The 60948-nt window shown below is 55.5% G+C and overlaps 1 protein-coding gene across 1 annotated transcript; it reads left to right on the top strand.

Annotated features, from left to right (window-relative positions):
- The first annotated feature begins 1917 nt into the window (after positions 1-1917).
- On the top strand, positions 1918-35614 carry LOC120759645 (ATP-sensitive inward rectifier potassium channel 12). Its single transcript, XM_040079133.2, has 2 exons — positions 1918-2512; positions 29674-35614. Exon 2 carries the CDS (start codon positions 29832-29834, stop codon positions 31119-31121), a length of 1290 nt encoding a protein of 429 aa, XP_039935067.1. The 5' UTR covers positions 1918-2512; positions 29674-29831; the 3' UTR covers positions 31122-35614.
- The last annotated feature ends 25334 nt before the right edge of the window (positions 35615-60948 follow it).

The following is a 60948-nucleotide window of genomic DNA, read 5'->3' as shown; positions in this document are numbered from 1 at the left end:
CAGCCCCAGTCCAGGACTGGGGAGCCTGAAGCTGCTCACCCTCACCCCAGAGGGTGCCCCTGGCCCACGGCCAGTCTCCCAGCCCAGCTCTGCAGCCAATCTTTGGGTGCATTAATGGGGTCTGTTTTTGGAGGGAGTGTGAGGAACTTTGGTCTGGCACCTCTGGCTGGGCATCGGGGCAGGGAGGTGTTTGGGAAGCTTTCCATGAGCATGGAGAGCTGACAGGAGACGAGGCATCAGGGAGCAGCAAGCTGGCATGTGGGGGGCTGCCTGGTCAGAAAGGAGCAGTGTTTTGGGGTCAGGTTGTCCCTGGGTGGTCTTGCAGGAGACCACCGTGCCCAGTGTGTGAGCCGGCGTCCCCTCTGATGTGCAAATCCCAAATCCCTGCAGTATCCTCGGTATCCATCAGGGCTGGGGCAAGGCCCTGCAGTGCTTTCCATCCTGGGGTTTTGGTGTCGGTTAAAATTCAGTGTTTCCGAGGTTTGTGGGATGAGAGGGGTGAGAGGGGACAAGCTGATGTGGAGAGGGGAGTGGAGGCAGCGCTGGGGGCACTGCCCTGAGGTGCTCTGATGTCTGGGGTGTTTGGGAGCTGGGAGGGAACAGAGCTCCATCTCGGGAGAGTCGCTGCTCCAGGATGCTGCCGAAGGGGAGAGGGAGGAATTACTGGTCCCAAACTTGTGCTGGGAGACAAGGAAAAGTGAGGGAGAGGCTGCCAAAGGGCAGGTGGGGAGGCAGCCTCTTCATCTGCTGTGTTCTGGGGGGTTTTCAGTTCCTCTGTGACCTGCCAGCTCGTGACAGCCGCGCTGAGCAGCGCCGAGCATCGCTGCCGAGGCTGGAGGTCTCCTGGCTGTGATCTCTTTTTTTTTTTTTTTTTTTAACAAAGCCCGTGAATCCCCAAAAAAGGAGCAGGCAGCAGCAGCCCTGGGATCTCGCGGGTGACCGAGTGTGGAGGAAGTGTAGCAAAAATTACAGACGGTGGCTGGTTTGCATCTCCCTCTGGCTGGGAGCCAGCCGAGGTTGTGAGCCCACTGCAGCATCCCTGTGCCTCCCGCTCCCCTCCGCGGGGGAAAGAGGCTGCCGGAGCAAGGTTTCACTTTGACCCTCCTCAAGAAGGCCTCGCTGTTATAAGGATAGCGTGACCTGGAGACACCCAAAGCCTCCCAAATGGTTTAAAGTAATGCTCCTCGCTGAAGAAACAAACTTGGACTCCAGTCAACCTTTTAAAAAAAAAAATAAATAAAATAAAAATAATCCCTGCCCACAATAAAAAAGAAGTGGTTCCAATTCTCAGCCCTCCCTCTGCCCCTGGCTTCTCTCCATACTCGCAGCCCCCTGCCCCTTAAAGCAGCCCAAAGTGAAGCCTTCAGGGACGCTGAATCGCTGAATCCCCACCAGTGATTTTTCCTGGAAGGTGCCCGGGAAGGTCGGCGATGGAGTGCGGGGCCGCTGCCCCTCGGCCGCGGGGGAGCTGAGATGGATCCATCGGGAGAGGATTGTTGCTTCCCCCTTCTGTGGTTGCCGGAACCAGGCTAGAAAAAAACAAGCGGAAGCCATCGAGGTAGAGGAGAGGAAGCGAAGAAGAAGAAGAAGAAGAAGAAGAAGAAGAAGAAGAAGAAGAAGAAGAAGAAGAAGGGCAGAAGGGCTGGGGCGAAGCAGCCATTAGGAAAGTGCTGATGCAGAGGTTCCCTCCTGTCTATGGGCAGAGTTGGAGGAGTTGCTGTTCGCGGACAAAGGCAGCAGGAGGGAGTGGAGCTTTGTAGAAGCCGGAGCCTGTCTCACTGGGTGTCTGTGTTTCATTCCCTGTCAAAAGCCTGGGAGCTGGGAGGGGGGGGAAGCAGGGAAGCGGCGAGCTGCAGCGCTCGCTCAGGATCAGATAGCAAGAAAACCAATAGCGGCGAGAAAAAAAAAAAAAAAAAAAAGAAAAAGAAAACCAGCCCACATCAACCAACCAACCCACCCACCCTCCACGCTGAGGCTGGAACAGGCAGGTCCCTGCCAACTCCACAGCACGCAGCAAGCAGGGAAGAAGGGAAGAAGTCCACCCTCCCCGGGCAGGAGCGGAGTTGAGCCCGAAGGATATTTGATGGCACTTTGGCAACGATGGGTCCCCCAGCATCTTCCAGAGCCCATTTGAGGGTGAAGGCTCTGAAAGCGCAGAGGGAGTTTGAAGCTAAATTCACCTGAGTCTGGATCTCTTGGTCGCTGGGATTTATCTATTTTTCTTTTTGTTTTTTTTTCCTCCACGGGGAAACCGAACCAAGAAAAAAACAAAAAACAACAACGTGTTGGCTTTTTTTTTTTTTTTTTAATCTCCCTCCTTTTTTTTTTTTTCTTTTTATTTTTTTTAATATTTTTTTCCCCCTGTGGTCGGAATGGAGGGGTTGGGTCTGTGCCTAAGAAGCAGCAGACGAACATCGGTCCTGGGAGAAACCCGAGTGGATGTGGGGTCCCCTGCCAGCTAACTCTCCGGGAGCTGCAGCCCCACGGCCGGAGGGGCTGGATGCAGTGAGAGGTAAGTGCCGGCTCCGGTGCCTGCCGACGACGGCTCCTCCAGCTCCTCCAGCTCCTTCTTAATCCCAAGTCAGAGGCAAAAACAGCAGTCTCATAGTGAGTCAATCACTTCCACCTATTGCAGCCCTAATGGAGAAATAAGACGGGGAAGTTTCGCAGCGGCGGCTCCACGGGGAAAGTTCCCCCTCACCCCTGTGCCCCAAATGCCAGCTCGGGGAGGACGGGGGGGGGATGTTTTGCCAAGCGGCGTCACCGTGCCCGTGCCGTGGGCCCCCTCCCTGCCCAGCCAGCACCGAGGCTTTGCTGCTGCTTTTTCGGCTCCCTCTCCGTGCTCCTGCTCCCCTCTGCTCGCTTCCCCCGGCCAGCTCTCTTCCTCACCCAAAACTTTTGCACGCCGGTCGTTTTGGGCAATGCCCACGCGGGGTTACGGCCCTGGATGCCCGCGCAGGGATATTCACATGTGGCTGTGACACACACCCCTTGTGTGACCCTCTTATCCCCAGCTCCCCGGGCCCTGCTGGCAGGGACAAGCTTGGGGTGAGGCCGGGAGCTGCTGGGCTGGGGGGGCTTCGAAGGGAAACTGCAAAGCGCAGGGAAAAAGCCGAGCGAGCCGACCACGGCAGCAGCAGCGGCAGCAGCAGCAGCAGCAGCAGCAGCAGCAGCATAATTGCATCACTGTAATAGTATCGGCGCTGAGCACGAGCCAGGCGAGTAAAATTGTCCAGAAAATGAGCTGTACTAAAGTGCCTCCAGTTAGCAGCACCTGCACGCCTTCACTGGGTGCTCGAGGCCGTTCGTATTTTTAGAAGTCTCTCTTAATTATAGAGCGAAGAGTGTGAGGAGGGAAAATGGTGTGTATTTAGCAGCATTCCCGGACAGTTTTTGCAGTGAATATGTGCACAAAATCACCAAATAGGGTTGGTTTTTTTCCTCCCCCCCCCCCACTTGCACTTGTGATTTTGAACCACCTGTTTTGCTGTGGTGTCAGCAAACGAGGGCTGGGTTGTTGTGGGGTTTTTTTTTTTCTTTCCTGTTCTTAGAAAGCGTGGCGTGACTTTGCCCGTGAAAAAGATGGGAAGCGGTCCCGCTGCCTTCCCTCCGCACCCCAAATCAGCCCCAGCCTCTGAGACCTTCCCATTCCCATCCCAGGGGTGACACTGGTGGGGACAGGGGACTCACATGTCGGTGCCAGGTCTTCTGCAAGAGGCAAAGAGCTGGGGATGTTTTACAGGTCACTGTGGAAAAACAAAAAAGAATCCACAACAAGCCCTGCAATAGCTCATTTTGCTTCTACAAACCTTCTTCCCCCCATCCCCTTCTCTGCGAAACTTTCCAGGGCCTTTTGTTTGGAACAGCAGGTGAAATTCCCTTTGTGAGAGCACAAAGCAATGAAGCCACCAGAAAATAATGAAAACAAGACCAAAAAAAGAAAAAAAAAAAAATTAAAAAAGAAAAATCCTTGCCTGCTCTTTTCAGGCCTGGAAAAACAGCGAACATTCACACCCATGCCAGATAAGCTTAATAAAGCTCCGGCTTTGCTGGGGAAGGCTCCGTAAAGGCCACTTTACTTCTTGCCTCTGATCCAAAACACACTTTGAAATCCTGTGTTGCCTCTGCTGCTCTTTACCCAAGAGTTGCTTCACCTGGGAAGTCAAAGCAGTTTTTTCCTTAGCCCCGGAATGACCAGGCAAGTCCCTTGGGACCAGCTGGGCTGGGATTTTGGTGTCTCCCCGACTCTGGTGCCGTGGTGCTCCGTGGTTTTTCCGTGGTGCTCCCGGTGGGGTTTTCCTGTCCCCGCTGGCTGGGGCGGCTTCGCCGGCAGCGCAGCAGAAACCGTTCCTGCTGCGGATAAACTTCGGAGGAGCTGTCGGGGGAACAGCACCGCCAGCTGAAACCCGGCATTTCCACCCCGATTCCTGACAGCTTTTAGGGGTTTTTAGGGTGTGAATGTGCTTGAGGGACACGGGAGCCTCGCCCAGGCTCTGTGCAGGGGCAAGGAGGCCGGGTTGGCAGTTTTGGGGGTGCTGTCTCCAGAAGGAGTGGGAGCGCTGTCCCCGTGAGGGGTTGCTGGAGGGACAGTTCCATCCTGCTCTCCTGTCACCACTCGCGTGCGTGGCACTCGGAGGGGGCACCTTATGTAAGCAGCGATGGCAGCGCCGTGCCCCGGCCGTGCCACCCTGCCCTGCCACTGCCAGGCCCTGCGTGGCCTCGGCCGCCTCAGCCCCCGTTCTGAGGGGCTCCTCTGGGTGCAGGTGCTGCTGGATCACGGTGGGAAGGAGCATAATCCCCCTGCCAGGGCAAACAGCTCCAAGGCTTTGCCTGTGGTTTCTGCAGAGTTCACGGTCGCACCCTTCCCCGTGCTGCCTCTGGCATCCCTGGCCCGGGGAGGGTGGCACAGGGCTCAAGTCCCTTTCTGGGCTCTTTTGCACCCCTTGGTTAAAGTCCAGCCCCGTTTGGGTTTGGCAGTGCAGGGCAAGGGCTGGCTCACATGGATGAGGAGGGAGAAATTGTCCAAGTGTGGGGACAGTGGTTGGCAAAGGAGCTGTGTCCCTGTCCCGGATCATGAGCCTGTCCCTCCATTCCCCCGTGGGCACCCGAGTGCCCAGTGCACACCCGGCCACCTGCGCCTGAACCCAGTGTGCCCGAAATGGAGGAGAGGAGGGGAAAAAAAGAGCATTAAGGGTCTCAGGAAGCCCCTGTGCCCTAGGCAGTGTGTCTTGTCACTCCAGCTCCACTCCAGCTTCTGAGTTGGGGTGGAAGGGAGAGAGGTGGGATGTGCTGGCAGGTGGCAGGGGAGTCCCAGCGCTGCTCACGGCTCTGGGTGACTGTGGGCTTGTCACCTCACAGGGATGTGCCCCTCTTTCACCATTCCTGGCTCGTTCCTAGCTTGTTGCCTGGTTCCAGCTTGATCCTCCAGTCCCAGCTTGATCCCAGTTCCCAGCTCACTCCCTCATTCCCAGCTCGCAGCGAGGCAGGACTGCCGGTGGGCGATGGATTTCTTGCAAAGCTCTTTCAGATTCCCCCATTGGACTTTTGAAGCATCTGGTATCACTATCTCAGCGTCATTATGAATTAATTAACATTAATTTCCTGCTCTGGTATCTCCCACTGCTGGGACCTTTAGCCTGGGCTTTTTTTCCCCCTGACAGAAACGGCCGGATCCAGACCGTGCCTGACAGAAAGCCAGAGAGAAATCACATAACTCTGGGGCCGTGGGCTCCCCACCCCTGTGCCCATGGAGGCAGGGGAGGCCGCCGGGATCCCCACGGTCCGTTAGCCAGGATGAGGCTGATCCCGGTGCTGCCGGCACTGCCTGCCCACTCGCCGTGCCCCCGCCACGGGGGATGGGTGTTTTGGGGATGGGGGATGCGGGTGATGCCGGCCGTGCCGTCCCTCCCCTCCCTTTCCCCGCAGGGATGCAGGGCCGGTGATGCCGGGGCTGTCCCGCAGGGGAAGGATCTTCCCTGCAGCTCTGGGAAACCCAGATCGTGCCTCCCCAGCTTGTGCCGGAGGCACCAGGGATGTTCTTCTCTGGGGTGCTGTTCCAGGGACGCTGATCCCAAGGAGGCCGGTCGGATGCTGGCCCCAGGAATGCTGTCCTTAGGGATGCTGACCCTCCAGGTTTGTGAGGAGGGATGGGGATGTAGAGGAAGCAGGCTGGGATCAGGGCTGGATCCTTTGCCCTGGCCATGTTCTTGCTGCTCCGTGAGTCACCCCGAGGGAGGCGCAGCCCGGGGGTCACAGCCTGAGCATCCTTCCCCGAGCTCTCACCCGCACGGCCGAGCCCTGGAGAGCCCAGCAGGACCCAGCGGGGTGCGGCTGCAGCACCCTCTGCCTCCCAGCCCCATCCCACCCCACCGCTCGCCCCATTCCCTGCCCCGCAGCCGCACAACCCTCCCGTCCCCTCACTGCCACCCCGGTGCCACCACCCCGTGCCCCATGGCAGGGCCACAGCAGCCCAAGGGCCGCCCCAGCCCCGCTGCAGCCCTCGCAGCGTGGGTTCGGCTGGTGGGGTTTTCCCCCAAACCCCGCAAGCCCCGTGGCTGGGGCGGGGTGGGGGTGGCAGCCCCGGGGGGGCGGGGGGTCCGGGGGATAACCCCGGTGTCCTACATCCCCAGAGCTGGCTCGGGCTTACGTAACAGCCGTGCTGCAGTGTCTGCTCTGCTCAGCGCCAGTGCCACCGGCAGAGCTGCAGCGCGGAGCCCATCTCCCTGGATATTTGCTTTTTGGGGACGGCGGGGGAGGGAGGGGGACACCTGAGGGGTAGCTGAGCTCCAGGGAGCGGCCAGCACCTGGACGGGGTGGTTTGGTAGGGCTGGCTGGGCGTGAGGCTGAGGTGGCTGCCACCAGCCCCTTCGGTCAGTGACCTTGGGGGTCAGAATTCCCCCTGGGTGGCAGTGCCCTGTGGAAGGAGGGGTTGGGGACGGGGACAGCAGAGAGGGTCCTGACCTGCTCCTAAGGCAGAGGTCAGGTTGGAGACCCTGCTGCACCCCCTGCCACCCACGGCCCTGCCTCTACCCTCTCGGAGAGCACTGTGCAGGCGGGGAAACTGAGGCAGGAGGCTGTGACATCTCGTGGGAAGCCAGTACCAGGGACCCTCTGGATGGGGAGGGGACGGGGAATTACCAGCTCCTCAGGGAACCCTGGGCTGGAGATGCCCCAGTTCAGCCCAAGCTCTGCCCCGAGAGCTCATGTCCCCGTTCGGGGCTGGCACAGGGGCACAGGGACCTGCTGGCACTGGGAGCAGCCTGACAGGGGGGTGCAGCTCTGGAGTGTGTGTGACACGACAATGGGGCATGGGGGGACATCAGGCTGGCTGCAGGACCCTTCGTGTCCCCAGCCTGAGCTCCCAGGGAGCCACAGGGTGCTGGAGCAGGGAGCTGTGGGGACAGACCTCACTGCCAGGTTGTGCCAAGGCTGTGGTCTGGCAGGGAACCAGCGTGTCACCAGCGTGTCACCAGCGTGTCACCAGCGTGTCACCGTTCCTGACCCCTGCCAAGTGTCAGAGTGCACCGGGGATCTGACCCAGCCCCGGGAGCCTGAGGGCTGTGGGTGGGCTCAGGGTGCTGATAGCACCCAGAGGCTCAGGGTGGGACCTGCTGGAGCTGAAATGTCATCACAGTCCTGCTCCGGCACAGCTCTCTGGAAGCAGGAGCAGAGTTTGTGTCCCATTGGTCACTCGGTGTTTTGGGATGCTGGGGGGTCCGAGGCCCACCCTGCTCATGCAGGACCATCCAGCTGGGCTGTGCCTCTGTGCTGCCTCACGGCCAGTGCTGCCACGGGGGCAATGCCACCACCCGTGAGTGCCACCTGCCCACAGGGCGCCTGGCAGGGCAGCACGGATGTCACTGCAGGGCTGTGGGAACACCCAGTGTGATCCCAGCGTGGAACATGGGGCGTCACCCATCAGTGAGAGCCGGGGTGCTCCCAGGGAGTGAGTCAGTGAGGCCACCCTTTTGAGTCCCCGTTTGCCCCTCGTTCCCAGGCTCAGCTGGCGTTTCTCCCAGGGTTTGGTGGGATGGAGCCCAGCCTCCCCCCGCATTCTGCTGAGGCCGCTGCTCTCCCGGGCACCCCGAGGAGCCGCGGTGCTCGCTGTGCTCGGCACAGGGACCCCGCACCCCGAAGCCGGGGGAGCCAAGGGCACCACTGAGCTCATCCTTCCTGCCCGGGCTGGGAAAAGCATTGCATTGTGCTCCCTGCAAGAGGCTCAAAGGCCTTTGGTTCCCTTTTAGGACACGGCTGGAAAGGAGCCACCAAGACAAATGCCAGGAAAAATATGCCTCCGGTAGTGGCTACTTTCTCCTTGGGATCTGAGTGTGGATCCCTCACCTTAGGGAGCCCTTTGGGGAACCCCCAGCGCTTGGGCTGTAGGGATAAAACTCACCCCAACACAGGCCCTTCGTTTCTGCCAATTTCAGACCTGTTGGATGATTCAAATGTTCGGGAAAAGTCTCTGGCTCGTGCTGCCCTTTGTCCCCGCAGCAGCGTGGCGCAGCCGTGGCACAATCCCCTGGAGGGTTGGGGCACCTGGCACGGTGGGATCCTGCTGCCCAGCCAGGGTGGGATCTCAGCTGGGCTGAGAACAGCCTCCAACTCGTTACACACATGGGCCAGCTAATCTCCATCTGACAGCGAGTCATCCTTCCCACCGTGCTGAAGGCAGGAGTGACAGTGTGGTTAAAGGGGCTGATGAATTAAGTGCATCTTATAAATACATCAGATATTAAAATTCCCGTGTAATTACAGTGCCATGGATTATGTGTGGTGCTGAAGGGGAAGCAATTCAGTGGAGCAGAGGAATTACAGTGAGAGAGGAGAGGCAGTGAAGCGTAATTGCACCCAGCTCTGCTCTGTTGGGGGGTAGAGCAGGGGCTGCTTTGGAGCTGCAGTGGGAGCGAGGCCGAGCGGCCCCGGAGCTCTGCTGGCATCCAGGGCTTGTCCAGGACACTGCAGGGATTGGGGAAATTGAGTTGGACCTGCAGAGTTTTTGCTCTGTTTCGTGCCTTGCTCTCTCTGGCCACACAGATCCACAAGCTTTGGCCATTGCTCACTTCAGCATCCCCCTGCTCCCAGTGTTCCCGTGAGTGACCAGCAGTCAGTGCTTGAGCAGATCTAAGATAAGAGAACTGATTTTCTTTCCCGTTCCCTTTCCTTTCCTTTCCTTTCCTTTCCTTTCCTTTCCTTTCCTTTCCTTTCCTTTCCTTTCCTTTCCTTTCCTTTCCTTTCCTTTCCTTTCCTTTCCTTTCCTTTCCTTTCCTTTCCTTTCCTTTCCTTTCCTTTCCTTTCCTTTCCTTTCCTTTCCTTTCCTTTTTCATTTCTTTTTTTCTGTCTCCCCCTGTCATCTTTTTTCCCCTTCTGTTTTTTTTGTTTGTTTGTTTGTTTGTTTTTTTCTGCTTTTCCTTTTCTCTCTCCTTTTCCCCTTTCCCCTTCCTTTCATGCTCCATGTTCCCAGCTCCCCAGGCAGCTGCAGGAGTGCGAGGTCCAGGCAGAGGCTGGGTCCCGGTGACCAAACTGGCCACCGCATCGTTCACATCCTCACTCCTCGTTTTCCAGGATTGCTGGCACGGGGGGAATTTTTTGGTGCTTTCAGCCGCCCCGCCCCGGGGAGGGGGGAGGCCACCTGCGAGGGACCTTGTGGTCAGAGCGTCCCCAGAACGATTCGGCTGCGGAGCTGCCGGAGTAAAGGCTTCGCCTTAATGAGCTGGTGCTGCTTTGCTCGTTAATGATGCGGAGCGGCGCCATCGCCAGACAATTAAGGAGTGTTGTCCCAAGCTCTAATGAGGGCCGGCCGTGGGATGCTGTGGATGCCACGTGTGCGGGCACAGAGCGGGGCCGCGCCGAGGCACCCACTTGGGAGCACCGGTGATCCACCCGCAGCGCTGCCTCCTCCTCCTCTTCCTCCTCTTCCTCCTCTTCCTCCTCCTCCTCCTCTTCCTCCTCTTCCTCCTCTTCCTCCTCTTCCTCCTCCCCGAGAGTCGCACAAGACGTTGTCCCCGTCTTGTCCCCACGCTTGGTGAGGACACGGGGCCGTGTGGCTCCTGCCTCCGCTTGTGCATCGGCGTTTGTTCTCTAATCAGCACAATCTGGCGGCCCACACCGTTCTCCCAGTCATTAATTATTATTAATTATTCGTTATGCAAATAGGGTTGAGGAGCAGAGCGCTGAAGGCAGCACAAACACAAACAGTCCCGGGCCCGGCGTTTATGTAAATGCTGCGAGGGGACACTGCAGGAGGGCCTGGAGCCACCGGGGCTCCGTGTGCCGGCCCCTGCCTAGGGTCCCCCGGGAGGTGGGGACCTGGTGACGGCATCAGTGACAATCGGTGTCGCAGGGACTGCGGGAGGGATGGATGTGGGCTGTAATGGTGAAAATGGTACTTTTTGGGTTCCTGGGGGATGAAGGTGATGGGATGACCCAAGGGTGGAGGGCGGTGTGTTGGTGATAGGTGGCTGAGGAAGGTGCTGCTGGCAGAGCAGTGTTTTGTGGGTGCTGAGGGTGTCCTGTCCCGCTCTTTTCCCTGCTGTGCATCCCTAGGAATGGTGTCTGGGATGTTTCACCAACGCTGATTCGATAAGTGGCAGTTTCCTGTCTCCATCCCCCCAGCTGGATGGCGGATGGGGCTGGGACCCACCCGTGCATCCCCTCCCAGTTCACTGCCTGGTGCTGATGGGGCATTATTTTGTTGCTCCCCACCTTCCCCTTCCCCTCCATCTGGGGCTCTCTGCTCCATCCATGGCTCCTTTCCCTTTGTAGGCCTCTGATCTCACCATCGACCCCAAATGCAGCCACCCATCACATCCCTGTGCCACAGAGCAATAGCACCAGTGGCACCGTGCCACAGGGACACAGGCCGGCTCAGCCCTGCTCGAGCAGTGGGAGAGGGAACTGAGAAAAATTGGAAATTAAAGAGAGGAAAGAATTAATAAGGATCCTGCCTCAACCACAATGGCTTTGTTTCAGGAGAGCTGATACCGCACGCTGGCGAACGCTGCTCCTCAGAGGGTTTTGGGAAGCACAGAGGTTTTGGCCATGCCCAGGTGCAGACCTGGTGTGCTGTGACTGTGGTCTTGGTCCCTGCCCAGACACTGATATTCCCTGCTGCTGTCCCCAGCCAAGCGCTGCACCATGAAGCCGCTGCTGGCATAAAGCAGAACTCCGGCAGAGCGGAGATTTGGGGGAAGAAATAAGAAATGTGTCCTCACAAGGCAGTGCCCATCCTGCTGGGTGCTGCTGTGGAGCCATGCCCTGGGACATGGGACACCCTGGAAGCTGGAATCACCCCACAGTCTGTGTACAGCTCCCCCTGACTACCCCGAGCACAGAACAACCTGGGTGTTCCGAACAATTCCCTTCCAAACACCAAGCTCCATGTGGATCACCGTGTACATCCCTCCCCAGCCCCGGTGTTATTTGCTTTTTGCACTTCCTACATCCCCCAGTCACCACCCCACAAAGCTCCTTCCTGTATTTCCTCCATCCCGGGGTACTTGCCCTTTAGGGGGACATTTCTTTAGAGATACTGCCGGCAGGGATAGGAGAGGAGCAGGAGAGCACAAGCTGTGCTCAGAGCTGCAGCGATGTCCCGACAAAGCTCTCCCGTTATTCCCGTGCCTGATGTCCGTGGGGAGCTCAGCCTCTTTTCTTCCTTCTCCGCTGCAGGAATCAGCTCTTGCTGCTGCCGGGGTTATCTCCATCCTCCAGCTTGCGGCACGCTCTGCTGCTTCCCCGTCCCTCCGAGGGCCGGGGCTCGATCCCGGCCGGGCAGCGCTTGCTCCCGCAGCGGAGCACCGGGGCTTTATTCTCCCATCGCCAGCAATAAGCTCGGAGATAAAATCAGGAGAAAAACCGGGGGACTTGTGGAAGTTCCCCGCCTGCCGCCTGGGCACTCGTGCGTGCTCTCTGCCCCATCCTGATCCCAACCTGAGCCGGGGGCTGCAGGGAGGGCTAAAGCCAGATGCCTGTTCCTAATAAAGCTCGGCTCCCGCCGTGAGCCGCGCTCAGCCTCGCCCGCTCCAGATGATAACGGCGGGGAAGCCGCCGCCGGACGGACCTGGCGGTACGTGCGAAAAGCAGCTGAAGGTGAAAGCGTCTCGCATCCGTGCGCTGATTTGCGGCATAAGGATGCTCTAAGGAGCACCTCGCCCCGGGCCTGTCCCCCGTGGGGGTTCAGGAGGCTGCGGGGGGCCGGGGGCGCAGGCGGAGGCCGGGGCGCTGCGTGGAGCGCAGCAGGAAGGAAGCGCTCGGCGAGGACACAGCCAGCGCTGCGTGCACGTCCTTACATGTGCGCTATTTTCAGCTTGACGGGGAGCAGGCCAAGTTCTCCAACAGATTGAGTTGGGAGCTGAAAGCCTCCTCTCCTCCTCCCCGCTGCCCAGCACCCACTGCCTGCAGGCACGGCGGGTCCGAGTGCGCCCCGGGCACCTCGCTCTGCTCCGCGCAGTCCGCGCTCCCATCCGCGGCTGAACGCACCTCGTAGGAAGGCCGCAGGATGTCACCCTGCCCAGGGGACAGCGGGTGCAGCTTCCCCCTTCCCCGCTTTGGGCTGGTCCAGACACCGCCACCAGCGTCCTCCCAAACCCAGCCCCATCACGAATCTTCAGCCTCACCTGCCTTTGGCTTCACTCACGCACATTCCCGAAAGTATCCCTCCTCCCCTCCTTCCTCCACTTCCCAAACTGCCCCTTCCTCACCCCCATCACCGTGAAGCCCCTCCAGAAGTGCAGCCATGTCCTCGCCCTGTTTGAAATGCAGGAAAGAAGCACATGTGCAACTTACTCTCTCGGCACCCTGTAATCATTTTGTCAGCCAAAAAGCACTTTTGTCAAATCTCCACGGGCAAACTGGGAGGGGATGGATTGGGGAGAGGTGTCTGACATGACTCCCAGCTTTTTTCCCCACTTTTCCCATCCGAGGTTTTGCTTTACTGGTGGGACAAGCACTGAGTATTTCTCTCCTCTCCCTCTCCACCTGTTTCAGCAACTGTCCAGAGAGAGCAAAAGGAATAAGGGAAATGTTTCAGGAGAGCAGCAAAGCTGGAGCAAATGTATTGCCAGAGGCTGGATCTGCTCAACAAAGTGCAATTACGCAATGGGAGGAGAAAGCTGTTTGGCCAGAGTGGGGTTTCCAACCAGGGCTAATGGAGCCCCAGGCTTGGTCACCTGGGATGGCCCCAAAATGTCCCTGGCCCCTTTCAGGTGCTGGAGGGACATTAAATGGCTCCTTCGGTCCAGCACATGAGCTGCTCTGAGGGGTTTTCCAGCGGGAGCTCTATGGCATTGGTTTATCCTGAAAGCAGCAAACTGAGTGACAGCGGCTGCCTGGCCCTATCCCGGGAGCCCAAAACCTTCTCTGGGGCCAAGCCCCTAAAGGAGACAGGGTTGTCTTCAATGTCAGCCCTTCCACTGCGGCTTCAGCAGGGGTGTCCCTTTCTCAGCCCCTTCAGCTTCTCTGATGAGCGTCTGGGGTCACAGCAGCAGCTGACAACAGCCCTTTCCTCCAGGAAAAGGGTGGAGGTGCTTGGAGTCAGCGTTTCAGACGGCCTTGAGGACAGATGGGGCTTCCCTGGGACAGGCAGACGGTGTGGGGGGGACAGGCTCTGCTCCAGCTATGGGGACCTCTGATTTGGGTTCCTCAGCCTGGGAATGTGGCTCTCCATTCCCTGCTTTTCCTTCGGCTGGCGCTTGCCCGAGCACTGGGGCGAGCTGCCTTTGGCAGCCTGTGTCACATGAGCACCACGGGGAGTTTGCACAGAGCCGATCCCTTCTCCCTAACCTTTCCATTAATGAGGAAGCAAATTCCTGGGATGGCTGCAGCTCTGGAAGGTCAGAGCCATCGCCTCTCAACAGCCCCATGGTTCTGCCCATGGCCCCATCCTTCTTTCCCACATTCTCAGTGCTTTGGGGTGTACAGAGGAGCTGGAAATGGGATGCTCCAAGGAAATCTCACGTCCAGGATGGGCACCATTGACTGGAAAAACGATGCACCACAAAGCAGAGGGCTCGTCGAGCCCTGCCTAACGAACAGGCGGTCATTAACGCTGCATGAAGTGTTTGCAGGTCTCCAACACAGAAAAGAAAAAAAAAAAAAAAATCCCCAGAACCCACTTGCAAATGCTGCTCATCTAATTAGGGTACCAGGAAAGGCTCATCCATCCTTATGTGTCCGGCGTGTCCTCAAACATGCACGTGAAATCCGGGCCATCAAACACTGGGAGCCGGCGTCGCAGCGAGACGCTCCCGTCCGGAGACAGGTCTTTAAATCATCCCCGAGCTCTGGGAAAACTGCAGACAGCTCGAGAGCGGAAAATGAAAAGGCAAAACGCTGCTCCTGGAGCTCCTGCCCTGAATTATTTGCTCAGCTTTAATAATGAGTTACACACAAGCCAAACCGAAGCTGCTCAGGTGGTTTTTTGGGGAAAACCAGTCCGGTGGATGCTGCGGAGCAGTGCCTGGTCCCTTGGTCCTGCAGCACCTTTGGGAAATTATACACTCTGGGAAGAGGGACTGGGAAAAGAGGGGAAAAAAATCCCTCTTTGATGGGTTTTTGTGCAGTATGCAGGTGTGGGAGCTGGGGTTGAAGCTTTTCATTGATTGTTCTGGAGCTGGAGGGGGCAGCGGTGGTGGGAATTGATGTTGCTCTGTCTCCTCTTCGCTGGCCCTGTTGCTCCCATGGGTGAATAACTGACAGGCACCAGCAGGGAAAGCTCTGGGCTGCTTCCCTGCCTTTTTCTAGGCTAGTTTGACTAAATCTGGCTCGTTTAGGATGAATCACTCCAGCACTGCTGGTTGTGACCTGCTGGCCACTGCGCTTGCTGAGCTTCTGCAATTCCTCTTTTATTGGTGAAAATGAGAAGTTGCTTTTTCTGCCCTTTTCTCTGGGATCACAGATTGCAAATAATGATTGCCTTAAACACAGGCTATTTCCCATCTTGCTGGGGATGGGACTGCTGGGTGTTCAGTGCCGGTGGCACCAGGAGCCAGGCCAGCTCTGTGTTAATGTGGCCCGACAAGCATCTTAATTTAACTTTCTGTAATTTAACTCTCCTTAATTTAACTCTCCCCTCTCTCAACTTTATCTTTTCTAGTGGAGCAGAGTGGATGAGGTCTTGCCACGAGCCATGTGTTGCATCCTGCACAGGGCTCTGGGTTGGTTTCCATGTGTTTCTCATGGAAAGGTGATGTCTGGGCTGGATCCTGCTCTGTGGAGCTGCAATGGATCCCATTTTCTCTCGTGCCTGGTTCTATGGGATCACACGGAGCACAAGGAGCTGTTCACAATGAGTGCCTGTAGCTGAACACATCTCCCTGGATTTATTGGTTTCTGTTTGCTGCTTTTCCTCCCATTTCCTTTCCCTGGGATTATTTATAGCCAGGCCAACTCTGCTCCCGCCCTCCTCTCCCTCCGACATCCCCAGGTGTTGCCTTGAGGAGGCAGGCAGCTTGTTCCCACTGAAGGATGCTGTCAAGGCTTAGCCCAAGGGCACAGGTATAAAACTTCCCGCAGGAACAACACGCTGCAGGAGTTGTGCTGAACCAGCCAAACTGGGTGGTTTCACGGGATCAACCAGGGCTGCGCTGAGATGATCTCACCCGCTTGCTTCCCGGCCTGATCCCACTGCTTGTGTAACTCAAACGTGTTTTGTAAGGAAAATCTAACCTGATGATCCCTCTCCCTCTGGACTAATCCAGGACCTGATTTTGGGTGTTCCTGGCAATAGCAAAATATATTTTTTTCCCAACAGCCTCTTCTTTTTGTGACTCCCACAAGAGCCCTGAGGATTCTGCTGATGCCAAGTCATGTCCCTGAGACAGCAGCAGGTCTGGGCAGATGGTTAAAGGTGTAGATGAAGCATTTGGGGACATGGATTAGTGTGGCCATGGCAGTGCTAGGATAACAGTTGGACTGGGTGATCTTAGAGCCCTTTTCCAACTCTAGTGATTCTGTGTGGTGCAGAGAGGCAGGGAGGTCTCCAGGAACCCAAAGAGTGTCTCCACATCCGCCTCGGGTCTGTCAGGACCAAGAAACCTTTCCCCCAAATGAAAAATGTGCTTTGGGGATAAAAACCCCCAACAAAACACATGAAAAAAAATCAGTAGCTGTGAAGCCATCTGCGTCTGCAGTGTGGCACAGCGGGGACAAGCTGTGCCCAGACTGCTGAGCACCTATGCCAGAGAGCTGAAAGAGGTGGCACGAGCCTTCCTCCTCATTTTCTCCCCCTGGGAGAGGAATGTCCTGTTTCTCTCGGGAACAACGTATCTCCTCTCCATCTCTCTCTTTAGGAGCTTTGATTTCTTTTCCAACTGCATCTCTCCAACCTCAACAGCATGTCTTAGATATTTTTTTCTCCCACCGGTCCCCCTCCCGTTGATCCCAGGGGGAAGGTTGGTTGGAAACCTCTCCAGCAGCCCTGGCCAGAGGCGATGGAGGGCTGGGGGCAGAGAGCTGCCAGTTCATTTGTTTTCCTCGATGGGGTTTCAAAAAAAAGTGATGGGCTGATGAGTTTGGAGTCTCAGGGGGGCAATTTCCCTGGCAGCATCCAACTTGTGTCACCTCTCTGCTTGGCTCTGTGACGACAGTGTTGATTTGAATTCTTCCAACTTAAGACTGATTTAAATGATGGTGAAGTTGGGGGGTGGCGTGTGGGAGTAGAGCACGGAGTAGAGCTATTCTTTTTCGGTTGTCATATGCCTCCATAAAGACTTCTGCCTTGGGGATTTGCATAGATCCATGGTCCAGATTGTGCTGCGAAACCCACCGGTGGTCCTCAGAGCTATGGCAACGCTCCTGTGCTGGCTCCCGAGGCAGATGAAGCCGGGAAGTTTAGGTGTGTTTGCAAGTCTTGTGCCATGATTGCTCCTTTTTGGGTTTGGGGGATGCAGACAGGGCTCGGAGTGCAGCTGGGAAACCCCACTCCCCTCCTGACCGACAGTGCTCCCCCTCCTCTGCAGCCCCCATTCCCTGGGGAATGTCTGGCTGCATCTCCTATTCTATTCTATTCTATTCTATTCTATTCTATTCTATTCTATTCTACTCTGTTCTCCTCAGCGTGTTCTGCTTTGCTGAGCGCTCCCAGCCTCGCACTCCAAACCACTCTAATTTGACAGCAAGATGGTGAGGTCAGGGAAAAAAAATCCCCAACATTCTCAATGTTTTCGTGAAAAATAGGTGTTTGGGTAATGACCTCATGGGGAGGGAGGCTGCAGAGTGAGCCAGTCTCCTACCAGTGAAACCGCAGGAGGCGAACGAGTGGGATTGTGCAAATGTCCCAGCCACAGGGAAAGCTTAATTCGGTGGTTGTAATAGCTGAGGACACGCACATCTGTAGGGAAGCAGGCTCCCTTCCTCGCGCTGCTCCCAGAAGGGCTTGTTTGTTTAATTTTATCTCGCCGGGAAAATTATAAAAGGAAAAAAAAAAAAAAAAAAAAAAAAAAAAAAAAAAAAAAAAAAAAAAAACAACCACCACTCTGTGGTTTGTTACTCAGCTGCAGCACAAAACCACCCCAGCGGAGCCTGGAGAGCGCCGGGAGCAAAGCCCTCGCCTGAGCCCAGGTATTTCCGTGGGGAAGAGGGGCAGCCAGGGGCCGTGTGACGGCGGCAGCCCCCGCGCTCTGCCAGGACCCCGCTGCCTGCTGGCGCAGGGCCAGGCAGGATGGAGCCGGCTGTAGGAATCGTCAGAGCTGGAGAAATCCGGACATCGCACCCGCTGCTCCGCTCTCCCACTTCCACCCCGTGCCCCGGATAAACCCCCAGTGCCCAGGGCAGCGGTGCCCTGGAAAAGAGGGAGGTGTTTGCCCTTTGAGAGGCTGGAGGAGGATGGGGGTCTCTGGGCACCCCCCAGCACAGCAGCCTGGCTTGCTGTGCACCTTCTGGCCGAGCAGAGCGGGCAAGGTTGGATTTTGGGGCAGAAAGCCGAGGTCTTTGCGGTGCTTGGCGCTTTGCAAGCTGCCATGTAAACCCCGCCACGGAGATGGCTGGTGCGGCTGGATAACGTGGGAGCGCCCGTGCTCTGGTTTCAGCTCATTTTCCTCGCTGTCATTAGTTTAAATTTCCGAGGGAGCCTGGGCTCGGCATCAGACGCTGTCATCCTTTAATTTAACAAATGTAAAAACGGGACCGTTTCCAAGCGGAGCGATTAGAAGCGTCCCGCTCCGTCCCGCGGTGCCGGGCGCTGGCCGGGCGCTGTCACCGCCGCCCCGGGTGGGTGTCACCGCTCCCCCCGCCGGCGGGGCTGCGGCTGAGACCTCCCACACTCGTCACACGCGTGTGACATCCCATCACCGCCGTCCCTGCCCGCTGCTCAGCGCTGCCGGGAGCCGCCGATGGGCCCCGGCTGGCGAGGAGCAACAGGGGGGACGGATGCGGGAGCGCGGCTGGCCGAGGGGAGAGCCGGGGCCGTGCCCCCCGTGCAGCCCCCGCCGAGATCCCGTCACCCCTTCGCCCTGGCAAGGGCCCTCTGCGCCTCGGGGTTTGCGTAGGATGGCGCGTGTCCCCCCCCCCGCTTAAGCTGCTTAATGAGGGTTAAGAAGCTAACGGGCTTATTTCCAACAACGATTTCCACAGCTCTGCAGGTGTCCCTGGAAACGGAGCTGCCCTGCTCCCACCCGGGAGCATCCTGCTGGTGTTCCCAGCAGCCAGCCTGTGCTGCCACGAGCCTCTCTGTGCTCAGCCGGCAGCCCGAGTCCAACCCGTGGCTGTTCTCGGGGTGTTTTAACACCCCGGTACAAAGATCCAGGCTGTGGTTTGGGTAGGGAAGGGGAGTAAGGGGGTGGCATCCCTATGGATACATCCCCCACCGCCCTGGTCGCTCTGGCTCTGCCTCCAGAGCATCTCTGCAGCATCCCTGGGCGGTCGCCTGGAGACGGCCGCCGCGGGTTGCCACAGCGACGGAGCCTTCGTTCAGCATCCCTCCAACTCCGCAGCCTTGGCCGAAGTTGGGCGAGAGGGAAAAAATATCCCCGGGAAGGGACTCCGTCCTCCCCTGGGGTGCCAAGCACAGGACTGAGGAAACTGAGGCACGGCTGGTGGAGCTGGAGGCAGCTGTGAGGCGATGGAGAAGGGTTTGGAAGGGTTTGGAAGTGGCCTGTGGGGTGTAATGGGGGTAAAGAGTGGTGGAAATGGAGTTGGTGGGGGGCAGGGGGTACCTGCAGTCTCTGGGGTGGGGGTCAGCACTTTGGGGGGCAGGTGCTGGTGCAGCACCTCCACACGAGTCCTCCCAGCAGCAGCCATCGATTGTCACCGTGGCAATGCCAGCTGTGCTCAGGCTGTCATCTGCTGTGCCATCCAGCGCGTGCTGGGATGGGTGTGCACACCCTGGAGGGATCAGACACCCAGAACCCAGACAAAAACTTGGGGTTCCCCTGCGTAGGATGAGGAGACCACAAAACCATCAGGGATGGGGTTCCACAGGGTGACACGGTGGCACGGGCTGGTGCCTGGCCCTGGGGACTGTCTGCAGTGAGGGAGAGGAGGGTGAAGCCCTTTGGGGTGGCCGTGGCGGTGGTGCCCCCACCAGCCCCACCACGGAGGGCTCCCCCCCATCCCAAGCCTATAATTAAAGACGATGTCCATGGAGGGCGAGGAGAGGTTACGTAACTTCGGCGTTTGGAAAATTCTTTCTGCTCCCTTATCGGCTTTATAAATATCTCGACCTGGGGCCAGGCCAGGCAGGGGGGAAGGCGATGACAAGGGCTGCTGCCAGTCCCCACACAGGCTCCTCCAGCCACCGTGCCTCAGTTTCCCCCTCTCTATGGACAAGAGCATCCCTGCTTCTCCCGCTGCTGTGCTGAGGGAACTGCCTTGCTGCCTATGGGAGCAGTGAGTGGTTTTCCCCACCAACAGAAAAAGAGGGGGATTTTTCTTCCTCTCCTGGAAAAGACTTGAGGGTAGTTTTGGGTCACAGACCTCCTTAAGTGGCAAAACCAAAGAACCAAGGTCCTGCCTGCAGCACTTGCTGCCTCGCCCTAATCTGTTATCACATCCCCCAAGTTTGGATTTGTTGCATCCTTCTTGCTGATCTTGGACATCCTAAAAGTCCCCGGGTGGGTGCCTGCCCTGCTCCCCTGCACCATCCCAGCCCTCCTGAGCCCCTGCCACGGCACAGCCGAGCCAGGGGACAGCGGGACGCTGCTGCAGGGCTGGTGACCACTGCAGGATGTCCAGGCTTCGAGGGGGGGGCTGGAGCAGGTCCCCTGCTCACGTGCGCTCGCATTTACGCCACTCGCAGGGTTCTGTGCCCGCGGGGATGTGGGGGAGCGGCCCGGGCCGTGTCGATAGCAGCGCGCACGGCGCACACGGCCAAGGGCGGCCGGGCCGGCGTTGTGTAACTCTCCGTGAGGCTCTTCCCCAGGGGCACGTCACCGTGTCCCAATGCCACCGGGCTTGTCATCCTCCCCGGTGCCACCACACTTGGCCCCTGCCCCAGCCATGGGCTCCTTTCGCTCTGTGCCCTCCCGTTGCCGTCACGGCCACCCAGCCACGCCAGGATGCTGTGTGATGTTTATTTTTACGGCTCAAGGGATGCTGGTGGGCAGGGCCAGGACCCCAGGGGTTCTGCAGGCCGTTGTGGGTGGCAGCAGTATGACACCGCCTTTACCTCCCCAAATATTCCCGTGACAGGATTTTGGGTTTGCCTGCTGGTGCCCTTCTCCTTGACAGCCCGTGTGTGCACACGCAGCAGCACCTGGGCTTTGCACTCGCCTTGTTCATTGCAGGGTTGCCCAAGGACACACGTGGGGGTTGTAATTTAAGGGCTGGCCAAAAAAAAAATTAAAATAGGGATCCCTTCATTGCTGTTGTGATCCTGCAGTGTGTGCCTGAGCCAGACACCCACCAGTGACCTGCTCTGTGCAGAGGAGCAGAGGGGGAACACAGGCAGATGTGCACCAAACCTTGATGGTTTAAAAATGACCTTTTAAATGCCTGAAATTCCCAGATTTCCTCCACAGGCTCTGTGTCTGCTGAGTCCCTAAACAACAGAAGCCCAGGTTGGGGCACAGAGATATTGAGTCATTTTAGGGACCTCGGTGTCTGTCTGGCTCCTTCACTCCCACCTCGGTTTGAACAGGGCTTTCCAAGCAAGGTGCGTGTCCTGGGAGGAGCAGTGGGTGCCCTGGCTGGTGGCAGTGGGTGCCCTGGGATGTGGCAGTGGAGTGTCCCACAGCGCCTCACCCCCAGGCTGTGGGCTACCAACATCAGTGGGTGCTGACGCTGGGCAGAGATTTGACTTCTTGCCGCCAGGGCCGGGCTGGGAGGGCACCCATGGCTGGTCCCCGTGGGCAGGGAATGAGGGAGGATTAATTGAGTCTCTGATCTCTGACGGCAAGAGGGGATAGGAGCAGTGACCCCCCCAGCGTTACGCAACGCCTGAGCTAAATCTTCATGCAGCAGCTAAAGACGGTCCCCAAAATACCCTGCCCTGCCTTTGCTGCCCTTCAGCTGCTTGGGTTTGGGGTCATGCCTGAAGTTTGGGGGTGTTCAGCTCTCTGGTGACAGCAAAGAAGGGTTGAAAGGGCAGAAACATTGGGACGGAAACCTGTTACCCCCTGGGAACGGGAGCTTTAAAGGGAGCCCTCACAGGATTTTGAAGACACTGAAACTCAATGAACCGTTGTGGGCAGAGCCATGAGCTGGAGGAAAACAAATAGCTGCAAAAACAGTGCAAGGGCCTTTTTTGTTCTGAAGATGCTGGACAGCATCATGAGTGTGCCAGGGGAGTTGCATGGCCCCGGCAGAAAAGGAGGGGGATTTTTCTTCCTCTCCTGAGAAGATGGGGTTTGTGTCATGGCCATCATTAAGCAGCGAGAACAAAGTGGTCTTGCCTTGGAACACCGACTGCCGGGCACCACTGGCTGATCCACCAGTTTGCAATGTGTCTCATCCTTCTGGCTGGTCCTTCACTTCCCAAAAATCCCTGAAATCCCCTCCAAGCCTCTTCCATTCCAACGCCCCTGGGACCACTAAGGCATCTTGCGCTTCTCGCCATCGTCACCCCGCGATTCCCCTCCCTGCCCCTTGGAAATGCCGCTGGAGGTGCGCATCCCCCTCGCTGCCGGTGACTGCCCGGGGCTGCGGCCGAGGTGCCGGCTCCTGTACATGTAGGGAAGAAGCGAGGCTGTAATCTGAGCTCGGGAGCAATTAGGCAGGACATCGGCGGAGTCCCCGCCGCCCGCCCGCTCCCTCGGCCGCCGGCACCGCGCTCAGCATCTGCGGCTCTCGCTGCCATCGCGGGGTAAGTAGAGGCAGGAGGGCGGCTCTCCCCGAGCCTGGCGTGTCCTTCCTCCCCGTTTCCTTCCTCCTGGCGCTAACAGTCACGTTTAGGGCTCCGCTGACACCTTAACCCACGGCAGTGTCAAAGAGCACTGGGAACACAGCGCTTCAGGGGTGGAAATGCCAGCTTTACCCCGGCACGGCCATGGAGCCAGGAAAACTGCCTGGGATAGTGGGACACGGGTGTATTTCTCACCGAGAATCGAGCAGTTGTTAATGTTTTGATGGAGCAGGAATGATGGAGGGTTTAAGGTCCGAAAAAGGGTGGAAGTTGCTGATGAGCAGTCGGTGGCTCAGCCTTGCTTAGATCCCAGCTCTCCTGGCTGGAAGGGATGTGTGGATCCCGAGCTGCTTCTCGCGGTCATCCCGCTCCTTCCCGTGCAGATTCCCAGCTGGAATGTCACCAGAGGGAGATGCCATCGCTGTCCCCACGGCTCTGGCTCTGGCTGGCAGCTCCATCGCTCCCAACCTGCTGTGTGCTCAGGATAAACATTTCCTGGGCGCGGGCTCTGCCCACACACACGATTTCCCTGGAGCGGGAGGCACGGCTCCTGGAGTGGGGGGGTTTGTGTTAGGTGAGAACAAGTGAAAACCTGCCTTGGGAGTGATGGGATTTGGGAAAGAGGCTTCAGTTGGAATGGGGCAAGCAGGAGGTACAGGACGAGTCCTGCTGAACGAGGAGGAATGGATCCAGGCCCGTCACCTCCTGCCTCTGACCCTGAGGTGTGAGAGGGCTCTAGAATTAATCCATGCCTGTGATATCGCATGGATGCTTCCTGGGACTGGTGTTACCAGTCACTGGTGTTACCTTCAGGATAGGAGGCCCTCAGCACTGCGGCCCTCAGCTCGTTTCCGTCTGGTCGGTGATGAAATCCACTTGGAGACATTTGCCCTTTCTGCCTCGCTTTTCCCTTTCTTCCCACGGTGCTTTTTAGCAGCTGGATGCTCTCCCCTTGGTCAGGGCCAGCGCTGGGGCAGGGCTGTTGCCTCTCCCCTGAGCCTCTTGGCATGTGCTGGATGGGAACCTGCCATTCCCAAAGGAAATCCGTGTCCCTGCAGAGGCCCCAGCTATGGCAGGCGGGAGCGTGGCCGACCGATTCCTGCTCTGCCATCATCTGCCTCAGCCCCACCTCAGCCGGGAGGTTTGGGGCTGCAGCTGGAGCCCAGCAGGTATCCGGATTTGGGAACATGGAGGAGGGACCAGGGCCATGTGATGGAGACACCCCAAGGTCACTGACCCACCCAAGAACATCCTCAGGCCCACACGACCCAAGGATGGATTTTTTGCCCACCACAGCCTGGGCAGGGAACGGGACTTGCTTGGGGACTTGTACAACCCACTGGCACCTCGGGCACGGCTGGGCTAGGTGGCATTTCAGTTCTAAGCCCTGAACACCTCCCAGCCACGAGTCCCTCCTCTTCACCCTTCAAAGACCCTGCTGATCCAGCACCACCCATCTCCATCACCAGAGTCCCAACCCTATTAGCTCCTGAGGCTCCTGGGACACTGTTACCATGGCAGGACATGGGGACAGGGCATTGCTGCTGCAGAACTTTAATTTGTGGGGCCCCGGGACTGCTGGGAGCAGATCTCTGACGTCCTGTGGGTCAAATCCTGCTGGCTGCAAGGCCTGGAGCATCAGCAGGCTGGGAAACCTCCCCCTCCCCCTCGCTAAATCCCTTCCCCGGCGCAGGACAGTAGGTTACGGGACTCGACCAGAGGTTGGATTTAAGGAGATTACAATTCCTCCCCCAGGATAATCTAGAAATTCAATTAAAACTCTCTGTCTCCTGCCCGGGCTGCAGCAGGGCCCCGGGGCACCCTGTGCCCTGCAGCCATGCCCGGGGAGCGCCGGGGTGGCCCCGGGCACACACCAGGTAAGGGCCGACCCCTCCTCCCTGGGGAGCAGCTGGGGCTCTGCCCCTTCCCAGGGATTTTCTGGGATATTCACACCCATCCTCTGAGCTGGGGGGGCTGTGGGGCTCTGCAGAGGGCTGTGTGGAGGGCTAAGGGGGTACCCCAGAGGTTTGGGTGGGTGTGGTGCGGGCAGGGCGGTCTGGCTGCGTCTCCTGGGGTTTTGGGGCATCCCTTGGCAGCCCCTGGTGCAGGTGGTCTCTGCCAAGGCCTGCAACCCCCTTGCCCTCGTCCTTCCCCCCAGCCACGTCCCGCTCTCCGGGTGTACGGATGTGAGAGGATGGAAAAACAGCCTGTGCTTTCCAGGAGAAGGGATTGCAGGACCCGGGGGGTGGCAGGGCTGGCTGTGGGTGTTGTGGCGTTCCCAGATCCCTCTGACACTCCTGCAGCCGGGCAGGGGGACAGCACCCAGGGGCACTGGGAGGCAGCAGGGGTGGATGTCAGTGCGGGGTGAGGGTGCTGGAACAGGGATGGGTGCTGGAGCTGGAACAGACACGGACACAGCTGGACTGGGATGCTCAGTCCCCACATCACACCACGGAGTTTGGGGCCGAAGAAATGCTGAGTGCAGCCTCTGAAAGGCTCTTTCCCAGGATCTCTTTGATCCAGGGCTCATTTAGGAGGAGTTTTAGGGTGCTTAAGCACAAGCCCGTCACCCCACAGAGGCCACCTGGCCCCAGTGGTGACGAACGCTGCGTGTGGCCTTGTTTTCTCCTCCCCTACCCGTGGCATCCACACGTGGCTCGGGGCACAGGGATGAGCCAGCATCTCTCCGGGCACCCTGTCACCTCCAGTCCTGCCACCAAGGGCCTTCCTTGGCCCACGTGCCTCAGTTTCCCTTCTGTATGTGCCAACAAGTCTTGCAGACCGCAATTTCTCGACTGCTTGCTGCAAACAGGGGAGTGCATGGGGGTCCTGGGGAGGACTGTGTGCCCGTGGCTGTTTCCTTCCCGTGTCCCTGCCAAAATGGAGCAGTTTTTTTTTCTCCTTAACGATGCACTGTGGTGGGAACCCCTTTCCTGTCCTCCCTGGCAGTGGAGGGGAAACAGGGGCCCATTTATCCTCATTTATTCTCTCTATGTCCTGGCCTGGCCTGCCTCGTGCTGACCCTTAATTTTTCGGCAGCGCTCAAAGACAGGGCGTTATAGGGGGGATTTATTCAGGCGTTGCTGCTTCCCCCGCACGTCTCGGGGAGCCTCCAGCCCCTGAGCTGCCTCCCCTCGGTCTGTGGGTGCCGGGTGAGAGCTGGCTTTGTCAGGAGCGGGAGATATTTGGGCTCTCTGGGCTGTGCCGCACACAGAGCTCCCTCCTCGGCGCTGACATTGCTGTCCCGCTGCCAGGGCATGAAGGGCATCGCCGCGGGAGATAGCAGCGTTATCTCCCGGCGCAGGGCAGCGTTATCTCCGGCGCAGGGCAGGCAGCGGCCCCGAGCGTGACCCGCTCACGCCGTCCCCTCCCGGCCCGTCACCTCTCCTGCCCCGGGCACAGGAGACCTGCGAACTCATCATCCCCAAACTCAGCTCCTCCGAGCCGCCACCCGAGCACAGCGCACTTCCATGGGGAAATCCGCGCTGGGAGGGTGCGAGAAGGGGCTGGCAGCCGAAACGCGTCCCCTCCAGGGGTGCGGGGAAAGGTGTGATGATAAATGGCATTGACACATCCAGCCGGCTCTAACTAATGACTTCCCCGGCGCCCAACGCATTTTCCCAGCGTGCTGCCTTGCTCCGAATATTGTCTCAAGGTTTAACATCCCCTTTTAAGAAAAACAACCAAAAAAAAAACCCAAAAAAACCACCCAAAACCCCAAAATAAAATAATTAAAATTAACTGTGCACTTGGCAGATTGCTGGAGGCACCGGGGCTCTCCGCGGTGGGAGCTGGGTTGCTGCAGTTTCGTGGCAGGAGTTGTTGCCTCTGTTGTCGGCTCATTAGCTGGGGCAGTCCGCGGCGTCGCTGCCTCGGGAGCCGCGGGGAGCTCATTCCCGAAATTCACATGACGAGCGTGTTTTGTTCCCTGCGCGTTAACGCTGTTAGCTCTGCACGGGGCGCGCGGCACCGGCAGCAGGGGATGGTCCCGGTCCTGCCCCACACCCGGCGCGGGTTTGTCCGCGCCGGAGCTGGGATTGACGGGCAGTGATTGCCAGGGGAAGTTTTGATTTTGTTCCTGTGAGGGAAAATTGCGATGGGCAGGTTTGTGGACCTGCTGGGAAGCAGGGGAAAAGGGGGATGTACCTCCAGGAACACCCTGGGGCAGTTCTGGCTGTGGGGAGGTGCCAGGGTGGTGCTGGAGGATGCACTCCTGAGCCGAGGAGATGTAGGGTGACCACGGCGATTTTGTTCCCCGTCAGAGCCCGTCCAGCCAGCGGTTTTCTCGTGTTTGCATGAGCCCCGTCCCAGCCTGAGCCTCCCGCAGCGGCAGCGTGGGGCTCCAGCCTTCAAATTTAAACCAAACCAGAAATTTCAGCTTTCAGCGAACTCGAGAAAGTGTATTTCCAAACAAAACCGTGCTAAATAAAGGACGAGCCGCAGGCGGCCGCCTGCTCCGGCACATCCACTTTGCTGCCTTTATTTAGCTGCCGTCTCCCCAGGCTGGGACGGGGGGGTTCTGTCCCCCCAGGAGCGTCGGGAAGGACGCGGTCCGGGAATGTGGGGTCCCAGATGGGAAAGGGGCTGTGTCACACGAACTTCCTTGTACCCAAAACGGAGTCGGGTCCTTGGGTCTGTCCTGGCATCACCCTGCAGCAGAGGGGTCCCTGAAACTCGGTGTGATATGGGAGGAAAGGGAAGGGAAAAAGGAAAAGAAAAAGAAAAAGAAAAAGAAAAAGAAAAAGAAAAAGAAAAAGAAAAAGAAAAAGAAAAAGAAAAAGAAAAAGAAAAAGAAAAAGAAAAAGAAAAAGAGAAAGGGAGGAAGGGAGGAAGGGAGGAAGGGAGGAAGGGAGGAAGGGAGGAAGGGAGGAAGGGAGGAAGGGAGGAAGGGAGGAAGGGAGGAAGGGAGGAAGGGAGGAAGGGAGGAAGGAAGGAAGGAAGGAAGGAAGGAAGGAAGGAAGGAAGGAAGGAAGGAAGGAAGGAAGGAAGGAAGGAAGGAAGGAAGGAAGGAGGAAGGAAGGAAGGAAGGAAGGAAGGAAGGAAGGAAGGAAGGAAGGAAGGAAGGAAGGAAGGAAGGAAGGAAGGAAGGAAGGAAGGAAGGAAGGAAGGAAGGAAGGAAGGAAGGAAGGAAGGAAGGAAGGAAGGAAGGAAGGAAGGAAGGAAGGAAGGAAGGAAGGAAGGAAGGAAGGAAGGAAGGAAGGAAGGAAGGAACAGAGGGAACAAGAGTGGAGAGAAGGAAGAAGAGATGGGGAAAGGGGTGCAGGCAGGGGGGAGCAGTGATGGTGATGGTCCTGAGGGTCCCTGGAAACTCCACCCCAGGTGAGGACAGCGCTGCTGCCTCCACACTCAGCCAGGCACAGCTCCCCTTCCAGCACAGTTAATCCAGACCACAGCTAATCCTCTCACAGGTCACTGGGGGCTCATTGCATTTTGTTCACTTCTCAAATGCATCTAGAATTAATTAAAAAAAACCCAACTCTAAATTCCTCCTGAGGCAAAAGCATTTGGTGCATTGCCCTGGGGTGAGCCAGAGGGTGATAGAGGAGCAACATTTTCTGGCCCAAAATGCTCAGATCTCATTTGAAAAAAGACGAGAAACATTAATGGATGCAGCCAGGATGGACAGGATGAAGGCTCGGGGTGGGAGACCAGGTTGGTTTTGGGCAGCTGGCCTGACAGATCAGCTCTGCAAGGCCACTGTGGTCCTGCTCGAATTACAGGGACTATAAGATTGAAAATATTTACTATTAAGTGTTTGTGCCTATTTTACTCTCCCCTGTGGCTCCTAGGAGGGAGAGGCTCTCATTCTGTGTTTGAGCAATCCCTTGGTCTGCTGAGATGCTGACAAACCACTGTGGCTCTCAAAAAAATCAACTTCGGGGATAAAAATTGTTGTGCTTGGATTGCGGCAGGGGGAAATGTGTTGTTTGGTGCGAGGTGGTGGCACACGTGGGTCTGTGTCCAGCACCTGGGAGGTTTGGGCCGGGTTTAGTGCTCCTGCTTGTGGTGCAATGCTTCTGGAGGGTTTCCTGATTCCCAGGCTGGATTTGGGGAGCGTTTCAGTGGAAGGCAGTGCAGGGTACCATTGCGAGCCGGGATGATGCAGCTCCAGGCAGGTTGTGCCTGGCAATGCTCCCTGGCATTGGCTGGCCCTGGACACCGTGTAATGGAAAGGGTGTGTTTGTCCCAGCATGTCCCCAGGCATTGGAGCTGATTGCAGGAATCGACCGCATCGATCGGGCCGGCAGATCCGGCACAGCGTGTCCAGCCCGGTGCTCCAGGCATGATCTGGGGTATCATGGGGGGCTCTGCTCCACTCCCTCACCACGCTGCTGCCCTGTGCAGGTCTCACTACCAGCAAGGCGGTTCCATCCTCAGCGGCACGTCCCATGGCGCTAAATAATAGGGTGACCTGTGGCAGGGGGTGGTGTGTGGAGAGTTCCTGTGGTGTCGTCTCTTTGAAGCGCTTGGGATGTGCCACACGGCTTCTCCACAATCCTGTCCACTCCCTGATTCAGCCCCACAAGGGGCTGAGGGGGTCCAGCAGCCTGGCAGACTACCACTGGGTTCCCCCACCACTTGCTCATCTCCATCAGGGAGCCCACCAGGCTTGAGCCACCTCTCCCATGTCCATGTCATCTTCCTCCCAAGCAAAACTGAGTGTAGGTCCTTGACCCTGCAGCTGAGCCTTCAAGAAGGGACCAAAACAGCTCCCCATTCCCCAGTGGCAGTTGTTCCTTCATGAGACTTGGCCAGCTGAACCCATCAGTGACCGTGGATGGCTCCACGTCCCGATGGATACGTTGGGAAAGTTGCTCCTCAGGACATCTGCCCTGAGCAAGTACCTTCCCGAGGCCTTCTCCAAACAGATGCACGTTGGCTGTGTCCTCTCCCATCCCCGGGCAGGGGGACAAAGGTTAAATTCACATCTTCCTGTGCTTTCCCTCGAGCCCAGAAGAGCTGGTGCTCTGAGGTCGATGCTGGGCTGGGCGCCGATCCATCTGGCACGGGCAATGTGAACTGATGGAGCCGCTTCCAGGAGTACCTTTATTGGTATCTGTGTCCCAAGGAGAACAGCTCGGCCTCTCTGCTTTCCTCTCTGGTGGCAGAGCTCGTGGGAAAAGTGAAGTGGAGAAACTCTAGGTTTTTCATCTGCCGGAGTTGTTGAGTGTCCCACAAAGGCAGTAAGATTTGTTCACTCCGTTTGTATCATGAAAGAGCAAACTCTAACACCTTCGACCTTTCCTCTGTGTGTTTCTGGGGAGCAGCCCAGCCAAGGAAGGGAGAATCAGAGCAGTGTAGGAGGTTGTCACTCAACATGCAGCCCATTGGCCAAGCAGCCCCTCGGGTCCTGTGCCGTGAGTGGTAATGGCCCTGTCTTTATTTTCTCATTGCAGAGCCTCTCACGGGATCCGCGTGGTGACGTGGCAGCCAAGACGTGGAAGTTTGGGACTTCTCTTCCACCGCAGCAGAATTTGGGGGGTGGGCAGGGGTGGGTCAGGGGGACACTGGGCGTCGCAAGACCCTTCACTTTCACTGTGGGCTTGGCTCAGGGATGACTACGGGCAGAGTCAACCCTTACAGCATCGTGTCCTCCGAGGAAGACGGGCTGAGGTTGACCACCATGCCTGGTATCAACGGCTTTGGCAATGGCAAAATCCACACCAGGAGGAAATGCAGGAACAGGTTTGTAAAGAAGAACGGTCAGTGCAACGTGGAGTTCACCAACATGGATGACAAGCCACAGAGGTACATTGCAGACATGTTCACCACGTGCGTTGACATCCGCTGGAGGTATATGCTCTTGCTCTTTTCCCTGGCATTTCTGGTGTCCTGGTTATTGTTTGGGCTGATTTTCTGGCTAATTGCACTCATTCATGGAGACCTAGAAAACCCGGGTGGGGATGACACTTTCAAGCCTTGCGTTCTGCAGGTCAATGGCTTTGTGGCTGCTTTTCTGTTCTCCATCGAGACCCAAACGACGATCGGGTACGGCTTCCGCTGCGTGACCGAGGAGTGTCCGCTCGCCGTCTTCATGGTGGTGGTTCAGTCCATCGTGGGCTGTATAATCGACTCTTTCATGATTGGTGCAATAATGGCAAAAATGGCCAGGCCCAAAAAACGGGCCCAGACATTACTTTTCAGCCATAACGCTGTAGTGGCGATGAGAGATGGAAAACTCTGCCTGATGTGGAGAGTTGGGAACCTACGGAAAAGCCACATAGTGGAAGCCCACGTACGAGCTCAGCTAATTAAGCCGAGGATCACGGAGGAAGGGGAGTACATCCCGCTCGACCAAATAGACATTGACGTGGGTTTTGATAAAGGCTTGGACCGTATTTTCTTGGTGTCTCCCATCACCATTCTCCACGAGATCAACGAAGACAGCCCCTTGTTCGGGATCAGCCGCCAGGACTTGGAGACAGATGACTTTGAGATCGTCGTCATCCTGGAGGGCATGGTAGAGGCCACAGCCATGACGACGCAAGCTCGGAGCTCCTACCTGGCCAGTGAGATACTGTGGGGCCACCGCTTCGAGCCCGTCTTGTTCGAGGAGAAAAACCAGTACAAAGTAGACTATTCCCACTTCCACAAAACCTACGAGGTCCCGTCCACCCCCCGGTGCAGCGCCAAGGACTTGGTGGAGAACAAATTCCTGCTGCCCAGCACCAACTCCTTCTGCTACGAGAACGAGCTGGCCTTCATGAGCCGCGACGAGGAAGAGGAAGACGATGACAGCCGGGGCCTGGAGGACCTCAGCCCGGACAACAGGCACGAGTTCGACAGGCTTCAAGCCACAATAGCGTTGGATCAGCGGTCGTACAGGAGGGAGTCGGAAATATGACTCTTGGTCCTTCCGTTGACTTTTCCAAGGGTATTTTTTTTCCTCCTCTAATCTCTTCCCCTACAACCCGCTCAAATTATGCAGAACAATGCAAGTGCCATAGGAATGCTTGAGAAATTAGTATCGTTCATAGTTTTCAGTTTCATCGCAATAACCACTGAGCGGTCTGCAGGAGGGGACGGTGGCAGGCCACGGCGCGTCCCCCGCGCCCGGCGCCCGCGGGAGGGCCCACGGCTCTGGGGGATGGATGGACAGATGGATGGATGGATAGATGGATGGATGGACAGAAGGAAGGATGAGGAGAGGAGGGTCTGTGGGGCGTGGGCAGGTGCTCGCCCCGCGTGGCCCTGTGGGGCTTTGCTCTCCCCGCGGGGAAAATGTCAGTGTTTTCCTGGAGCTGAGCACTGCGAGATCCAAAAAGAGGAAATATCAGGAAACAAATCTCACTCTCCCTCTCTTTCTTTTCTTTTCTTTTTTTTTTTTTTTTCCTTTTATTTTTTGACTGAGCAGCAACAACAAAACAATTGCTCCTTCGGCAGGCGGTCTGGTTCAGTTGCACAAGAACAACACTTGAAATAACATGCAACATTAACGTACTTCTTTTTAATTTGGGAAAAAAGTGGGGGAGGGAGGTGAGAGGGTTTTTAATTTTTACACCGCACCGTTTGGGAGACTGTTTACCAAAATAATAATAATAATTATTATTATAATTATAACAATAATAATAATATTAAATCTGAAAGAAGTCATTCAGTATTTTTTAAAAATGAGCAAGGGAATGAAGAAGCCACCGGGGTCCTTTGAGGGCGTGACTTGCTGGGTAAATGCAAGAGCTATAAATTAACATTGCATCCAGTTTTGGGGTTTTTTTTTACCACTGGCATGGCTTCATGGGCAGAAAACAGATGTAAGTGACTGTAGGTCCGTGGCAGTGAAAGAAAGTAGTGGAATTATTGACAAAGGATGTAATAAGGATAAGCAGGGCTGTGAGAGGAAAAAAAGCATTGTAAGCACAGTAATTAGCCAATTTCTGGAAATGTTGGATTTCAGGGTGGAAATAGGTTCTGGAACATCAGCTGCTGAAGTGTTGGGTCTCCCCCAACATCTCTGATGGGGAATTCATAAGGTTCACCATAACTGGGACAAAACAGTGAAAAGCACAAAAATGAGAGTGGACCGCTCTCAAAATTGGGTATTTCCCCACTTTTCTGGCCAATTTGGTATTTTTCTTCCTTGAAGAATATTTTCAAACATGGAAATCAATGGGAAAGCCATCTCATTGGGCTGCACTTCTAGTCCTGGAGCTGTGTCCGTTCCAGGCTGGGCTTTATGAATTCCCACCAGAAAGTCCTGCTTCAGAGACGGATGTTTTCCCCAAAACAACAGATGCCAGTCGAGGAAATCACCCCATCTTGTGCTTCAGCCCATCCCCGTGTCCCAGCCTCAAGGTGGATTGTGCCTTAGAGATGCAAACTCATCCCGTGTCCCCGCCCTTCTCCACAGCCCCCATCCTGCATCCTCCCCTGGGGGTGACGCTCCCTTCGCTCTGCAGCACCCACATCCCGTCATCCACCGCCTTTCAGGCTGGCCTTGGTGACAACCTGGTTTAGCTTTAGCTCTGGCACAAGGCAAAGCACCCCACGCACGGGAAGCCTCCGCTGCTGCCCTGCTCCCCGCAGAGGGAAGGAGTCAGGAAGGTGCAGGTTTGTGGGTCCCTTCACCTGGCTGTGCTGCTCGTTGGTGCTCCGGGAGCCAAAATCTGGCTCCCTGCTCCCTGTGGCCATGAGAAGGGCTTTGTACCCATGGGCATCCCTCATCTGACCCTGGGCATGGAGCTGTTGGGGAGAGGGCTCAACAGCGGGGTCCTCCACAGCATTTTGGCTGCGATGGGCTCCCGGTGCTTTTCCCCCCACAGCCCACACCAGGGAAGCTCTGTCCTGGGGTCAGGACTTGCTGTGGCGTGTCCAAACGTGGGCGGCAGAAGCAGGATTTGTCCTGTGTCCCCATCCCCACCTTCTTCTTGCCAAGAGCTCTGGGGAACGGCTGCCCTGAGTGTCCCACTGCCCTGTGCCACCGAGCACCGTGCTGGGGACAGGGACATCATCCCTGCAGAGTTTCTGCCCACCAGTGTCTGTCACCATCACCCCACGCTGCCCACCAAGGGGCTGCTCTGTTTTTGGCTTCCACTAAAAACCACTGGGAGAAAACCTTCTCCAGGGGCAGCACTGGGGGACAGGTTTTCAGCACTGAGTGCCCCAAACGCGTTGTCCCCGAAAGTGGGGACGCGTAGGGACGTGCCATTGAGCTCCAGCTGTGACATTTATGTTTCTAAGGCAGCAAAGGTGGATGTGCTGTCCCATCACCAATCCCTTTGCTCCTGGGGGATGCTTTTACCCCCTGCTTTTTGCACCACAGCGTCTGGGGGGGTGGGAAGGATGGAGGGGAGGGACGGAGAGATTTTGTGTGAGCACTACTTATTTATTTTTTTAAAACAAATGCTTTTAAGTGGTTTTAGGTTCTTTTGAATAAATAATAATTATTAAAAAAAAATAAAAGGTGCACATCTTGCTGCTGTAGAGTTCTCAGAGGGTTAACTTCTTTATAAATATATATATATATATATATCACAGTAAATATTTGTATAAAAACAAAAGAGAAATAGAGATGTCTTTAAGTAAATTATTGCTTTTAAAGAAACTTCTATGATTGTACAGTGTTACCCGGGAGAATAGAATAATATATACACATGTATTTTTAAACTGCTGTGTAGGAGGATGTGAACTGGGACAGGGAGCACCTGTGGCTGACACGGTGAGGGGATTTCGGACCTTCCCTGGCCCCTGTTCACGCACCCCCTGCCCCAAATCCCGCTAGTGAGGGTCTAGCTCTGGTGAGATGTCCTATATCTACTGTATAGTCCTTGTCCTGACCATGGACCACGCCGGTACATAGGGTATAAATATTATTTTTGCCTACCTGTGAGAGCTCAGAGCTACTGTTTTTCTGTTTTGTTTTGTTTTGTTCTTCCTGCCACCGGGGAGCATCGGGAATTCTGCCCAGCCATAGTTTAAATCCCATCAATTGTCAAAGAAAAGGGGAAAAAAGAAAAGAAGGGGGAAAAGCAAAAAAAAAAAAGAAGTGGAAAAAGCCCAAGTTCAGCACTTGGATTTTCTTAGGGGGCTGGGAAGGCACAGGGATGCTCTGGGTTTTTGTGGAGTGGAATCCCTGTGGGAAGGGGTTTGGAGACGAGCAAGGTGAAATGTTCCCCCCCACCAAAAATCAGCCGCCGGCCATTTCCTGGAGCAAGCCAGCTCCATCCCTGGAGTTTACTCCGACGTTACACTTGATCCTTGGAGGATGGCAGGAGTCCGAGAAAGGAGAGAGCCGCTAAATCCTCTTGGCCAGCATCCCGTAGGGATTGCCCTGGCCCGGGGCTCGTGGCAGCCTCCGGCAGCAGCAGCTCCCCAAGCTGGGGGTCGGGGCTGGACCTGCTGCTGCTCCCACCTGGCTTCACCCTAAAAACCTCCCCAGGGAGAGCAGAAAGCAGATGCAACCCCACGCCTCAAATCCACCTCTGGGAAGAGCATCCTGTGCCCTGGGGGCTCCTCACTCGGCCGGGGCCATCGGGACGAGCCTTAGCTTCTCATCACCGAATTTAGTGCACTTTGTCTTTCAGGGCTGGGACAATCACTTAGCGCTCAACCTTCCGCGATTCGGTGCCTGCTTGACCTTCAAACCTTTTGTAGGAGATGATTTCAGAGCCACCTTTTCTATCTTTAATAAGGCAGAACAAATACGTTTATTTTTAAACCCTCCTGCTCTTTCCCTTCCTCTCGTGCTGACAAACCCAAAGAGCCCCCTCGGTGTGCGTGTTCCCCCCACTTCCTCCCCATTCCTTGCGCACAGAAACGAGCGTGTGGCAGCACTCCGGCCGCATCCTGCCCTGCCACCCCCCAATTCAGGAATGCTGCCACGGGGGGGTTGGCACGGGGCAGGGTCCAGATGCGTCACGGGCAGGGACAGGACGTGGGGCAGTGCCCGGACCCGCTGCCGCCCGTCCCCTCGCCCAGCAGCTGCGCACATCTGTCCTGCTGCCCGCTCCCAGGGCACCGCTCCCGTCACTCCCAGGGCACCATCTCCCCTCCATCTCCCCCCCAAACACGCCCCAGTGCTCCCCTAAGCTTGGCCCCACGTGGTTTAGGGACAGAGGCCCGGCACCAGTTCACACGGGCGGGTTGGCAACTGGGAGCACTGGTTTCCCAGGGGTAGAATGCTGAGTGTGTTCGTCGAGGCAGTGGTGGTAGAGAAGCTGAGGGATGCAATGAAGTATCTGTACCTTTTCCACCTCCGGTGTTTCTCTGTCTCATTGCACATATATTTGAGATATATGTGACAATGTATATATATATTTGTAAAATGTATTTCAGATGACGAAACTGGCCAATTTTATGTTATTTTAAATATATTATATATATTATATATAAGAGTCTCCAAAAGATATAAATAGACTAGAGAAAATAATATAAATATGTAATAAATGTATTTTGATCTATTTAAAATATCTCGCGTCATGCTGTATATTTTAAAGATCATAGTGAAGTGTCTGCCTGTAGCCAACTCCCGACGTGTTTCCAAGTCTGTCAGTTGTCACACATACAGGATATGTGGAGCAAACTTTGAGCAAGACTGGGGCCAGCACGACAAACAGAGATTATTTTTAAGAGCCTTTTAGCAAATATCCATCCCGCTGCCTCCGGGCAGGAGCAGAAAACACACAGCTGAATTTTCCTTGGGAGGATAATTTTCCTCCCTGCTGCAGGAATGCTCAGCATCACAGGGGGGGGCTCTGCAGAGGCCCCCCAAACACAGCCCCTCCCTGGGTTCCGCTCGCTCCAGTGCCCTGCCCTGATGGGCTCTGCCCACGGGACCGGAGCGCGGCGGCTCAGCCGTGCAGGGAGCCCGGAGATGGGAAAATGTGTCTGCAGCCCAGGCAGAACGAGCCCAGTCATCCAAGACCGACCCAACAAATCTTCCCAGAGCGACCTTGGTCCCCTTGGGCCCTGCCAGGGTCTGTTTCCTACGGGCATTGCCTCCTGTGGGGACCTCAGGGGACATCACGCCACGTGCAAGTGAATTTAAATGTCTTTAATTGCAAGTCACGGCTGAAGGAAAGCGGGGGCAGCGTGTGAGATGTTATTTACAGAGGGGTTAATGGCCTGGTGGAGGCACAGCCCCTGGATTTGCCATCCTGGATTTTCCTCCTGGCTTTCACACCTGGCTGCCGCAGGGAACGGGGCTCGTGGACTGAGATAACCTGGGGAAATCATCCATCATCATTCCCCAGGCTGGGCACCAGTTCAGGTGACCGGTGGCTGATAATTTCCACCCACCACTAAAGGTCTGTTGAGTCCTGTCGGCTCCATCCTTTTTTGCCATAAGGAAGTTTTTTTTTTTTTTTAAACTCATTAAAAAAAAAAAAAAAAAAAAAAAAAAAAAAAAAAAAAAAAAAAATCCCTGCCAGCCACTCACTCTAATCATCAGAAGAGAAGGCTGGGGCTAAGCAAGATTGCAAGATTTAAGACCAAAGCCCGTTTAATTCAGCAAAGGGGGAGACTGAGAGGTGACTTGATTACAGCATTTGTCAGGGGGAGGATACACTGGTACAAAGAGGTAACTTAATCTAGCAGGGAGAGGCATAATAACCACCTCTTCCTGGAAGCTGAAGCCAGACAAATCTATCTTGGAAATAAGGAGGGATCTTTTAATAATGATTAGCTATTAGAACAAGCCACCAATCTCTGTCTCTTAATGCCTTTAAATCGGGACCAGATGCTTTTCTGGAAGCTTTTCTCTTGCTGAGGAGGGGAGCGGGGGGTTCTTGGGGACGGTAATGGCCTGTTACAGGCAGGCAGGAGAGGAGATGGGGGGAAAAACTCTACTCCAAACCACGGGCTGGATCTCGGGAAGGAAAATGCCAGGGAGGAGGCGGGGGATGCTCTGGCAGGGCCCTGGCAGCATCTCTCCTGGGGACACGCAGAGGCCCGTGCAGCAGCTTCCCACGGCTCCCGTGCCTCCGCTCTCAGGGTTTGCTTTGCCATGCGGCAGTGACTCCTCGCACAGCCGTTTGCACTACAAACCCCAGAGCTTCATTTGTGGAAGCATTTAATGATTCAGGAGCCGGCAGCTCCCCGGGGACGGTTCCCACTGCCTCCAGAATTCCTCCCTCGGTGGCTGCTTGTACAGAAATCCCCAGGGAGCCCAGCTGATGCTGGCAGCACGGGAAATGCGCTGCCGGGGTGTTTGGCCCTTGCTTTATTTCCAGTCCAACCATGCTCGTCTTCGAGAGCTGAACTAAGGGCTGGGAGCAGCAGGGATGGGAAGGCAGTGGGTGACTCTGAGGGGGGTGACCTTCCTTACACCTCACAGGCCTGGCTGGGAAGTTTCCAGCAGGGATGGGCACCAGTGTAATGAGTCTGGGGCTGTTTCTTAGCTGGCAACCTCCACTTCTAATATTCAAGATCTCTTTAAGGGCTAAAACCCTCTCTGAACTCAGCATTGCACCAGCCCTCACTGACTGCCCTCCTGCCTCTTTCCCTTCGGGTTCAAGGGATCAGAGCGTCTCTCTGTGCCCTTGCAGAGGGTTTTTGGCCTCCCCAAAAGCAGGGTGTCTCTTCATCAGCTTGGGTGAAAAATCTGGCTGAGAGTGGGCAGAGGGGCTGGGAACTCTGGATTCCCACCAGGACCTCATCTCAGAGGGAGGAAGGCAAGGAACTTTGCCCTGGCCCCACTGGAGATGCTGCTTCTCCATTGCAGCCTGGATTCATCCTCTCTCCAGGCTGCTCCAAGGGCCTCAGACCCCTACAGACCCCTCCAAACGTGGTCCCTTGCCCACCCGAGTTGCCCCAGTCCCATTCCAGGTGTCTGGAGGAGCTGGGGTACCTCGGGGCGATACCCAGGGATGCTCGGGGTGCCGCAGGGCCATACCCAGCGATGCTGGGTTGTCTCTGGGGGTAACCATAGTAACGGAGCAGCATCTCTGCTCTCCTGCTGGCAATTTGCTTTTTCATCCTACATTAAGGTGGACCCTCTCCAGCTCCTTTCACCCCTCCATAAAGGCAATACCAAGAGCTCTCCCAGTGGGGCCAGCTCTTCCACTCCATCCCACACCAGGTTTCATCCCACTGAAAAACAGGATCCTGCCAGGGAACCAGCCTCCAGCATCCTGCAGGGAGTCCAGGAAGGCGGCGGCTGGAGTTTCTCCTTAACACAGATTTATAATTGTGAGTGGGACAAAATTAGGGGTTTCCTTACACTTGTTGTTAACAGGTCACTGTCAAGGTTAAACACCTCAAACACTTTAATTTTTTTTTTTTAATTGTAAAATGCCTCAAATAGCAATAACACTCCGGCTTATTAATATAGATTGATTTTTTTTTTTTTTTTTTTCAGTGCAGAATGTAATTATCATCCGTTAAGTACTTTGCTCACCTTTCACATTTCTCCTCGCTCGGGGAAGGCAAACACATTAGTCAGCGTCCCTTTTTCTGTCACTTTTAGGCAGTTTTGTGTTTGGGTTTTTTTTTTTTTTTTGTGACAAGCCATTGTGAATCAGCATAACACTGCGAACTTCAGGTCACAAACGCTCCTGCGATGCTGCTCGCAGGGAAAACCAGCGATTTTTAAGAAGGAGGTGAAGGACACCTCCTGTCTTGACCCCGGGCTTTGGGGAGAAACCCCAGGTGAATAAATTTGGAATCAACCCGGGCTTGGTGGTGCTGATTTAAGGGGAGAAGCGAGAAGGGTTTCCCCTGGGATATCAGGACAGATCCTCACCCCTTCCCCAGCCAGGCGACACCCCCTCTCCTCTTCCCCCGCAGCTGGCGCGTTTATTTTGGAAACACCTCATCAGTACGCAATTAAACCTTCCCCTCTCTGCCTGACCACCCCGAGCATCACTCCCGCGCTGTTCCTCGCTGTCCCCTCCCTGCCGGACATCTAGGGGTGACACCAGCGGCGGGGGATGGCCCCAAAATCCCATCATCCGTGGGTCGGCATCCCCTCCTCGGGGGTTTGCTGTCCGTTTGGGTTCGCGGCTGACTCAGCCCCAGATGGTTCTGCCAGCGTTTATATAACGCGCGTTTTGGCGGGGGCCGGGACGCGGAGCGCGGCGCGGAGGTGGGCGCGGGGGCGAGGGAGGGAACAGAGCTAAAGATAAGCTTGGCAGCTCTGACAGAGCTTCGCCAGGCCCCGCCGGGAGCCGGCAGGGGAAAGGCTGCTGGGGATCGGGCACCGAGCTCGCAGTGCCGTCGCCACCCCTGGTGTCACCTCCCCCGGCCCCACAGCCAGCCCTTCCCAGGACACCTCCCTCTGCCTCTCACGAACAGACCCAGAACCGCCCCTGTTTTTGCACAAGGGAGGTGTTTTTGTTGCAGGACTGAACCAAGCTGTGTAAAGATTTCCCAGACCCTTCATCCCCATCCCTCCCTCTCTTCTGCTTCACTGGTGACTGCTGACCAGCACTGGAGCTCACAGCGGGAGCAGAGAACTGATGATATTTCTCTCGAAGGGATGTTTGGGGTGAGCTTGGACCTCTGTAGAAGTCTTCCTCTTTTTCTCAGTTTACGATCTCAATGTACACGCAAAGATGACCCTTGTTTTACGGACGTTTTATTTTAGTCCTCTGGAGATTTGCTAAATAAAAACCACTCTAACACACAGGATGTTCTGGATGTGATGGCTCTCCTCAGGTGGGGCAGCTGCAGGGTTTGGGGCAGGTAATTCATCGCCTGAGACATTGCTGCAGGTCCCTCAGCCAAGGGTTAACCACGAGCCCCCAGACATGGCATTTATTTGTCTGGAACTGCCCTCAGAGGAGCCTTCCCCAACCCCAACAGCGCTGAGCGTGGATTTCATTCCCAAATCCCTTCTTTCTCTGACTACTGGGCAACCCCAGAGGCTCCTGAGGGTGGGGTCCCTTAGCCCTGGAGGGATCCCTGGGTGGCTGAGGGTCCCTGCTGCAGGAGGGATGGAGAAGGCCCTTGGCCATGTCCTGGTGGGCAGGATGTCACCTCCGAGCGCTCCACGCTGACACCGGCTGCGGGGGTGACAGCAGCAACAGGCTCCGTCGGGAGAAGGAGCACCAGCACCCGCCCTCAGATGGTGGCAGGAAGTCCACAGCTCCTGATAATTAGGGGAAAAACGAAACAAATCCCTCTGCAAAAGACAGTGTTGTGGGGAGAGGCTCAGGCCTGGGCTCCTGCCAGCGGTGGATTTGCAGAGACGGGAGCAGAGAGGGGGATCGTCCCCCCAAGGTCGGGGGGATCGTCCCCCCAAGGTCGGGGGGACCAGGCTGCGGTGGCAGCGGTGACACCCGGCACGTGCAGGGCCGGAGGTGCCCGTGGTGGTGGCAGGGTTGGTGGCTGCCAGCCCAGGTGGGGAGGGTCTGGGTGCCCCCTTGCATTGCAGGGCCCTGAGGCCCCCTCCCAGGGCAGGTCTCCATCCCACAGCCCCCAGCGCAGAGAGGACTGGATTTACGGGAGCGGGAATCTGGGGATTACGCCGCCAGGGTCTGACCAGCCAAAAATTGTTAAAAATCAGAATATCCGTAGCTCAAATCCAGCTTAAAAGTCAAACCAATCATCCAAACCATCTGCCTCACCATTGAAGATAATACTACTTTCATTGTTTCCATAAGCTGTTAAGCAGCTTTTCAACAAGAAAAACCCTCTCTGCTGGGACATTTGTGGCCGTGGGACAGCACGGTGGCCTGCTCGGTGGCAGCCAGGTCAGGATGTGGTGACCTCGGGGACACGGGGCAGGGAGTGGTGCCGGGGGTTAAATTCTCTGTGCCGTGGTGCCATCTGCCTGGAAATCCACCAGTGGAGGAGGGGTGGCACTGCCAGCTCTCCTCCAAGACATCCCCAAATTTTCTGGAGGCTGAGGGTGATGCATGACAGCCTGTAGTAATGGGAGCTGCCGGTGCTGCCCACCTGACCTTCTCCCAGGGGTGTTATTAGCCCATCTGGAGCAGCCAGGCCCTGCCACGAGTTTTCCATCTGCGAGTCCTCCCTGGCTGTGGGCCAGAGAAGGGAGCTGGGCACGATCCTCCCTCTTTCTCCAGGGAGATTTGGGTTGGAAGGGACCTCAATGCTCATCTCATTCCAACCCCCTGCCATGGGCAGGGACACCTTGCACTAGACCTGCCCCATCCAGCCTGGCCTTGGACACTTCCAGGACACTCTGGGCAACCTGTGCCGGGGCCTCACAGCTGAGGATTTCTTCCCAATATCCCAACTAACCCTGCCCATTGTTAGTTTGAAGCCATTCCCCCTTGTCCTGTCATTGCAGGTCCATGTCCAAAATCCCTCTCCAGCTCTGTTGTAGACCTCCACACTGAAGGTTTCCAGCCACTCTCCAAAGTCTGCTCACCAGTTCCTGGAAGATGTCCATGCCCAGCAGAGAGATCAGAGTGTCCTGCCTCTCCTAGACCCTCCCTGTTTCATCTCCTTGAAGTGGCTGCCCTGCACTTCACCCTCTCCCAAGACCTCACTTGAGCAGCTTCTAAGGCAAAATGAGCTGATGTCTCTATTCCCACCTACAGCTTCTCTGGGTAACAAAGGCATCACCTGTCCTGTCCTTATCTGACAGACAGACAGACACCCCCTTCACCCATGGGTTTCCAAACAGGGCATGTATAAGTACGAAAAGGCCAGGTTGGACAGAGCTTGGAGCAGCCTGGAACAGTGGAAGGGGACTGGAACATTCACCGTTGTTTGAGAGTCTGTACTGATGCTGTGAGAGCACAAGAACTCAGTGAAACCACCTTGGAGTCGCTGACATTGTACATTCGTGCTAGTGACTGAGTGCTCCTCCCGCCTTCCCTCAGGGTGAGTTTGCTTGGAGACATTATTATCCCATGGGAAGACACCTGAAACAAAACCCATTTCCTCACGTGGAAATAAAGGAAAATGAGCCGACAGATCAGCAACCAACAAGCCAAGAGGAAGCTGCACTTCTGTAGATCATCCAGCTTTTATTTGGTCTGATTTTAAGTGCCTGGCAGTGAGTTGGCCCTTCCTGTCCCCTGGGAGAGGCAGGAGCGTTGCCAGCTCACCAGAGCGTCCTGGGATTTGCTGCCTCCGCTGCAGAGCCCCGGCTCCCAGCTCCATGTGGTTACTGGAGCCACCACTGCCACCTGGAAAGGGCCCAGGACACCCTGGGGTGCCCCACGTCTCTGGCAAGGTGGGCTCTGGTTTTGTTCTTCCTCTGGAGGACTCTCCTGGATGTTTGGCCCCTCTGCAGCACCCGAGCAAGGCAGGGAATGAACCAGGCTCCAGGGATGGCTCCATCCTCCTCCACCTCCCAGCCTCTGCCCCGGGCTCGCCTGCGGGTCCTGATTTGCAGCTGCCAAAGCCACATCGCTGATTTTTAATTAGGGAGAGCTGCAATTAGTGAAACACAGCAGAGTGAGAGGAGAAGCCCTGGCCTGTCAGTCTTGGCTGCGAGGTCCCTGACACTTTCCCTAATCAGCCCAGAAAGACACATTGCCTTCACTGTGACAGTCCAGAGAGTGGGGAACGCATCAGATCTCACTACAAATCCCAGCTGGATTTAGCTCCTGTTGGCTGAATGTCTGCAGAATATCACCCAGCAGAGCAGTCTGGAAGTCTTCCCCCTCAGGAAAAAAGATAGGTGATATCCAGAGCTTTACTCTCCTGCGTGTTTTTGTGTGTGTCTTTTGTCCACAGAGCAAGGTAAGGGTTGTGCTGAGAGTGCAGAAGAGGGCGGTGCTCGGTGCCTCCATCCCTTCCAGGGCGTGTTTCCAGCCCTGTGGACGAACACAGGGCTCTTTGATCTCAACATCAGAGATGTCCAGACACAGGGATCCAGGGAAACACAGCCGGGGGGCACCGGCAGGGCCAGATCCTTGCAAGCTGAGTTAGGCTCGGTGCATCCCTTGCCAGATTTCCAGATGCTCCCACCTCATCCATCCTTCCCCTCCTGCAGCAAGAGGGATTTGGTGCTCCGAGCTGCAGAGAGCAGGTCCTTGACTGACAGTGCTGTGCCGGGGCTGCAATCCCACCGGTGCCATTTCCGAGATGCTGGCAAACATCCCCTGGAGAGGAAAGAGGCTCAGCCAAGCCTGAACTGACCTGCTGGGGCAGGGCAGGCTCCTTCCACCCTCGCATCCTGTGCTGGGACTTATATGAAAGGGGATCCTTTGCAGGATGGCCTGATCTGTGGAGGGGGATGTTCGCAGTGTGTGGCTCCTGGAGCGCAGCTGGAACACCCCTGGGATCAGGGACAGCCCCAGCCTCTGCCACAGAGCTCTTGGGTGGACTTGTGCGTTGGGTCACAGCACAGGGCTCTGGGCTGTGTGATGTTGCTCAGGCCTCTGAACAGTGATCACACGTGTGATGCCACACATACCTGCACCCCCGGCCAGGCCACAGCACCCTGGCCCCTCTTCCTCATCACACACCTGAGAAATTGATGTCCTGTTCCTGCGTTCCCACAGTGCCACTCTGAACAGACCCCGTCCCTCTGCTCCCCGTGTCCCCAGACCCCAGAGCAGCTCTGCTCCCTCTCCAGCACAGAGCCTGTGAGCTTCCTCCCATCACAGCTGCTTCCATACACTTCCCAGACTTTGATCCACTCCAGGCTCCTCTCTTTTCTCAGCCCCCTAGGAAATAAAACTCTCCAGCGCTGCAGATTGTTTTCAGGCGCTGGAGAAAGCAGGGGCTGAACCCTCTGGCAGTGCCACACTCACCTCTGCCGGGGCTGGGGATGGATCCAGGATGGATTCTTGTTGGGAAGGTGTTCCTGTGTGGCCAAGGACATTGGCAGATTTGACAAGCTTGCTAAATTGCCAAATAAACTCAAAATTTATCCCAGCCACATCTGCCAGGCTGACAGTTCTGGGACAGCATGGGGGCACCAGGGATGAACTGGGGTCTCTGGTACTGCTCACTCACAACCCAGTATGGAAACCATATGGAAAAGGAGGCAAGCTCAGAGATGGAAACACTGCAGCGGTTCTTGGGAAGCTGGGCTTCCCTGGCTCCACCACGGTCCTTTCTGTGTCCCCTTGGTCACCTCCTGTACACCCAGGACTCAATTCTACCAGGAACTGGTTTCCATCTCCTAATCCCGCTACCGAAGCACAGTCACTGCCCTTATTCCCCAGAATGGACTGCAAAGCTCTAAGCCAGGTCAGGTGGGAGCATCAGTGGTTCCCAAACTGAGAGAGGATCCCTGTTGCTATATTCTCTTATCCTTCTGAATTGTTTCCATTTCTGTAGTGGAGTCTTCTCACACTTGTAACGTAAACGTAGTGATTGTTTTTGCATTCCTCTCTGATGAGGGACAATTGATGAACTCCTAGTCTGGCCAGTGGAGTGGAGAGGTGGCAAATTCCCCAATCCCATTGTCCAGAATCTATATAAGCGAGGTCAAGTAAATAAACTTCCCTTCCTTTGGCCATGAATTTAGGTGCGTAAGTATCATTCTTTTCGTGTCCTCTAGCGACAGATCCCCTCTCCCCCCGGGGTCTCCAGGGCAGGCCGATCCGAGGGGAAGGATCCCGAGAGGAGCAGCAGCCCCCTGCCCGCCAGCCCCGCTCCCTCCTCCCCGCAGCTCGCCGCTCCCACGGCGGTGGGCGCGCACGGCGGCAGGACGGGCGATGCCAAGCGCTCCTGGGGCGCCGTCACCTGATCTCTGCCACCCCCGCTCCAAGCCCGGACAGAAATAAACCCGGGAGCGCTGCGGTGGAGCCGCCCTGGCACGGCCGGCCCGGGCTGAGCCCGTTGTTCCTGTGATAATGCCGGTTCCAGTGACGGATCCCAGAGAAATGCAGATATTCCCCTCGTGCCTCTCCAGCCTCCCGCTGCAAACCGTGGCTCAGGAGCAGGTGGAAGAGCAAAGAACATGGGTTTTTATCCCCCACCATGTGAATTTTCTCGTTGATAGAAGGTTCCTTCCTTGGGAGAGGCTAAACTTTCCCCAGGATTTTTTTTTTTTCTCCTTGAAAGTTTTGATTCCTGTAAGAAGAAGGGCAAAAATAAAACGCCTCACGTTATATCCTGAAAATATAAAGCCTGAAGCTCCAGCTTTCCCTGGTCCTGGCAGGGCCCGGTGTTCCTGCTGGGCAGCAGCTTTTTTGCTATGTAAAATTGGCATCTCCTTGCAGCTTCCATGGCGCTTCCAAGCATGTGCAGAAATACCTGTGGAAGGGCGTGCTGGGGCCAGCCAAACTCGTTTCAGTCGTGACCTAAGCAGGTGCTTGGTTGGAAAGGTCCAAAGCTGGGGCAGTGGCTTTGGCAGGACAGCACTGGAGCTGTGTGGTGACAGAGGGGACACCACAGTCAGCGATCTGGGGTCTTCTTCAGCACCCACCTGAGACAAAGCCGGCCTACAGAGGGACTCAGCATTCCTGGGCTGGAAAGTGTGGCTGGAAAGTTGCCCTCACATCCCTGATTTGGCCTGTGGTGCAGAAATACCAGAGACTGCCCCAAAGGATCTTTATTTGCAGCCATCCCAGCCCCGAGCCTGATTGAGCTCAGGATGTGCCCCAGCTCTGCATAAGCAGCCCCAGAAGGTTTTGCCACAGGAGACCCTACCAGCAGAACCAAAATACGGGCACCAGCTGCATCTCCTCGTGCTCCAGGTGTCCAGGTGGCTCCCATGGCCCCTGCCCTGAGCAGGAGACATCAAAGTCTCTCCCAGGCACACTCATTCCAAGGAGCTCAGCGTGCTCTCAGCCTGGCAAGGCGATCAAACGGGAGGAACAGACAGATCTGAGCAGAAAACTAAGCGAGAGGGCAGCAGCAATATGGTCCTGGAGAAAGCAGGAGCACAACCCCTTGGCTTCCATCCCCTGCTGCCTCCCCTTGCTTCCCAGAGTGCCTCCAGCTCCAAACACCTCGGCTTTGCACACAGATGATCTCCTGGTGTTCTCTGGGCACCTTGAACTCTGCAGCATCCACCAAAGAGGCTCCTGCCCCTCCCAGGAAATCACAACACTCTGGGGTAGCCAGCAGCTCTCTGGGGACAGACCCTGCATCGTGCTGGCTTTTGTCCCTGTCCCCAAAGCCTGTCTCCTCTCACCCCCTCTTCCCCAGGCCATACCTGCTTCTTCTGAAGGCGTCATGACTTCAGTGTCTATTTTTATCCAGCCCACTGCTAAGTAAAAGCAGAGTTTACGCTGGCTTTTGGGGAAAAGAAAAAAAAAAAAGAAAAAGAAAAAAAAGAAAACAAGGCATTTTTCTTATTGTGTGGGAAAAGATCCATGGGCTGGGTTTTCTTTTTCTTTCCCCGTTAACTTGGAGATCTCCCAAAGCAAACAAGTGCTGTTAACTGGAAAATAGGATGATTCACCAGTCCCCTGGGCAGATGGTACCCAGGCCCTCTCTTCTCCAACTCCTGGCAAGGGTAAATGCCCCCTGTAAAACTTAAAATAAACTGATGATCCTGTATCCCTCACGGGCTCTGCCCTGCAAAGCCGACACATCTTCAGCGATGCCCTGCATGTGTCCAGACCCCTCGGGCCATCCCCCATCGGTGTCCTGCTCCACAGGGGCAGTTCGGGGCATGCAGGATCAGATCAGGGGTGTGGGAGGTTTCCAGAAGCTGCAGCCAGCCCGTGGATGCTGGAAGATGAGCGATGTGCTGGGTTACAGCCCCAAAGTGAAGGGATGGAGCAGCCCTGAGCCGCCCCAGGAGCTGGAGCAGAGCCGCTGCTCCGTCACAAGGTGTCTGTCCCTCCCTGGAGCACCTGCTGCAGGATGCCTTTGCTCTGGGGTGCTGAGGAGATGCTGAGACAGGGAAAAGCTGGCCAGGAGACCCCTGTGGGTGAACAAAGAGTGGGGCCAGAGCAAATGAAGCAACGTTATCTTCCCTGCAGCCTCTGACATGCGTCAGGGGAGGGACCATTCTCCTCACGATGTGACTCAAACCCCATATGGATAGTGCAGGAATCTGCTGTCCTTTCCAGAGACAGTGAAAGCCTGTTTTAAAATGCCCCCAGCTCCTCCCTTCTGCAGGCAATGGAACCTCTCATCCTTAATGTGTTCCCCTTCCAGATTCCCAAATCCTGGCCAGCAGGGCTGTAGCAGCAAGGAGGCCTCAGGGATACAGCAAAGTGAGGGGCTCTGGAGGTGTTTTGGAGCTCCATGACCCCTGAAGCACATTTCACAAGGAAAGTGCCCATCAGCGGTGCCCTTTCAGGGCAGGAGCTGTGATGGTGGTGCTGGAAGAGACTGGGGTGAAAAGAGGACCCTGAGAAGGTCTTGGGGTGACCCAGGAGTGAACTGTTCCCTGTTCCCCGCTGAGACGAGGGTTCCTGGACCTCAGGAGCAGGGCCGTGTTCAGGGTCTGCCTTTCCCTGCCTGGGACATTGTGACAGCAGAGGAGCCCCAAGCACAGGCTGAGAGGCCAAATTCCCAGCACTTTAAAATTCCCCCTTGGAAGCTTTTTGGCTGCTGGAGGCCCGGGTTATTTCTGGATGCGCTCGGCAGGAGCGTTTTTCTCTTGCCTTCGTAGCAGGGATGAACAAAGAGCTCAGCTCTCTGCCTGCACAGAGCCAGCCCTGCTGCCCTGGCAGCACCCACACGAGCTGTGTCCCTGCTCCTCTCCTCTCCCTGCTCTCCAGGCCAGGGATGAGCTCCCAAGAGTGGGGATCAACTCATGAACTGCCCCCTGTATGAGCCAGAGACACAGAAAGTCTCTTCCTTCCTCTCACCTTTAAATCAGACCTTTTTAGCCCAAATAGCCAGCAGCACTCACTCCTCACAAGGGGTTTGTCCTGCTCCTTGGATTTCCTCCTCCTCCTCCCTGCTGGAAGCAGGACAGAGACCTTTGGGCTGCACAAATGCCTCAGCTCCAAAGAGGGCTCTCGGGACAGGAAAACAAGGTTTCTTAAACAAGTCAGAGAGGCTAAGCCTTAAAATAAGTGACAGCCAATTGCGGTGTCACCGCATTGCCCACACTGCCACAGCTGCTCTGGGCATTTTTATCAGCTCTGCCCTCCTCCTGTTGCTTTTGTGTTTTATTCTCAGGCACCCACTCACCCCTCACGCCCTGGGGTGGGCAGCAGCCTCTGCCTGGATCCCCGCACCTCAGGGCATGTCTGCAGAGGGATTAACAGGAGGAATCCCATTTTCTTAATGCCAAATATATCGAATAAATTGTGCTGTTGCGGACTTAGAAAGGAAACACAGGCAGCACACAGGAGCTCTGGTTTGGCAGCAATGCGGGCAGCCTGCGGGCAGGAGGGGTTTGGGTTTGGAGGGTGAGGAATGGTTTCAGGGCTGTGATTGCTCCTCTGCTCCCAGGGAGAGGGCTGAGAAAGGCTGTTCAAGAGAGCCAGGCTTGATCTGGAAGGGTTAAATTCACCCAGTTCATGCAGGAGACTGGTCCCATTCCCCTCCCCATCACCCAGCCCTGTGGTGTCCAGCTGCAGCAGCAGGAAGAAGGGGTTGCAGCCCCTGCTCTGACCACCCACCAGCTGCCCTGCCTGCTCCTCCAGCCAGCTGAACAAGCACCCAGCGCTGGGGGATCGTGGGCTTAGTGGTCCTGAGGGGCAAGGGCGGGTGAGGGAGGTGGGAAAGGCACTGGGTGAGGCAGATGGGGACGAGAGATGAAGAGGTGACCTTAACCCTGGCACCTGGAGTGGGGCAGGTGGCTGGGATGAGGTGGGTGGTCTCTGGTCCTCATCAGAGAGGTCCTTTCTAAAGCTTCCATGTGTGGGAGCTGGCAGAACTACAAACATCCCAGAGCTGCATTTTGGGACTGCCAGGATTCACTTTGGCCACAGGTTTTCCTGGCCTGGCTGTAGCTCAGAGAAAAGTGATCCGGCACCTGTGATCCCAAACTACCCCAACTCACCTCACACTCAGCCCCGGGGACTCTTCTCTTGCATCCAGTCCCCAGCTGAGCCGCTGGGAGACACCTGTTAAGATCTTTCCAGAAGGCTGAAGGCAGCTGGAGGGTTCTTTTGGTCCCATCCCACTCAGGGCATGGTGGCAGTTCCTGGGAACAATGGGACAGGGAGCCAGTGTGATGTGGCTGCTGAGGTGGGAAGGCTGTGCCCTTGTACAGAGGGGTCAGCACGGCACTGAGTACCCTCACGTCACTGCAACCACCCCATGGAGGTTGCTCCTTCAGCCTTTCCTCTCTCAGGCCTTGCTCAGAGGGAAGGAGAATGGGGGAGTAGAAAGACCAGCCCATTTGAGACCATAATCCCAGTGCAGACACACCTGGAGGAGACCATTTCTGCCACAGGCTTCTCACAGACAAGGACCTGTTCCCTGTAACAGCCCTGAAAGTCTAAGCTGGGAACCAGCTCCAAGCCCCACGAGGTGCCAGAGACACGGGCACTGTCCTTGTGCCCCCACTCCCCCACACCTCCTGCCTGTGCCATCAGCTGCTGCTCTCCGTGGAAATTTGCCCTTTTTCCCCCCTGACAAGCCCTGCCCAGCGCTGGGTCTGACTCTGCTCCCCTGCAGCGCTCCAGGCTCCCAGCATCAATCCATCTGCCGGGCTTGGTGTCACAAGTGCATCATGGAAAACGCTATCGATCCACCAAGGTGGGGACTTAATTTGAGGGCTCTAATGAGGCAGTGATTTAACCTTATTACACAAAGGTAAGTGGAGCTGCCGGGTGCCCTGTGCTGGAGGGAACCTGCTGGTGCTGTTGTCCAGCTCCTTGTGTGGGAAGGTGCCTCCAAGGGCACGCTGGTGTTAGGGAAGGGCCGGGCTTGTGTCCAGAACTGAGTCAACGTCTCGTTGTGCTGGGGTGTCCAGGCTCCTGGTCCTGCCCAAAGTCACAGGGGAGTTCACATTCCAGATGAGGTCTGAGCTGCATCTCTCAGCAGTGCTGTCTACAATGCCTCCCTCCATCTCCTGGCTCCTTCCTTCCCATCTCATGGCTCCTTTCTTCCCATCTCATGGCTCCTTCCTCCCCTCCCACCTAATGGAAGCCTCTTAGTGCCTCGAGTTAATGTACTGTTTCAAAACAGCTTGTCCTGGCTTCACAAAAGGGTAGAAAACTCAGGGGAGAGCACTCATTAGGAGACTTCCAGCCTGCCACCAATTCACTTTACATCTTTGATGAAGTCCTTTATTCCAATTTCCTCATTAATGCAGCACATTAACATGACCACTCCTTAACTGGGATGTATTTGCCCTCCCTTCCCCCAAGCCATGCAGCTTAGCTGCCTGGACATCTTTGGCTCTCCAGGGCCTTTGGGACACGGCCAGGGCAGAACTGTGTCCCCAGGACTAGAGCACTGCTGTGGGATGGAGCAGAGAGCCCCAGCCGTGCCCAGAGGCAGCCAGGAGAGCAATGGGGCAGCCGAGCACCGGCTGAGGTGCTCCTCACCTGTGAACAGCCAGGCACGGGAAGAGCAAGGAGGGAAGGTACGGCGCTCCCCGATCCATGGGCTGGGGGACGTGTCCTCTGTGGCCTGGGGCAGCTCTCACTCACACCAGCAGCTCAGTTTTACAAACCATCAGGGCGATGACTTTAATTCCGAGTCCTCCCCTGCGCACGGCAATGATTTTTCCAACCACCCCGGCCGCAAGCTCACAGTATCAACCTCTACTGTGCTGAGCCCAACAGAGCCCTGATCCTCCCTGGATTCCTGAGATACCACCACCACCCTCTGCTCCCTCCAGAAGTGTTTCCTCTCCTCAGCTGGAAGCAGGTGCAGGCTCCTGATAACTCTTCTTTCTGTCCACAGAGGAAATGGGGCGTGAGAACAGCCCTGTACACGAGCAGGATGACAGCCCTGCTCCCACTGCAGATGACTCTTCCCTGCTCTCTGCCAGGCCTGGGAAAGTGAGACACTGTGAATAGAAAACAAAGGCTTAAATGTCCCTAAGCCAGTGATCCCAGTGATGTCTCAGCACACCCTAACAACGAGGATCTCCTCCTCCTCCTCACAGCTGGTGGAGGCAGGACACAAGCACACGGTGGAACGACTGTCCCTGCACGCAGGACTGTTGTTTTCAGCTAAAAGAGGGTCTCAGCACACTGAGAGGAGGGTATTAGATGGGCCTTGGTGCAACTGGTCTGGTGGAAGGTGTCCCTGCCCACGGCAGGGGGTTGGAATGAGCTTTAAAGTCCTTTCCAACCCAAACACTCAGCGATTCTCTTCCTCTGGTCATGGCAGGCACTGGCATCCCTGCAGAGCTGAATTGTCCTGTGAGTTCTTGGTGTAGAGGAACTCAGCATCAGGTGAAGGTTCTGTCCTGATGGTCTCAGGAGCAGGTGTCTGGAAGCAACATCCTGAGGTTCATACACTCTTTCCAGCTGTGTATGAGCACCTTCCTCACTCTGTGCAGGAGATCCAGGCGGTGAATGTGGATCCCCCCAGAGAGGTGTGGTCCGACCCACACGTGAAGAAAAAACATCAAAGAACAAAAAGAAACAAGCCCAACAACAAACCAGAAAAGCTTTTGGAAACTGGGAAAGGATCACAGACTGATGGGAAGGAGAGGAAAAAGCTCTTTGCCTTCTAGTTCTTCAGGCAGGCCTCAGACCTACCAAATCCAGATCTCCTACAAAGCCTGGGCAGCTTCATCCCTTCCCTCACGGGAAAAGCGGCACGAGAGGTCCTCCAAGGGGAGGGTCAGGGAGGGATTTCCCCCTCCCCTCCTTCCTCCCACCCATCACCAGCTGGTGAGGACGAGGAGCAGGGCCAGTGGGCTTTCCCTGAGAGTGGGGGGACACAGTGCGCTCTCACCTGGTTCCCCGCCAACCCCACTTGTCTGTGCACATTCACCAAACCGTCACTGTTCCAGGGACACGTTCTCCCAAACACCCTCCCTCCCTCGCCGCCTCCTGCAGAGCCTCGTACGTCAGCGCCTGTGGGGGAGAACCGGTGGGCTGGGGACCGAACTTTGGTCTGCGTGGGCAGCTCCCGCACGCAGCAGCAAGGGCGAAGTTTAACGAGGATGCTCAAGGGGGATCCAACAGCTCCAGAAACGCCAAGGTCTCTGCCGTGGCGCCTGGGTGCGTTAGCGCGGCCATCACGCGTGAGGAATGCCAAAAGGAAGGCTGGGGAGGGGTGTGGGGAGAGGGAGAGGGACTAGGAGTGGATAAAGAAGCCGGAGAACTGAGGACCCCTGTCCTTTCTCGCTCTTTGACATGCAAATCAAATTTGCCTTTCTAAGAGCAATGAAAAACCTCTACGCCTTGGCAAGGGCTCGGAGAGACCAGGCTAAGGCAGATCCGTGGAATTTCTGCCTCCTGCAGCCAGCCTGAAACTGTACCCTACAGCGTATCACATACTGCTGCCCACGCCCCCAGCAGCCCCCATTTTAAACCAGTCAGCGCTGGGATTCCTCCGCAACCAGGAGTTGCAAATAGGTTGCTGGGAGAGACAGATGCCAAGGGAGAAAGGTTAAACAGACATTGTGCTCCAAGGAAGGAAAAAGAAGGATCCAATTCAGCCTTGCAGTTTCTAAAACAGTCTCATGAGATCCTGAGCGAAGCGTGCGCAAGCAGTTTTGGCAAGGAGAAACAAAAGACCTGAGATGAGCGAGAGGAAGGATGTGAATGAACAAAAGGCAGGAAAGCTGCACATGTTTTCAGTCCCTGAAGTTCACTCATCTCTCTTTTCATGCCCAAGCCCTTTTCTTCTTGAGGCACCTTTGGGAAAGGTATGAAATGGGGGGTGGGAGATTTACTGCTACTGGGTTTAACACTAGATCCTACTAACTAAAAAGAATGGGAGCAAAGAGAAATTCCCGAGGCGAGAAAAAAAAAAATCCATCATTAATTGACAGGTCCCTGGGGGGCTGAAGCGGAGATGTTGAGCCGAATTCAATTACAGACCTGGTCAGAATCAGGCAGGAAGATGTGGCTTCTTTCACTGTGTCAATTAAAGAAGCGACTGGGAACGATAGACTTCTCTGACCCGTGAGTCTAAACAAGCTTCCATCCGGCACTGCCTGATGGCCCCGTGGCTCCCACTGGGAACAGATGGGCTCATGGGCAGTGCAGGGATGCCAGAAGGCCTCCTTGCAGGCTGGGCACTCGACAGAACCAAGCCTTGTGCCCGCTGCAGAAATTGCTGTTCTCTGCAGGAAGGTGGCATCGTTAACAGTAATTAATTTGCAGCCACTGTGCTACCTGAGCAGAACCGAGCGCGGCATCACTGAGCCAGCAGCTCCCTCACCCGAGATTTCGGGTCTCTCTTTAGCATTTCCCTCAGGGAACGAGGAAATAAGCGGCCATGTGAAGAGGGAAAGGGCAGAGAAGCTTTTAAAAGGTATCTGGGTACTAAAAGCTCTGCCTCAGATCACTCTCCACTCCTGGCTGGTGAAGCAGCTCCCCTCAGACCACCTGGTGCTGCGCTGCCTGAAGCCTGCAGCTTTCAGTCCCTGGTACCACAGCAAAAAAACCAGATGTCAGTAGAATATCACATCCTTTTCCCTTCACTCTCCTCCACCTTAGGCTAGGTTTGGGTATCCCTGGTTTTCGATTTTCCATCATTTCCCCTGCAGCGAGGTTCAGCTGGGCAGGGCTCTGAGAACATGGAGCAGATAAGAGATGGGGCAGAGCATGGTCACGTTCCCTGCAACCTGGTCTGATGGAAGGTGTCCCTGCTCATGGCAGGGGCTGGAACCAGATGGGCTTTTAAGGTCACTCCCAACCAAACCATTCTATGATTCTATGGTTCATTCCTGCTGGATCAGGTGGGCAGGAGTGCATCCTTCCTTTGTAGGATCAGAAAACTTCAAAGGAACCTCCCCCTGCTCCATCACCACTTTCTGCTCTATCTGGGATAACTTGCACATCCTCGTATTTTCAGCTAACTGCTGTCTTCAAAGGAGTAACAGTACTATGTTCCTACTGGCACCATTTTACACCTTAAAAAGGATCTCTCTTTCTCCAGATTCCCCTTCAAGGGTTGAAAACATCCTTTCTTCTACTCGTTCCTGCTACTTTCCTTCTCCTTTGAAGATATTTGTTTTATTGAACAGTCTCCTTTGCAACAACATGCAGCCTATTTCTTACCATCCTGGTTCCATCATGCCTGGCCTGATCACAGGATACCATGGGTGGCTTCAAAGCCTTCTGGGCACCCTCACACAGTCCCTCAAAAAAAAACCAAAAAAAACAACAAAAAAGTGAGAAAAAGGATGCCAGAAAGGTCTGATTCGACTGTGGGAGCACAGAATTCAGGATTCCAAGGAATAAGCTGGGTAAGGGCTGATCCTGAGCTCTCTGCGGACCAGCTGAAACCAGGAGCACCACTGAGTTATGAAGAACAAAGAGGGCCTATACAAACATCTCTATACATTTATAGCTCTTGAATGCTCCTTTCCTGTTGGTGCTTAAGTGGCATTGCCAGCAAAGAAAGAGATCCTCAGGAGATGGGCTAATTGATGGAAATATTCCTGGTCGCTTAATGGATAGCTGCTAATTGGTGGAAGAGGCTGAGCAGGGGGGGCTGTGCTGTTGGAAGAACTTCTCTGAGGCCTTGGGAGGGAGAAAGAAGCCAAGAACAAAGGATCTGTGCAGTGTCAGGCAGGGCCTGGAACGGGAGGAATTTCTCTTTCTCGTGTTCTTGGCTTATTTACAAAGATTCCCAAAACTCCTGTAAGGAACGGAGGAGCAGGATGAGCAATGCTTCATTCCCTGCCCCAGAGCACAGTCCCAGCAGCAAAGGGAGAGGGGTTACAGTCAAAAACCCAGCAGTGTGTAGGGAAAGGAGCTTTTCTGTTGCAGCTCCTCAGCTCGGGAGACCCTGAGGTGTGGGGACCTGTGTGAATTCCTCTGACTCCCAGCACTGGTGCAGTGGAAGGAGCAAGCTCTGGCTGTAAGTCAGAGCTCCAGGAAAGAGCAGGGAGGGAAAGTGCCATGTCCTTCTGCCTGTAACCCTTTGGGCTCATGCCCCAGTCACCTCTCCATCCAGCAGAGCACATTCATGCTCCAAGACTCTTCCAGCCCCCCTCCCCTTCTTTCCCTGCCTCTCTCAGCTTCCTCAGAGCCCAGGAGGGGTTGAGAAGTCCTGGAGGTGAAAGACAAAGCAGCCTCCACCGAGGATGGTGAGAAATGCTCTCCTGCCCCAGTCCTGGGGCTCATTCCTGAGGAGAGGCTCCCGAGCCGAGCAGACGCCACATGTGTTCGGGAAAGCTGTCAGCAGGAAAGAGAGGAGGGGAGAGAAGGAAAAGGCACGTGCTGTACCCGCCGGCGCTGACTAAACCCTGAGGCTTTGTTTGCTTGGTCTCTGCAGCCCTATAAAAGTCAGATGAGTCTTTTAGCCAGGAGCCTGGGGAGGGAACGGAGAGGCCTGGGATAAGTGCAGCAGCGTGGGCCATTCCCTCCTGTTCCTCCCCATCTGGGGGGCCCAAGGGAGCCATTTCAGGTCTTTTGGTCTTACAGGAATTCATTGGTCTGGAGCTCCTTCTCCTGCAATTTTCTCCTTTTAGGAGCAGTTCCGTAAGGCCATAAAAAGTGCTGGACTTGTGAAGGGCTCAGCCTGAAGCTGAGCAAGGACTGAGGACAGAGAGAGGATCAGCGACTCCTTCATCTCAGCCTTCCCTCCCCACAGAGACATGAGCCGGGACTAAAGGGCTCCCAAAGATGAGGAGAATTTGGGAGTAACAAGACAAAGAACACAAACACTCCCAAACCCATCCCTCCAGCCTGGGAACTACCCCGGCAGCAGCTGGAGCAGCAATTTTCCCTGTGAGGAGGAAGGGAAGGAGCGAGGAGCGCTTAGCAGGGAGGTGTAAAGGGAAATCCTCCTTTACATGGGCCCAGTCAGTCCTGCTTGTACCAAGTGACAGACCTGACAGGAGCATGTGACAAAATACAAACAGCGTCTGGTGGGTACAAAACGGCAGCGGGGACTCGTCGCTCTGTGCCCCAGCAGGTATTTGGATGCTGAGAGACAGTTCCCAGGTAACACGTGGGGCTTCTTATTTGAAAACTGCTCCCTTTATTGTTATCTTTCCTCCCACTGCAAAAGGCAAAGAGAAAAGAGACAGGGAGAGGGAGAGTCGTTTGACAAGCTGAAAACTTCTCTGGAGTGGGGGGGGAGGTGAAAATGAATAACTGGGGGAAAAAAATGAATAAGGGGAGGAAGAATAAAAGCGCAGGTGAAGAAGGAAATACAAAGTCAAAAGGCTCAGGGCTGACTCAGTGTGGTGCAGGGTTTGTGAGGGAGACTCTGCCTTTTGGAAATCAGTAATCCAAAGGGCTCTGCGTGTGTGCATAAAGTTATTGACTGACTGCATTACATCCACTTATCCCCCATTAAGCAGCAGGCTTCAGCTTGATCCCCAACAGCAAGGAATTAGAGTAACTCTACCCTGCGTTTTTAGAAGGGTTTCCATCTCCCAGGAATCCAAAGTGCTTCAGCAGCCCTCCGGGGAATGCGGGACTGACATCCAGATCCTTCTGGGGTGGAGACTGGCAGTGGGACAGGCTGCTGTGTGCAGCGGAGATGGGAGGGAACCCTGGTGCTCCTGTACAAAGCTATAGGATCTCTATTATGCAAGCAGAGTAGGAAAGGGTTGGCTTCCAAGGACACAGAATATAATTAGCCTATCTCAGAACAAGCAGCGATTCCTCCCCTGCTAAGCTGCTCTCAGTTCAGCCTCAAAACAAATCATCTCTGCTCCCTGGCTGTGTCTCCACACACGAGCACCAGACAGCTCTTCACGTCTGGAGGGGACGAGAGGCTGTTGGTCTCCATACAGTTACTGAACATTTTAAAAGCTGACTTAGAAAGTTTTTGTTCTCTTCTGCCCCCACTTCAGTTTGCCACCCCCTCAGCTGTACTGATGCAACTGCTTGTGGGTCTATGGGGAAATGAGACCACAGAAATGATCTATTTTTTTAAAAAATTATTCTTTTTTTTTTTTTTTTTTAAGACATATTCACTTGCATCACTTCAGCAGAGCAGCCCCCAGTCTCAGAGCAACACGAAGTTTGGTGAAGAGGTGGAAAGAAGCTCCCAGAGGAGGAGAGGAAAGCAAAGGAGCCTCAGGTGCCGCTGTCAGCTCCTGCTATCCTGAGGTGCTCTGCTCTGGAGCCACCACGGCCACGCACAGCCCTGGTGACCCTGCGGCTCTGCCAAGCCAGCTCCATCCAGATGTGCCTGCAGCTGGCACGGGGGGACACTTACAACCCTCTTGTGTCAAAGATGCTTCTTTGCTTTGTGTCTCTGGCCTCACTGCCATGCCCCAGCCGACTTCCCACGTGGCACAGCCGCTTTGTCACGGATGTCACTGGAGTCGCTGCTCCTCGTGGAGCTGAAGGAGAACTGGGAAGCTCTAAAGGAGGAGGAAACTGCAGCTCCCTCCAGGGGAAACAGGGACAAGTGAAAGTGCAGGGTTTCCAGGTCATCCCAGACTTCTAGGGGAACTAGAGGAAAGGCCTGGAAGGAAGAGATGAAATCAGTGTCCAACCCCTGCCATGACAGCAGCCATGGAGGGCCCAGCACCTGTGAGGTTGGGAGCTGGGAGGGTTCACTTCTGCTACAACAGAGAGCAGTGGTCCTCAACTACTCTGCCTCTGCACCACTTCTAAAAATCCTCCAGATGGGAGCTGGGGATGATTACGTTTGTTGCCTTGCAAACAGCGATGTCCCCATGCAAAATGGTCAAACAGGGAGCTGTCAAACTTCCCTTTGCCCCCTCTGCACCCTCCAGACAGCGCATGAGAGGCACCTTGTTTATGGGCTTGACACTGGGTATGACTTAACCAGCTTTGACAGGGGTGATCCTATTTATAGGAGGAACTCCTAATGCCTCTCATTCAATGTCATGTTTGGGAAAAAGTGAGAAATGAAACAGAAATGACCCCTGAGTTTCTACTTTCAGTAATGGAAATTTCAGCTGCTGACCTGGGCAGGATGGGCAGTGCTGAGCCAGTTTACTCAAGGTCACTGAGGAGTTCACATCACAGTCCAATTTCCCCTTTTTGAATGCCCTTCCTGGCTTGGCTTGGCAATCCTGATGCATTTTCAAGTCTGGATCCCCCACATTTTGGAGCCTCCCAGAAATTCAACCACAACTCAGCCCATTCCATAAGGATGGGAATGTGAGGAGCTGAAGGAGAGGTGTTATTTCATAGACTGCCACTCAGGAGTTGCACAAATGCTTTGCTAAACACCCCTGAATACAGAGGAACATCCAACCAACCACCTTTGTTGCATCATACACACCAAAGGCTTCAGCAGAGGTCAGATCTCATCGGGGTGCAGAGCAGGGGCAGCTCCAATCTCTGCTCTTGGGGAGCAGGGACAGCACCCAGGAAACGGCTGGAGCTGTGTCAGAGAGGTTTAGGCTGGAGATCAGGGAAAGGTTCTTCCCCCAGAGAGTGGTGGGGCACTGCCCAGGCTCCCCAGGGAATGGTCACAGCCCCAAGGCTGCCAGAGCTCCAGGAGTGTTTGGCCAATGCTCTTGGGGACAGGGTGGAATTGTTGGACTGACGATCCTTGTAAGTCCCTTCCAACTCAGGATATTCAGTGGTTCCACAAAAAAGTCTCTTTTTAAAATCCCTCTGAGTTTCCTAGCATCTCAAAGGATGGCTGGCCACCACTCCTGGCCTTTCTCAAGTCCTCTGGTCAGTCCCTCCTCAGAGGGGAGCTCCCAGAGGTGCACTGCTGTGTGATGAGCCGTGCCAGGAGTCAGCACGTGTGCCAGGCATCCTGAGCTCCAGGCGGCTATGATGACTCAGAGCCAGTCGCCTTTTTCCCTGCAGTGCAATTGTACCAGGCCCTGACAGCATCAGCTGGCTTTTATCACTGCTCCACATCAGAGCTGTCAGTCCTGAAGACAATGGAAGGTGTGTGGAGGGGGAGGAACTGAGCATCTCTGCGCTCTGTTGGCTTCGCAGAATGATGCCAAAGTGGCGAGCAAAGAGGTTTTGATTAGCAGCAACAGCAGAGTTTTTGATTAGCAGCCTGCTGCAGCAAGAGGCTCAGCGAGGACGTCAGTGAGCGTGGCAGCACTGACATAAAGAAGTGATACTTCTGGAGCTTCCTCCACTGCTGTTTTGTGGGGAAGAGTTTGACTGACGGTGACGAGAGCTCCGGAGGGAACGCAGCCACTGGATGGTTCATCCATGCCCACAGCTCTGTGGATGGAGGGCACCTGTCTTCAGAGGGTCTGCAAAGGGTTTGAGTCATTTCCTCAGTGCAACTCATCTTCCCCACGTGTAACTTCTCAAACTCACCTGTTGCTGTGGCAGTGACGACGACAGGGAAAGGAAGAGACTTGAAAAGCGAAGTCCGGAGGCATTTAGTGAACAAACAAAAGCCTCAAGTGAACAACACGATCAGACCTTGCCAGCTGAGGAGCCAAGGAGGAGTGGGGTGTTTGTGCCTCCTTCAGGCACGTCACGGAGTCTCCTGTCACCCAGGTTTGCTGGGAAGATCACCCACGTGGATTCTCAAACCGCCCTTGTCCCGTGCCTCTCCCTCGCGCTCGGGGGCCGCTTCCTGTGAACGCCCACGGAGCGATTCGTTCCCTCCCTGCACGTCCCTGATGAGATGCCAATGGAAAAGCTGACAGCAGCAGTGCCCAGGGTCTATTTGCCTGTCAGCTCTGCCTTGTTTCATCCCTTCTCAGCAGACTTGCACCTGCCTGTTGTCCACTTATGCACCAAAGTCCCCCAGCACAGAAATATGCTTTTTATTCTGCTTCTAAAGCACAGAGCACAAAAGACTTTGATGCCATCCAGATACTATGTTTATCCTAAAACCAGAGCTAAGGAAAGTGTTATATTGATTATTTTCCACACTCAAATGTTAGGTTCAAAGCAGGGTAAGTGATTTGAAAAAGGTCTCGGGGAAATCTGTGAATGCTGTCAGAACAGGGTCTCTTTCTCTCAAAACTCAATCCAAAACCTGAGGCAGAAGTCCATCCTTCCCTCCAGGATGGACTTAAAACAAGACTGTTTCCTAAAGTGCTGAGGCATTGTGTAAAATAAATTAGCTTGGTCTGTGCAGGCCCAGGAACAATGGGTTTCTAAATTAAGCCCTTGTAAATGGAAATGGTAAGACAGGTGTGAGAGAAGATACCTACAGGCTGGAAAGCTTAATCAGAAATGAAAGTTGCTGAATGGACCAGCCAGTGATTTCAGCAAGCATTATGTGGTGGTGCTGCAAAACAGCAACGAGATGGCCGTTGTTGTATTGATCCCACACAACCTGCTCTGCCCATGCTACTGATCTACTCAGGCACTGTGTCACTGTCCCTGAGAGCTGCTGCAGTGACAGAAGTCACTGCTTGTCCCTGGGCCCTCTACGGCCCCAGCCTGTGAGTTTCCATCCAGCCCCCACAGGGGAAATGGCCTGTGATGACCAACTGGCATTTCATCTCCACAGTATTCCTCTGGAAGTGACACATGGGGAAAAGAACACATTCAGCACCTGGACAAAAGCTACAAAATAAGCAGAAAGGGAGGAAGTTTAAAAATTAATGAGAGCTCAAAATGCTGTCAAATTTTTCCTCCTCTTGCCCTTTCTGCACACACAGCTATCACCAAAGATTAAAACTGATCAACTGACCAGGTCAGGGCAGAGCAGATGTGATAATAGGAAAAAAGGGAATGACTTCAAACTGCCAGAGGTCAGGGTTAGGTGGGATATTGTGAAGAAATTATTCCCTGTGAGGGTGGTGGCACAGTTTGCCCAGAGAAGCTGAGGCTGCCCCATCCCTGGAAGTGTCCGAGGTCAGGCTGGACACGGCTTGGAGCCACCTGGTCTAGTGGGAGATGTCCCTGCCCATGGCAGGGAGGTTGGAACAGGATGATTTTTAAGGTTCCTTCAACAAAAGCCATTTTAGGATTCAGAACATTGTG

The sequence above is a fragment of the Hirundo rustica genome, chromosome 15 (genome assembly GCF_015227805.2).
Source record: "Hirundo rustica isolate bHirRus1 chromosome 15, bHirRus1.pri.v3, whole genome shotgun sequence".
Classification (NCBI taxonomy): Eukaryota; Metazoa; Chordata; class Aves; order Passeriformes; family Hirundinidae; genus Hirundo; species Hirundo rustica.
This window is presented reverse-complemented; position numbering and strand designations above follow the sequence as displayed.

Coding starts and splice junctions, on each gene's coding strand:
- LOC120759645 (XM_040079133.2), top strand. CDS start 29,832: ATGACTACGGGCAGAGTCAACCCTTACAGCATCGTGTCCTCCGAGGAA.